This window comes from Cyprinodon tularosa, unplaced genomic scaffold (genome assembly GCF_016077235.1).
Source record: "Cyprinodon tularosa strain WSP-4 unplaced genomic scaffold, ASM1607723v1 ctg669, whole genome shotgun sequence".
Lineage (NCBI taxonomy): Eukaryota > Metazoa > Chordata > Actinopteri > Cyprinodontiformes > Cyprinodontidae > Cyprinodon > Cyprinodon tularosa.
Window position 1 is genome coordinate 306,867 of NW_024039417.1, and position 72,089 is coordinate 378,955.

The 72,089-nt window shown below is 38.3% G+C and overlaps 3 protein-coding genes across 4 annotated transcripts in view; 2 read left to right on the top strand and 1 right to left on the bottom strand.

The window, feature by feature from the left end:
• The first annotated feature begins 3,130 nt into the window (after positions 1 to 3,130).
• On the top strand, positions 3,131 to 33,767 carry rnf144b (ring finger protein 144B). The gene is made up of 8 exons (XM_038267322.1): positions 3,131 to 3,418; positions 16,815 to 17,065; positions 20,200 to 20,304; positions 24,126 to 24,186; positions 26,571 to 26,784; positions 30,807 to 30,936; positions 31,027 to 31,116; positions 32,720 to 33,767. The coding sequence occupies exons 2-8, from the start codon at positions 16,841 to 16,843 to the stop codon at positions 32,885 to 32,887; spliced, it is 993 nt and encodes a 330-aa protein (XP_038123250.1). The 5' UTR covers positions 3,131 to 3,418; positions 16,815 to 16,840; the 3' UTR covers positions 32,888 to 33,767.
• An 8,140-nt stretch (positions 33,768 to 41,907) lies between these two features.
• On the top strand, positions 41,908 to 61,920 carry sqlea (squalene epoxidase a). Its single transcript, XM_038267288.1, has 11 exons — positions 41,908 to 42,362; positions 42,495 to 42,753; positions 46,948 to 47,125; positions 47,251 to 47,347; positions 47,423 to 47,536; positions 53,495 to 53,666; positions 54,044 to 54,139; positions 55,606 to 55,748; positions 56,308 to 56,404; positions 56,546 to 56,633; positions 61,216 to 61,920. The coding sequence occupies exons 1-11, from the start codon at positions 42,087 to 42,089 to the stop codon at positions 61,406 to 61,408; spliced, it is 1,713 nt and encodes a 570-aa protein (XP_038123216.1). The 5' UTR covers positions 41,908 to 42,086; the 3' UTR covers positions 61,409 to 61,920.
• A 4,045-nt stretch (positions 61,921 to 65,965) lies between these two features.
• oxr1b (oxidation resistance 1b) overlaps positions 65,966 to 72,089 on the bottom strand; it is a 10,223-nt gene continuing 4,099 nt past the window's right edge. The window contains exons 4-7 of one of the 2 annotated variants that reach the window (XM_038267291.1): positions 68,985 to 69,137; positions 68,811 to 68,906; positions 66,929 to 67,002; positions 65,966 to 66,180 (exon numbers count right to left, since the gene is read on the bottom strand). In XM_038267291.1, coding sequence (XP_038123219.1) covers positions 66,045 to 66,180; positions 66,929 to 67,002; positions 68,811 to 68,906; positions 68,985 to 69,137 — 459 coding nt within the window. In that variant the 3' untranslated portion in view covers positions 65,966 to 66,044. The remainder of the gene's footprint in view (positions 66,181 to 66,928; positions 67,003 to 68,810; positions 68,907 to 68,984; positions 69,138 to 72,089) is intronic. The other variant, XM_038267292.1, reaches the window with a different exon arrangement.

Consider the following 72,089-nt stretch of genomic DNA (forward strand, 5'->3'; position numbering starts at 1 on the left):
ACGAACGTCCAAACAGCGTTGGCTTTGAGGCGGGTTGAGGTGTGACGCAACGAGAAGCGTGACAGTTCAGTTTAAAGAACATGGCGGCTTCAGCCGATGAAACTAGCGTTAGCGTGGCTATCGAGCAAGTTTTATCAGAATTACAGAGTATTTCTTCACTGAAAGAAGAGCAAAAGATGTTTTTGCTCTTCTCCCGACTGGTTTTGGCAAGAGTTTGATCTATCAATTGGCTCCTCTTCGTCGCTCTGTTAGTACATCATATGCTTCGTTGATCTGATTGGTTTATTTGACCCGTCTATTACCAACATAGGCCAATCAGCTCACCAGTATTTTCGCCCCTAACCAAAATTACTTCAACAGAAGGTTTCCAGATGGATATGCGGAGCAAATCCATCTGGCGAAGTCAGGTTAAGGACACGCAGCGGTGGGATAAAATGTCTTTGATGGAGGGAAGAGGAGCCCTGATGATCTTCTCTGCTGTTCTTACTACTCTCCTCACTTTCTTCCAGTCTGAGGCGCTGCAGCCTCCACACCACACAGTGAGACAGCTGGTCAGAACGCTCTCTATGGTGCTTCTGTAGAGGGTGGTGAGGATGGGTGGGGGCAGGTGGGCTCTCCTCATCCTCCGCTGGAAGTACATGAGCTTCTGTGCCCTTTAGACCAGTGAGGTGGTGTTTACATTCTAGGTGAGGGTGTCTGTGATGTGCACCCCCAAGAATTTGGTGCAGCTGACCACCTCTACAGCGGACCTGTTGATGACCAATGGAGCGTGGTTAGGCCGGTTCTTCCTGAAGTCCATGATGATCTCCTTGGTCTTCTCCACGTTCAGGATCAAGCTGTTGTCTCTGCAATAAAGTTAGATAGTTGAGTACACTTTTGAGTAGTTTTGCATAACCTGATAAGCTGTAACTGGAGTAATATTCTTACAAAGTGTTTCTACTCTTACTTCAGTAAAACTTTTGACTATTTCTGTACTCACTGCGTGTAAAGAACTGATTTATAGTTACAATAAATACAACAGAGATAAGAAGTGCTGTGGGGGGGTTAGGAAGATTCCAAGGGCCCTTGATTGAGGGGGGCCCAAAAAGAAGAAGAAAAGATATATCCTGCTATATGTTACAAATATAAAAATAAAATCTAGCTGTAAAATAAATTATCCTTGTGTTCTCCATTATATTTGAGCACTAAACAGCGAAATAATGCATAAATATATAGTATTAAAATCTGTGTCAATAATAAAAAATGTTAAGTTAGATATTTATATTTAAATTACATCACAATTATTAAACGTCACCTATAAATCTTAATCTCATGAGCAGCCTAAAGCAGCAACACCAAAAATACATGTTTTGTCATTACACATATTAATGCATGAAAAGTTCTCATGGCCAGCATAAAAATAATCTGTTCTTTAATAAAGATATAGTCAAACCTTACAGGGCAATATTTTCACAACCCAAAACCTATTGTCTTCTCATTTGTACATAGATACAGCTATGTTTTTATTTCTTTAAGCTGTAATTATTTTGAGACAATGATTTTTAATGTTAGGTTTTAAAGTTAATGTATGTTTAAATTTTTCGCTTTGCCAAGAATTTAAAAATGTGAATGATACTCTTCAATGCATCTTTATAGGAGTTTTAAAGCTTGAATAAATTTTTTTCTTTGGGTGGTTGGTGGTGTGGGACGGGGTAGGGGGGGCAATATCAATGTCTTTCATTGGGCCGCAAATTCCTGGCTGCGTCCCTGCCAGAGCTACGGCTTATGCTAAACTGAGACCTCTTGTTTCGACACAACCTTGGCTGTTTTCTACCTGCCTTGCCTTGTAGATTAAATAAACAATAAAAAGCAATAAAAAAGAGTAGAAGTACTTTACCCTGTCCTTGCATGGGCAGATCTTTCATAATGTTGCTCAGCACTAGTCCTGTAAGCTAATAAAGTCTCTAAAACAATTAAATTCATAACCTCAGATATATTCGTTAATCAACGAACAAATATATCTGAAGTTCATCAACTTATATAACATGCATAATACTAGTGCAACAGTAAAATAGTCAAATTATATTAATAATTGAATAAACTCTTAGAGACCCTGAGTTTTGGCTCCAAAATGGTATCAGTGCCCTATGTGTTGGTACTCGCTGTTACTGATACCACCATGTTAGTGCTGGATCGGGGCCCCGCCCGATACTGGTATCGGTGCAACACTAATATATACATTAGTGATATATATAGTCACTAATATTGTGATGATATAGTTCTAATATAATTTGTTTTTTCTTATGAGACGAGCCACAGCTACCCTGTGCAATGCCTTGGCCACTCCACTGGCCAGTGTAAATTTTTTGTTGCATCAGTTTAGCATTTAATCCCATTATGCACAGCCAGCCATGTAACATTAAAAACCACACAATAAACCAAGATATGAGTAGATTTACCACAATAGTACACAAAAAAAAAATAATGCAACCGCTTTTGCCATTTACCTAATCATATGTAGTTACTTTAACACAATTGTTTTATGTCCTACCCTGCAAACGTAAAACAATTGTGTTAAAGTAACTAAATATAATTAAGCAAATTACCCTGAAATTATGGCTGTGTTTTTTGTGCTACCCCAAGATTTTCAGTGGCCCCTTCTGGCCACCCCTATGAAACATTTTTGTATTCCATACATCCATCACCTTACATCCAATTGGGGTCACGAGCGGTGCTGGTGCCTATCTCTAGCTGTCAATGGGCGAGAGGCGGGGTACGCCCTGGACAGGTCACCAGTCCATCGCAGGGCAACACAGGAAAAGCAACCATTCATGCACACACTCACACCTAAGGACAATTTAGAGAAGCCAATTAACTTAACAGTCATGTTTTTGGACTGTGGGAGGAAGCCAGAGTACCCAGAGAGAACCCACACATGCTGAGGGAGAACAAGCAAACTCCATACAGAAAGAACACGGGCCAGGAATCAAACCCAGAACCTTCTTGCTGCAATGCAGCAGTGCTACCCACTGTGCCACTGAGCAACCACGTGTATCCCATACAGAAAAGATCAAATCAACCGGGAAGTGTCATTTTTCCGTGCCGCACCTGAACGCATCATGAGCGGAGCCAGTCAGCCAGCAGGAGCAGCAGAGAGTTGAGCTCAGCTCAGAGAGTGAGCGGAGCTTCCTGGACGGACTCAGCTGAGACAGGAGCTCCTCTAGAGGAGAGGGCCTGACAGGAGAGCCCTGTAGAGCCGCCTGCTGCTGCTGCTGCTCTCACCTCTCTATCGGCTCACCTAACTCAGGCTCTGGGAGGAAAGCCGTGAAGCTGTTTAATCAGAGGCAGATTGTTTCAGCCACACATGTTCCTGTGCCTCATAAATAAGATCGCTGCCACTGCGGACCTGGAATCAAGCTGCTCCCTCACCAAAGGCAAGGTAGGTCCTCCTGCCTTTTCCTTTAAACATCTTTAACAACACCTGAAATCATCATGACGTCTGTCTGTTAGGTGTATTTTGTGTTCTCTCTTCTGATCAGGGTGATTTTATTCAAATATTTATGTGTGGATATAAATTTAGGAAGATATCAATGCTAATTTAGTTGCATTTTCGTTTCCCTCTCTGTCAGTATCAAGTAGTCGTGTTTCATCTTTCTCAGATTAAGGAAAACATTCAGATTAATGGGTAGGAGTGTGAACTTAGCAGTGATGCCATATGATTTGTGCTGCACACACGCACACAGCTGCTGCTCCTGCAGCACACTGGCTGTCTGTGTTTAAACAGCAGGGGCTTTTCACCAGCCTCACTTAGTTTTCCATCTGCAGCCTCACCAGTTCACAATGATGCTTTGATCAGCAGGGAGCAAAAGGAACCACCTTCACTGGTCCCATCCAGACCTGGATCTAGACCGTTGGTCCTCCTGAGCAGGGGCGGAGCTAGATGGGGGGTCAGGGGGGGCCATGGCTACCCTTAATCCGGGCATATGTGGCCCATAAAACCAAACAGACTGCTGCGATTGTGAGCAGAGCTTTAAAAAGTTTAATCGATTAAAGTCCAATAAAGCAATACAGCAGAGTCAATGGCCCAGTCTGTTAAAAGACGCACACTTGGCGGGTACAATGGAGGGCACCGTCCACCCCAGCGCTGGATCCTCGTTCCGGCACGCTGCGCGTGTGGGCCTCTCCAGCATAGCTGGCCTTAGCGAGGTCACCTCCAACACGCGCCTCTCGCCAGCGTGCCTCTGCGCCTCGCTCCATGACGGGCCTCTTCACCTCGCTCCGGCGTGCGTCCCTGCACCTCGCTCCAGCGGGCCTCCGGCCGTCAGTCCCCAAACCTCTCCCGCTGCTTCTCTCTCACCCGCTCCGTCCGGCTCCCTCCGTGATCGGCCTTCCCATGTCCGGTGTGTCTCTCCAACCAAACAGCTGCCTTTTTAATCAGCGTCCCAGTCGGCACGCTGCTTGGTTGATGGGGAACACCTGTGCCGTTGCTGTGGGCGTGTCCAGGTGTGAGTGGCAATGTGGCCAAACAAAATCAAAAAAAAAAAAAACATGCAACACACAAAATTGAAAACAAGCAAACAAGTTCAAAAAGAAAGAAAATCAAAAATTAGAATACATGCAATAAACTTACCAAAAAGGCCACATTACCACACATACACTGTGCGATTGCTTTCAATTGTTACATGCAGCTGTGAACTCACACTTTATGATGAAACCCCGCGGTTTGTTCGTCTAAAAAAAAAAACACGTCAGACTCAGCTTGGCAGTGATATGGTGCTAATCGGACTCATCTATCCCTAACGAGTAGAAGAGGAATATGAAGCTCACTAAAGTGAAACGCGTTGCCTTGGCAATTTGTGCAATTTTGTGCTGAAAGCCCTAAAAAGAAAAGGTGACAACGTGTTTGGACAAAGACATGGCTGAGCAAACATGGCGACTACGGCCTGTCGATTTTACGGAGAGAACTCTGTTTCACTTACACCCCCGCCATGCTTCTGTGTTTTCATCTGAGAGGAAGAAGAAGAATCATTGTTTGTGCACTGAGCGATTTGCCCACGACGGTCGGGTTCCTGATCGGGAGGTGGTGGTGAGAGGCCACTACACGATGCACGACGCACGATCATGCTGAAAGTCGACCCAATCAGAAAATTCTCGCACAGTGTAAGCCCGGCTTTAGCCAATCATTGGCCACCCCTACCATTTAATTTCCCGCTAATACAGACGGTGGCAGCAGTAATATTCTAAAGTGGAATATTCAAAACATTTTAATTTTTTACGGTTAATTATACACATCAATATACTAACATCAAAGATGATAAGTGAAGAATTCATCTTTTCAGAACTAGATTGTTTCTTATATGGGGTAAAAAGAAAATTATCATTAACTCATCTAGATGTCTTCAGTGAAATCAAAGATAAATAACACATAATAAAAACTTATAAAATAATCAATTTATGTAGATATTAGTGCTTGTAAATATCACTTTTATGCAGAATATTTATTCATACAAGTAGGTAAGTAATAATAATGGAAAAGATTTACGCCCCAGAATTTATCCACTATATCTTTTATCTAGAAATTACAGATGTTTAAATATATGCGTGTGTTTGTTAGCAAAAGCTGTAGGAAGGTATAGTTTGTCTTTATTTAGGAAATGTGGATGTTTTGGTGGTTGGAACAGTGTAGAATGACCCTGAGGTTCTGGTGCCTATCTGCTATCGGCCACCCCTCAGAGTACATTGATGAGTGCCTGGACACCCTTATAAAAAATGTCTGGCAAAGCCTCTGCTCCTGAGCAGCAACTGCACTGGAAAAAAAACAAAATCTAAATAAGTCCTTTTTTCTTAAAATAAGTGCATTTGTTCTTGAATTGAGGTGAAAAAAGAGACATTTTGCCAATGGAACAAGACAATTTAGATTTAAAATATGAAAACACAGCTGCATTGTCTTATTTCAAGTGTATATTATCTAATTATTTTATTTTAAGAGTAAAAATACTCATTCGATTGGCAAATTATCTCATTTGCCTATTAAAATCAAGGGTAAATACACTTAATTTAAGAATTTTTTACTTATTTCTAGATTGTTTTTCCAGTGTGTCTGCAAAGGTAGCAGTCAGGTGGCCTCGTAGACCTTCTGATGGAAATCCTTCAAACTTCAGACTGCTGGTTGCCTGGTTACGCTGGGAAACCAATCTACCTATAACACATGGTTCCATTCTGCAGGCACGAGTCTGTAAAACCACTCCATTAAATCTGCTCTGAACTATTGACTGGTTGTATATGTTATCTCAAGTTCAACCGTGGAGTTTCTCCTGAACAAAAGCCCCACTGTGTTATTAATGACACAGGGGAGTTTCCATTGAGGGAGGCTAAGTGAAGGAAGGCTGTTATTTTCCAGTGTTAGACCACAGGATTGGATGTAGGACTCAGGCAGGATGGAACAAGCTGACAGACTTGTGGCATGATGATAGCCGACGGCTCAGCTGGTCTGCAAGAAAGTGCCAAAGGATATTAGGCAATGACTGTGCAGAAAAAGCTGCCGATCTTGCTATTTCACAGGCTCAACAAAGATCAGCGTTTAAGACGAATGCAAATCCATAATAAATATGAATAAAAAAATGGCTTCTTTATTAAAGTTTGAAGGTGGTTGCAGTGGTCGGACACCTGCAGAGTTTCCTGCCAACTTTCTCAGCACTGAGTGAGAAAGGCTGTGATTTCAGCAGCCGTTCAGGCTGCAGAGTTTGTTTTTCAGCACCACAGCTTCCTGTGTGACCCCGTTCTGCGTCCAGCCACCGTTCTTTCCAGGATTAAACACAAATCCCAGATTATGGATTCATTGCTCATGTTTTTTTGGAAAGGGTGGAATGATTCTTGATAAGGTTATCTTTCTCTCTCCCAACCATTTAAAAAAAACAAAATTGTTTTCTCACCAAGGAAAAGGTTTTTGTATGAGATCAAAGATTTATTTAAGGGATTAGGTCTGAAGTCTATTAAAATCCTGACATCCTAAAGGTTTGGTGTCTTAAATGCACTCAATCCAACAAGTAAAACGTTCATATTTGTTTATAAATGAATCTTTACATATCTGTAGAAAGAAAAACTAAAAACCAGACGATCTTTCCTGATAACTGTATAAAAAGTCATCTAACTTCACTTAGACTCAGACATCTTTTATTGTCGTTTTGTAGACAGTGTCTACAAAACATAATTTAGTTTTGTACAGCTTTCAGACAGTAAATGAACATTTCCATTCCATAACGTGCAAAATATTTCTTCTTCTAGTCTATCTTTGTCTCGTTCATGAGCCCTGCAATGCACATCCCTTATCCTCTGATCCTACATGTTGGGCTAACAGCTTTAGAGTGGGTTGTGCCGGCCCGGGCTGCACAATCAAAGCAGCTGGGGAAAACGTGACACACACACCTCCAAATTGCACCTGATGTCAGCTGATGTGCAGAGCAGCAACATTTTCAGGCAGTTTAAAAGTAAAAAAGGCTTAACCTCAGTATCATGCTTACTGAGGAGGAAGAGAAAGCACAAAGTATAGCAGCTTATGGTGGTTTGTCATGAGAATATGAACAGTCATTTAGCTGATTTTCCTGAATATTAAAAGCTTCCAAAGTTAGTTCAGGCATGAAGAGCCCCAAACCTTTTTTATAGCAAGTACTTGTTGATTCAGCCGTAATGGCTAATTCTGTCAGAAACGTTTAAAACAGATTTGTTGTGTTTTGTCACTAAAAAAACAACTTCCTTATTATTGGTACAGTATATTTGAAGTAGGAAGTCCAAGTTCCCCAGTTTGATGTAATGAGTGGATTCCACATTTTAGATTTGTGTCCAGCATTGAAGCGTGGTCTGCGCTATGTTTACTCCATGCCATATTGCAAAAGGGGAAAATCAGGAACTAGCTCTGGGTCTAGAAACGGTTGAGGCGATGAGGAAGTGGGGGAAAGTTTGTGAGACAATGGAGGGAGGTGAGGGCCAAAAAGAGCGGGGATCCAGGTGGGAAAAGGGTCCCAGCATTCTTGCGCACCTCGCTGTACTACCTGGTCCAACTTCATGAGCGGTCATACAAAAAAAAAAACAAGCCTGTAAGGTACCAAACAGGAAATATGCACAGTGTAGAGCAGGGGTCACCAACATGGTGCCCGCGGGCACCAAGGGGCCCTCAAGGACCACAAGGGGTGTCCTTAGAGTCTTCTGAAAATAGAACAACTCAACAGTGAGCTGAAATTTCACTGTATTCTGTTGCTCTTCTTTTTTTAACAGGGTTATAGAACATTTCATCATTTAATCATATATGGCATTTAAGCATTTATAGAGATTTCAAAATGAAAATGTCTAAAAGAAAATTAGAAATTTAAAGAAACGATAAAGATATGTATATAATATATGAAGTTTAGGTGAACATTGACCCTTGCCACTCATATGTCAGTATTGGTAGCCCTTCCTGTGACTCAGTGCCCCTGAGTTAGCCCTCAGCTGTAAAAAGGTTGGTGACTGCTGGTGTAGAGCGTGTATTTGACCAATCAGATGCCTCCTGTCTGCGGCACTGTCTGCGGTCACCTACAGTTTGGGAGAGGTGCAGTAGTGTGTCTGCAGAAGGGGCGGGGGCATATCTGCATTAGCTGCGACACACGCAGATGACCTGGTTTAGAAGTATAAATCAGCCTTAAGGCCTACGTACATGGGTCATGTGCACTAACCACAGCGTCACCAAAGCATCAAGATCTAAAGAGAAGCGCCATCTCCTGGTCAGACCCTGTAGTTCAGTGAAAGGCAGGAGTCAGAGTAAAAAATATGCATGAGGGGGTCATTTCCATCTATCATTACCTCAACATCTGGGTCCTTCTGAAAATGGGACCTAAAGGTAGTCTTAATGCCAAAATTGCACAACATTTATCTTTGTCATGCTGTTTAAAACCCATGAAGACCAAGCGATATTAGTTACCACATAACTGTCAAATTTAATGTGCTTTAACATCAAGGTCGTATTTTTTTTATTCCGTAAAAATACAAAAAAAAAAAAAAAAAAAAAAAATATCCACTGGACTTTTTGAAAAAATTTTTGAAATTTTTTTGAAATTTTTTTTGAAATTTTTTTTGAATTTTTTTTTTTTTTTTTTTGGAATTTTTACGGAATGACTATGACCTGGATGACTGAGAATCTTCATCAGCATATTGTATTGTTGTTTTTATGCGCTTAAACAAAAATGGATTCAGCTCACACATACAGGTGCTGGTCATAAAATTAGAATATCATGAAAAAGTAGATTGATTTCAGTAATTCCATTTAAAAAGTGAAACTTGTATATTATATTCATACATTACATACAAACTCATATATTTCAGATGTTTATTTTGTTTAATTTTGATGATTACAAATGACAACAAATGAAAATCTCAAATTCATCATATCAGAAAATTAGAATATTACTGAAGACCAATAAAAACAAAGGATTTATAGAAATGTTGGCCAACTGAAAAGTATGAACATGAAAAGTATGAGCATGTAAAGCACTCAGTATTTAGTTGGGCCTCCTTTGGCCTGTATTACTGCAGCAATGCGGCGTGGCATGGAGTCGATCAGTCTGTGGCACTGCTCAGGTGTTATGATAGCCCAGGTTGCTCTAATAGTGGCTTTTAGCTCTTCTGAATTGTTGGGTCTGGTGTATTGCATCTTCTTCTTCACAATACCCCATAGATTTTCTATGGGGTTAAGGTCAGGAGAGTTTGCTGGCCAATTAAGAACAGGGATACCATGGTCCTTCAACCAGGTACTGGTAGCTTTGGCACTGTGTGCAGGTGCCAAGTCCTGTTGGAAAATGAAATCTGCATCTCCAAAAAGTTGGTCAGTTGCAGGAAGCATGAAGTGCTCTAAAACTTCCTGGTATGTGGCTGCGTTGACCCTGGACCTCAGAAAACACAATGGACCAACACCAGCAGATGACATGGCACCCCAAACCATCACTGACTGTGGAAACTTTACACTGGACTTCAAGCAACGTGGATGAAGTGCCTCTCTTCTTTTCCTCCAGACTCTGGGACCTTGATTTCCAAAGGAAATGCAAAATTTACTTTCATCAGAGAACATGACTTTGGACCACTCACCAGCAGTCCAGTCCTGTTTCTCTTTAGATGCTTCTGACGCTGTCTGTGGTTCAAGAGTGGCTTGACACAAGGAATGCGACAGCAGAAACCCATGTCTTTCATACGTCTGTGTGTGGTGGTTCTTGAAGCACTCACTCCAGCTGCAGTCCACTCTTTGTGAATCTCCCCCACATTTTTGAAGGGGTTTTGTTTCACAATCCTCTCCAGGGTGCGGTTATCTCTCTTGCTTGTACACTTTTTTCGACCACATCTTTTCCTTCCCTTCGCCTCTCTATTAATGTGCTTGGACACTGAGCTCTGTGAACAGCCAGCCTCTTTAGCGATGACCTTTTGTGTCTTGCCCTCCTTGTGCAAGGTGTCGATGGTCGTCTTTTGGACAACTGTCAAGTCAGCAGTCTTCCCCATGATTGTGTAGCCTATAGAACTAGACTGAAAGACCATTTAAAGGCTTTTGCAGGTGGTTTGAGTTAATTAGCTGATTAGAGTGTGGCACCAGGGGCCATCAATTTTGAACCTTTTCACAATATTCTAATTTTCTGATATGATGAATTTGAGATTTTCATTTGTTGTCATTTGTAATCATCAAAATTAAACAAAATAAACATCTGAAATATATGAGTTTGTATGTAATGTATGAATATAATATACAAGTTTCACTTTTTAAATGGAATTACTGAAATCAATCCACTTTTTCATGATATTCTAATTTTATGACCAGCACCTGTATTTAGCTACCTTCCAATTGCCTTCAGACTGTCCTCTCTAGTATTCCTGAGAGCAGCGCAGTTTGCAGCCAGACAGGCAGGAGGCGCTGCTTTTGGTTTTTTCAAAGTAAAGATCTAATATTTCTGATATTGACTACTCTGATATTCTAATATATATCACTGGAAAAAAATCGAAATCTAGATAAGTCCTTTATTCTTAAAATAACTACATTTGTTCTTGAATTGAGGAGGTAAAAGAGACACTATGCCAATAGAACAACACAATTTACATTTAAAATAAGAAAACACAGTTGCATTGTTTTATTTCAAGTGCATACTACCTGCTCAAATTAAGGGTAAATATACTTAATTTAAGAAATTTTAACTTATTTCTAGATCATTTTTCCTGTGTGTGTGTATATATATAATTGGAATAATGTAACTAATTTGGTAATCGAATTGAATTGCTTCAGTAATGCTACACAGACTCCATAACAGGCCATTTACGTCCAGCCATAGAATAATCCTCCTTTGAGAAATTCCTCTAAAGAGGTTTATTTCACCTGCAGTCTGAGAACACAGGGTTTTACCAGTTTGATCTTCTTGTAGAGTCCATTTTCATATTCAGTCCTATTTTCCTATTTATCTAATACCTGTGAGGCATAACAATGGGTTCAATGCTAATCCCATTTATCCATGTTCAGACTCAGAATGCAAATGATAAATGTATAAGTTTTACATAAACAGACCACAGTTTGCCCAAAGGCTAGTTTTCCGACTCTGTATCAGATTCAAATTTGCATCCAGCTGTTAGGAGCAAAGATCACTGTGATTGGAAAACTCATCCTTTCAGCTGGTTGGGCGTATTTAGCTTAGTACTTAACACCTTAATCAGGTTCCACCAGTATTACAACCACAAAGATTAATGTGGCAACTTGGAAAGGCAGCAGAGCATAGAGTTTTATTTGTGTTTTAATTAGTTTCAAGGGGAAAAAACAGTTAAAAGGGGAAAATCATGTTTAAAGTAGGGTTAATGTATCGGAGAGAACAAAGTTTCATACGGATACAAAAACGTGTTATTTGAGGATAAAGAAAAGTTTTGAGAAAAGATATTTTATCTTTAATAAAAGATAATTTTACATTTGGAAAATGATTTCCAAGGGCGAAAAAAGTTCTCTCAAGATACATTTTTACTCTGAAATATTGTTTTCTTTGCAACCAGAGTGAAAACATTTTCTCTATAAAATACATTCCTTGTTCCTGTTGGTTAGTCTCTACAGAATTGACAGCTGAGATAAAAATATATTGCTTTGAATTTAATAAAAAAAAATAGGACTAAATTGTAGAGCTAATTAAACATATGAACAGATTCACACACAAAACCGACTAAGCTTCAGATATTTAAATAGAATAAAGTTGCTTTATGTCATCATACATTAGGCAAAGAGAAAATAGGCCACTAAGAGATACCTAGAAAAAAACTGACAAGTGTTTTGGATTTTGTGTGGATTCTTTCTTATTGGATGCACCCAGCTGTCATCAAACAGAAGCTGTTTGGGTGCAGAATGGCCCCTTTATCACAGCGCAGCCCTGCAACCAGAATGAGGTGAAACGTTCTGCACAGCATCCACCACTTCCTGCATGTGCATGGAGCCTTAAAACCAAATCTTTCTATAAAGTCAGGCTGTTCAAAAATACAAAAATAAAAATACCTTCATGTGACAAGGCCAAAGCCTTTTTTCTTTTTTCATATTTTGTTTAATTTAGCCAAAAATTTCAATAACTTCACTCGTCTTTTACTGAAAGACGCTGAATATACGCTGAGAAGTTATTAACTTTTCTTTGCTTAATCAATGAAAGGCTTTTTTAAAACAGCTTTAATCCTTTTTAGGGCAAGTTACCGTTTTCGATCCCCCTTACAAATGTCCCCCCGCCCCCATACCTCAGTGAGTTCTAGAATCACAAGATCTATATCCAGACATTGGCTACATGGCTTAACATCTGATTTTAGCATTTGACCGATTAGATGAGCCCCATTACCTACTGTAAATTAAGTTAAAAAAAGGTTAACAAGTCAAGAAAAAAGGTAAAAAGCTCATTGAAAAGTTAAAGTTAATAAGCCTAGTTAACATTATATGTAGGTTTATAAACTAAAAAGTGTCAGTGCCAGTATCAGCATTAATTAAGGTTAAGTTGTACCAAATAAATGTTGTTTCTTTCACTCTGAGTGTTTTTCATGAATTTCTTTAGAAGCACTTTTGTTATTTTTATTATTATATTTAGGCAGGTTGGCGTTTCTTGTTATTACATTGACATTCATTTTTGCCATTAAAATATCCATATTCTTTAAATGTTACTTGAATGTTGCTATGTTTTAGCTAGGACTATCACTATCATTTATCACCGGGCTATATGGAGTGTAATGGAGATTGACTTTTTAACTGCTCTTATTATTAGTTACTTATTTTTTATTTAATAAATTGCAACTTGAGTTTATGACTCCGCCTCGAGCAGCACTTGAGTCACAAAAAATAAAAAGACTGGAGTTGGACCAGGTCTTTGAAGACTTTAAACTAGACTCGCTGAGACTCTATTCTTGGTAACAGTTTTTATCGCCTATAATGAGAAGAAAAAAGAAACCGGCGAGAGCTACAGACTTCAGTTGCTGCACAATGGATGTTGTTCATTGATAGCCAAGGAAAGCAGTGGATTGTGGGATATTAATGGTTTAGAACCACTCATTCATGTTAGCTGCAGCTTTATGATAATTAACACGGATGTCTCATTAAATGAATATTGTTAAATAGTTTAAAAAAAAAAGACTTTTTCATCATTTTGGGAAAAAAGCTAAGCTAGCTGCAAAATTATATGGGGTTGTGTTCAAATGCCTGCCCTAACCCCCTATATAGAACTCTATATTCAGTTCAATTCAGTTTATTTATATAGCGCCAATTTACAACACGTCATCTCAAGACACTTTACAGTTCACCAGATCATCCAGTCAAATTGATTAAAATTTTCTATCTAAGGAAAACCAGTTAATTGCATCGACTCATTGACTCGAAGGCAATCCCTCACACTAAGCATTCCTGTAGCGACAGTGGAGAGGAAAAACTCCCCTTTAACAGGAAGAAACCTCCATCAGAACCAGGCTCAGTGTGAGCGGCCATCTGCTGAGGCCGACTGGGGTTAAAGGAGACAGAAGCAGAGATACAAAAGAAAACTGTAAAAGGCGGCCCGTCCAGGAAACACACAGCCAGGCAGACGAGCTCTGAGCCAGCTCCCATGTCAGAGGATGAAGAGAGCACATCCAGCCAGTCACAGTCAGAGAAACAGGACTACACTGAAAACAGGCAGATCTCCAACATCTATGAACAAAGGTGATGACAGCAGCACAGCTGATATTTCTCTCCAGGATGGAGTCACAGCCAAACAGAACAGACCAGATGAAGCTACTCTGAGAAAAAGCAGAGAGAGCAGAACGTTAGAGATTAAACTAACAGATTCTGTAGAGTGGGAGAATAGAGATGGAATTAAACAGAATGATGAAATAGGGGTCCCTACGTCCTCCAGCAGTCTAAGCCTATAGCAGCATAACTATAGAGATAGCTCAGGATAACCTGAGCCACTCTAACTATAAGCTGATTAGTCAGTCACTTGATTTGGATGGGAAACTGATTTCAAAAAGGAAAGTTTTAAGCCTATCCTTAAAAGTAGACATGGTGCCTGCCTCACGGACTAAAACTGGTAGTTGGTTCCACAAGAGAGGAACCTGATAACTAAAGGATCTGCCTCCCATTCTATTTTTAGAAACTCTAGGAACCACTAGTAAACCTGCAGATTGAGAGCGAAGTGCTCTGTTAGGAACATAAGGAACAATCAGATCTCTGATATAAGATGGAGCTTGGCCATTTAAGGTTCTATATGTGAGAAGGGGGATTTTAAATTCTATTCTTGATTTAACAGGAAGCCAATGAAGAGAAGCCAGGATAGGAGAGATATGATCTCTCTTTTTAATTTTCATCAGAACTCTGGCTGCAGCATTTTGGATCAGAGGCTTTTAACTACAGTTTGTGGACTTCCTGATAGTAAAGAATTACAATAGTCCAGCCTTGAAGTAACAAATGCATGGACTAGTTTCTCAGCATCACCCCTGAAATGGATATTTCTATTTTTTGCAATATTCCTCAGATGAAAGAAGGAAATTCTAGAAACCTCTTTGATATGGGATTTAAATGACAGATCAAAAATAACACCAAGATTTTTTACTTTATTATTTGAAATCAGTTTAATCTCATCCAAATGAAGTGACTGGCTACTCAGCTTCTTTTTCAGAGACTCTGGTCCAAAGACTATAACTTCTGTTTTGTCTGCATTCAGAAGCAGAAAGTTAAGAGTCATCCAGGTTTTTATGTCTTCAAGACATGCCTGTAATCTATGTAATGGGTTAGCTTCATCTGGATTTATAGACAGATATAGCTGAGTATCGTCAGCATAACAGTGGAAATTGATCCCATGCTGTCTACCGATTGGAAGCATATATAAAGTAAAGAGAATTGGTCCTTTTTTTATGTTTCCCCCTTCAATTTTTTCCACTAATTGAAATGTCTTTAAATCCACATTAACATGAATTCAACACACTGCAGTAAACAGATAAATGGAGGCAGAAGATGTCTTTAAGTCATCCATGCACACATTCAGCGACACACAGGAGCTCTTTTAAGCTGGGCACCGTTTCATTCACAACACCTGTCCCATCAACCGGGAATCAGAAATACTTTAATAATCCCAGGGAGAAATTACTTTTGTTACATTACTCCATCTGTAATAGAGTGACTTTAGGACCAGTTTGATATAACACTATTTCATACAATATATATAATTAGGGGGTCCCCGCTCCATCTCACCATCAGTTTGGGGGTCCTTAGCCTGGAAAACTATGGAAGACCCCCGCACTAGTGGATGAAAAAGTAGTGGATTCAAAATTTCCCACAATGCACCTTGAAAAGTAGTGATCTTCTATGGTCACTAGATGAGCAGATAATCCCAGAATGATTTGCAAGAGTTGTCTTTATTTAAAGGAAAGAGATTTCCATAGTTTCTATTATTTATCTTGGAGCATAAATGCCATTTAATTCAAAATACAGTTGCCTGGAATATTGATACTCAAGCTTGTAGCCGAGGCGATGCTAAATTGGCATGGTATCAATACTAAAGACAAGATTTGTTTGCATATTTTTGCAGGGTTTTTTATTTATTTATTTATTTCTATTTCTTAAATTAATAATATTGTCCAATTGTGTTATATTTGGGTCATTTATTTTGTATTTGCATTTAAGTGTAATGAAAATATTTATAATAACCTAAATTGTTTGTCTTTTTTTTGTCCCCATTGATCGATAATACAGAGTATTGAATATTTTTCTGGGTTTTGATATTGAGTTTTTAAAAATTGTATCATGATATCAATATTTTTATAAGGGTGTAAAACTTAAATTAAAAAAAAAGCAAATAAGTTGCTGATAACATTAAGGTTTAAAATCCTAATCTAAAGTGAAGCAGGGGTAGAGGTGACCCAGATTTCAGGTATTTAATAATGTTTATGTCGGTGATTGTAGAAAAAAAATGGGGATGTGAGATTGTTGAAAACCAAACTGAAAACCTGCCAACATTTTATTTACCATAGGTTGGTTTTTCATGTCTGATTTTTACTCCTAAACTGTTTCTAAGATGTAATGATAAACGTATTTTTATTTTAAGCCATGTCAAATAATTAAGACTGCAGGTATTCTTTGCTCTCAGAATAGTTGAACTGATCCATAATAACCTCAGGATTTGCAACAGAGACATCAGGCCTGATTTCTGACTAAATGCTAATGTTATAATGTAGAGAGATGGAAAATCCTTGACGTTTGTAAAGCTGTCATACAAAGCGAACAGACTTTCCAGAATCAGCCCAAAGTTCCAGAAGGGGAAGCAAACAGAGGTGAACCAATAAAGTTTCATTTCTGCTTTCAGGATCATGGGGACTGTAGATTGCCGGCATGACCAGCGGAAACCCTAGAAACAACCCCAATCCCCTTTCCCTGCCTCGCCCCGCCATGGCCAGCAGGAGTCCCGCCATTAACCTGGAGGACGAGGATTCGTCACAGACGATGGCCGAGGCTGCTGCTGCTGATGATGATGGCTTCTGCAAGCTGTGCCTGAGCCTGCAGCCGCCTGCTGCCATCAGGGAGCTGCAGAGCTGCAAGTGCATGTTCTGCACAGCGGTGAGGAGCGATGACACGTCCCGCATTCACAGCAGATCTGAAGGAGGTTTTCTATGGAAGCATGCACTCTATTTATCCTAGACCTTTAATGATGATCCTACTGTTCTCAGGCTGGACAGTGTACTTTACTGCTGATTTTTCTTGATTTAAGTTTTCCTTGTTTTGTGCAGGCAAATAAGACAATTTACCAATGGAATAAGATGATTTAAATTTAAGATAAGAAAAAAACCTCCATTAAATTCTCTTATGTGCATAATATCCAATTATCTTATTTCAAGGACAAAACTACTCACTCCATTAGCGTATTGTTGTATTTGTACGCTCAAATTAAGGAAAAAGAACTCCCTTATTTTACGTATCTTATTGTTGAATTATTTTTAGATCCATTTTTTTCTAATATTAATATGAATTATTCTAATGCATAAAATTAGGTAAATTTGTCTTGAAATTAATGTATTTTTGAGCAGGTAGGTTAGACGATTTGGAATGGAATGAATGGAACAAGATCAATTATGTGAAGAATAAGTAAAAATAGTTTAATTTACTTAGTTCAAGTGCATAATACCTAATTATCTCATTTCGAAGGTAAAATTTATTTGACAAATTATCTTGTTTACCTGCTCAAACTTTTTATTTTAAGAAACTTTACTTATTTTAGATGAGTTTTTGCAGTGCACTGGAAAGACGATCTAGAAATAAGTAAAAAAAAATGTATTAAGTGTATTTACCCTTAATTTGATTAGGTAAATGAGATAGTTTGCCAATTGAATTTGTGTTTTTACTCTTAAAATAAGATAATTACATAACATGCACTTGAAATAAGACAGTGTGATTGTGTTTTCTTATTTTAATTTTAATTTGTCTTCTTCCATTGGCAGGATGTCTCTTTTACCTCCTCAATACAAGAACAAATGCACTTATTTTAAGAAAAGATGATATCTAGATTTTAATTTTTTCCATTGTGTGGGGTTGAATCCATTTCAGATTCTTAGTGTTGCAGTGCAAAAAAAAAAGATAAATCATTTCTTTAAACGTGTATTTGCCTCTAATTTGAGGAGGAAAATAAGATGATCTACCAAAGGAATAAGTAGTTCTGCCTTTAAAGTAAGATAATTACTCTGGAAAAAATTAGAAATCTAGATACGTCCTTTTTTCTTTTCTTTTCTTTTTTTTTTTAACAGTGTCCTGTCTGGCGATGTGGCAATAAGAATAATTGTCTTGATGCCAAAAAGAGCCCAACAGATTTTACTTTCACAAGTGTAGCAGTATGGCAATTGCCATATTGCTCCACTTGTTTCATGCATATAAATTGCTTTATTATATTTATGCAGGGAGTTTTACAGTTTATATGGACACTGCAATGTAAATAGAGCAAAAAAACAGAAGAAGAAAAAGGAAAAAAGAAAAAAAAGAGAAAAGATGAAAGAAAGAGAAGGTAGAAAGGAGACAATAACAAAAAATTTTCAGTCAGCTTCATCACCTGTAACGAGATGAAAAAAGAACAGCACAACCGAAAGACATGCTAGACATAGATACGTCCTTTTTTCTTAAAATAAGTTCATTCTGTTCTTGGATTTAGGAGGTAAAAGAGACATTTTGCCAAAAGAACAAGACAATTTACGGTTAAAAAAGGAAAACACAATTGCATTGTCTTATTTCGAGTGCATATGATCTAATTATCTTATTTTATGAGTAAAAATACTACATTGGCAAACTATCTCATTTACCTACTCAGAGTAAGGGTAAATACACTTAATTTAAGAAATATTATTTTTTTTTCCAGTGTACATAATAAGCACTTGAAACAAGATCAAGAAGTTTTTTTTTCTTATTTTAAAATGGAATAAACTTTTTTTCAATGGTACATTTTCTTACTTTCCTGCTCAAAACATTGGAAAATACACTTATTTCATGAAAAATGTACTTAATTGGTACTGTACAGTGTGTCCATTTTAAAAACCAATATCGATGTTTGTGTGTCCAGGATATTTATAGAGGATTTAGTTTGAACCTGGCTGTTTATTTTTAACTCTGTGTTGATCCAGTCTTGTTTTAAAAAGAAGTCACTAAAGCTGTTTGTTTCATTGTCAGTCCAACAAAGAGCTGATTAAACCCTCCATAGAAAAAAGCCTTCAGGAATTTGACAAGAATCCTTAACGTTCTTAAAAAGCACCGTAAATAGATCAGGGTATATTTAGAGCGCTCGTTCTTTGCTCCATCATCTGCAGTGATGATTTTACAAAAGGGATCCAACGCATTTATCCTTATGCGCATTTTCTGCTCTTTGTTGACAAATATCAGATTTTTCCCATGATGACATGAAAACCTGCCGTTTCCTCAGCTTCATTCCATTTAATTCGTCTTTGGACTTTTCCAGCTCCTGACTTGTTTTTAAAAGCTGCGAGTCATGGTCAGAGTTTCAGTTTCATCCTTGCTGTAAGAACAGCGGTGCTATCTTTGGAAGACAGAGCAGTAATATTTATAAGGGGAGGCCAGACGTTTACGTCTCCATCTGTTCCTGCCAGGAATATCAAAACAGAGCGACTTCCCGTCTCAGGTGTTATTCCCCGTCCAAGTAGCCGGCTTTGGAAGCACAAGGTCACCAAAGGCATTAAAAACACGCCAACATATGGAGCAAGGGGAACGAAAAATGAAAACAGTGCATGCGGATTGTTTCTGTTTTGTCAATCAGAAACACCCGGAGCCCTCTGGTGTCAGATGGCAGAGTTTTCACCTGCGTCGCTCCTCCCGTTTAGTGTCATTACCACTGCATTTCAGGTTTCCGCTCCGGGCTTTTATGTGTCTTTTTCACAGAAATGTAAAATGCTGTTCCTCAAAACTCAGCATTTGTGCAATCCTTACATAGTTAGTTCCTTCTTCCTTTCTAGATTTCACAGCTGAGGCAACATGTGACTGTTGACATGTGGAGGCTGATATAAGGAATGCTTGTGTCCGTCTGTTTTCAAAACACTTCTATTCCCATGCCTGCTTCCTTTATACCTCCATATGATGTCCCCTTTTTTTTTTTGTATGCAATAAAGAGAAGTTTGTTATTGTATTTTTTAAGACTTGGCATTTCTTTTAGCGTTCTGCCAATAATCAAACATCTCTGCTGTTTTTTCTCCCCCCCGCAGTGTTTGCAGCAGTATGTCCAGCTAGCCATAATGGAGGGTGGGGGGGCTCCAATCACATGCCCAGATATGGCTTGCCCTAAAAGCGGAGTGCTGCTAGACTCAGAGGTATGTGCTTTTTAACCTGAAAATGTAATAATTTAACTGAGACTGCAAAGTTGGGAGCACTGCAGCTTTATATCTGACAAAAAATATTTTTAATCTTGTTTTGAAATTGATATACAAATTATTAGCAGAGTCTGTTAGATTATTATTCTTCTTCGGGAGAAAATTCTACTCAGAAATATGTGCAATAATCTGCCTGTGCAGTAAGACGATGGCAGTTTTTTAAGACTCCTTGTTTTGAGAATATATTTCATGCCCTCAAGAAGTCATACGGTGCATTAACACCCAATACACCTGCTGTTGCTCGCCTGGACATTGGCCACCCCAGCCAAAGCATTTCACAGACCAGGCAAAGGCTCCTACGTTATCAAGTCTACAGGATTCACTGAGGGTTTCACTTCAACGTGGTGGACAAGGATTCTATGGAGCAACTTGCATTAGAGATGTCCCGATCCAGGTTTTTGCACTTCCGATCCGATACCGATATTGTTTTTGGACTTCCGATCCGATACCGATACTGGCCGATACCAGTCTATCCGAGCATGTATTTAAGTTTAAGTTAAAGTATTTAGCCTTAGTTGTAAGATTCATGTTGAAAAGGGTTTTAGTACTCTTGATAACATCTAGCCAGCTGAATTAGGTGAGATTGAATAAAACACAATGATTGGTAACAACAAACTTACCTGTTTATTAAGAGATAAACACAAACTGGACAAAATTATGAATAGCAATCTGAAATTGCACAGTGAACAGTAAAACCGTAAACAGTTAAAGGTGCAAGTATTACTGTAAGTTTTAATAAAAATGCAAAAACGGGGAACACTGGCGCAAAATAGTGGAATGGATCGTTTCAATCGGCGAAACTGGAAAATACGGGCCGGATTTAAAAAAAAAAACTGGATCGGCAGTCTGGATCGGCATTTTACATGCTTTGCCGGTACGCATGTTTTTGCCAATATCGGCGTCCCGATCCAATACGTGGATCGGATCGGGACAAGCCTAACTTGCATTGCTTTTTTTTATTTTCGAAAGCAGAACGAAGCAGTCGATATCTCTGGATTCGCCAGATTTTCCAGACTGGAGAATACTGCCACCTTCTCTGGATGACGGCCACTTTCAGCGGCACTTCCACCTAACCGTTCGAGACCTTGCTCACTGGAAAAAATCTAAATCTAGAAAAGTGATTTTTTTTTCTTAAAATAAGTGCATTTGTTCTTGAATTAAGGAGGTAAATGAGACATTTTGCCAATGGAACAAGAAACTTTACACTTCAAATAAGAAAACACAATTGCATTGTCTTATTTCATGTGTATATAATCTAATTGTCTTATTTTAAGAGTAAAAATACTCCTTCCATTGGCAAACTATCTGATTTACCTACTCAACTTAAGGGTAAATACACTTAATTTAAGGAACTTTTTACTTATTTCTAGATCGTTTTTCCAGTGCTGTCCCACATTGGGGGGATGAATCACCGGGGAAATAGAGTTAAGGTGAGACGGTTTTCTGGAGCTCAGACAGGAGCAGCAGGAAATCAGTGCAAGATGGCAGAGAGAGAAGGAAGGAGGATAGCGGCGGAGAAGGCAGCTGCGGGCCAGTGTCTGCACTGGAGCTAGGACGACCAAAAAGTCCTTAAAATGCTTTTTTTAAAAGCCACCCACATACTTCTTTAGAGCATTCCCCACTTTATCCTTTGTCAACAATATTTTGTTTAATCAATTTCGATTAAATGAAACTTGTCTCTTCTGCCTCCTTCACTTTCACAGCCACATTTAGTCCCTGAAACAAATATGACCAAAACAAAACAAATTTGCCAAAAACACCCCATTCACCTGGCTAAATTTGCCACTTTCACCTCGCTCCGCTTTGCAGCGCTCATGAGCTGCTCTGTACATGTGGATAACATATAAATCCTTTGCTCCACCTGTGAAATTCACTTTCCATGTCAGCGTTCCTTAACCAAATGTTATCGTCTCACTGCACTAGATGATTACTGCACTTATTTTTGAGTAGATTCTTCCTAGAAACTCGCTATCCGGCTCCTAACTACACAGTCTGATATTTATAGCCTTTTAATAATGATTCATGCTTATTTCTTCCCAAATTGTTGAGGCAGTAGGGGAAAGCTTGAAAGTGATCTATGGAAAAAGATGGTGGAACAGGGATACTCATAAAACAATGGAAACTCTGCAGCTCATAAAAATATCCTTGTTGCTTGCAGTTATTGTCTTTTATTTGATGTTTTCATTACTGTTAGTGAGGGAAATAAACCCTGTTAAGCATTTGCAGTGCTTATTGCTTTTCTTGTAGTTGTAAAACAGCTAAATGAATTGAATATATAACAGCTTTCAAAAACATAAAAGAGATATCTTGTTTTTACATTCAGTCATGCTGCAGCCACAAACTTTAATGAGTTTTACAATATTTACCACGGAAGTTTCATGACAATCCTTACAATAATAACCTTTTAATAGGTTTATTTTTGCAGAAAGCATTTAAATGCAAACTGCTTCTCATTCCCACTATGTATGAAGTCTTAGAATACAGCTGGGTGCCCCCATAGGGGCCTGAGTACTGCAGCCCTGCCTCTGTTACACTGGAAAAAATTGAAATCTAGATAAGTCATTTTTTTCTTGCAATAAGTGCATTTTTTCTTGACTTGAGGAGATAATTTAGACACTTTGCCAATGTAACAAGACAAATAACATTTAAAATAAGAAAAAAACTATTGCATTGTCTTATTTCAGGTGCATATTATCTAATTATCTTATTTTAAGACTAAAAATACTAATTCCATTGGCAAATTATTTTATTTACCTACTCAAATTAATGGTAAATACACTTAATTTAAGAAATGTTTTCACATTTTTAGATGATTTTTCAGTGTGCAGCCCTGCCTCTGTTACATTGGAAAAAACGAAATCTAGATAAGTCATTTTTTCTTAAAATAATTGCACTTTTTCTTGAATTGAGAGGGTAAAGAGAAACGTTGCCAACGGAACAAGACAATTTACATTTAAAATAAGAAAACACAATTGCATTGTCTTATTTTAAGTTCCTTTTATCCAAATATCTCTTTTTAAGAGTAAAATACTCATTCCATTGGCAGATAATCTCATTTACCTACTCAAAATAAGGGTAAATACACTTTATTTAAGAAATTATTACTTATTTCTAGATCTTTTTTTCCAGTGTAGGGAGCCCCACACTGGCAAAATGTCTCACTTTACTCCTAAATTCAAGAAAAAATGCTCTTATTTTAAGAAAATATGACTTATTTAGATTTAAACTTTTTGCAGTGCATAGCAGCTTTGGCTACAATGCAGCCTGCCACCATCAGTGTTAGTGACTGCAAAAATGATCTAGAAATAAGTAAAAATGTCTTAAATTAAGTTTATTTACCCTTAATTTTAGTATGTAAATGAGATGATTTGCCAATAGAATTAGTATGTTTGCTCTTAAAATAAGATAATTAGATAATATGCGCTTGTAATAAGACAATGCAGTTATTTTTTCTTATTTTAAATGTCAATTGTCTTGTTCCATTGGCAAAGTGTCTCACTTACTTCCTCGGTTCAAGACAAAATGCACTTATTTTAAGAAAAAATTACTTATTTAGATTTCTATTTTTTGCAGCGTGGTGTAAAGCACTTTTGTCGAGTCTCCTAACTTCAAAAGTGCTATTATCAGTACAGGACATTTACCATTTATCTTGTGCATGTATATGATTATTTAATTAAAGTATTTTTGTTTTTTGAAAAAAGTTTCTTCATGTTGAAAATATGTATCTTTTTTTCTTGTCTCTGCCTGTACTTTGATTACAGATTGCCAGCTTGGCGTCTCCACATCAGGCGGAGCTCTATCAGCGTCTAAAGTTTGAGAGAGGTGGGTATTTATTACATGTCTTACACAGCAAAAACAATCTAGAAATAAGTAAATACATTTAAATTAAGTGTATTTACCCTTAATTTGAGCAGGTAAATAAGATGATTTGCCAATAGAATGAGATTTTTTTACTCTTAAAATAAAATAATTAGATAATATGCACTTGAAATAAGACAATGAAATACCGGTAGTTTCTTCTTATTTTAAATGTAAATGGTCTTGTGCAAAGTGTATCATTTAAGTCTTCAATTCAAGACAAAATGCACTTATTTTAAGAAAAAAATTGTTATTTTGATCTACTTTTTTTGCAGTGTACACACCCACTGCAAAAATCATCTAGAAATAAATCCAAATGTCTTAAATTAAGTATATTTACCCTTAATTTGAGTAGATAAATAAGATGCTTTGCCAATGGAATGAGGATTTTAACTCTTAAAATACGGTAATTAGATAATATGCACTTGAAATAAGACAACTAAATTGTTTTTTTTTTCTTATTTTGAATGTAAATGGTCTTGTTCCATTGGCAATCCTCAATTCAAGAGAAAATGCATTGATTTTAGGAAAAAAATTACTTGTTTAGATTTAAATTTTTTCCAGCCGGCCTTAGGGCTGCGTTATCAAGCTGCTCAGTGTTTTTGTTTTGTTTTGCATTAACATGAAAGTTTTTAGCATTTTATAAAAATAAAAAAACCTGCAAATCCCCTTGATTCTTTTGAGAACTTATATTTTTCTGTTTAGAGCCAATATGGGTTTGTTCTGCAGGTATATTTTGTGTCTCTTCCAGCTGTACTGGAACAGTAGCAGATATTATTTACCTCTGAATCATGAGATTCAGATTATTGGAAGTAAAACAAAGGTCAAAGTACTGATTCTTTTACTGCAATGACTCCATTTATCATGTTGCGTAGTGAAAGTAAAAACTGCCATTCATTAACTTGTATGGAATGGTTCTATTTTTTGTCCTTTTGTTTGTTTTAGTTAAGTGGCTTATAGATCTTTGTTGGTCTTCAGAAATATTACATTTAAGACAATGATACGAGTTTACTAGAAGGTTGAGATTAATTAACCACAGTTTGCTTGTTATTCATCACCTCATGTCTGCAGGTATGAAGGTCTTTGGGAATGTTTAATTTAATTAGTTTTTGATAGTTCAGCTTTTTATCAAACACTCTGAAGAAGAAGACAACAAGGTAGTAAAGAGCTATAAACAGACACATAGTTATTGTAAATCACACATGCAGCTGTTCTGCTGTTTCCGGAAGCAATTATTAAAGTCAAACCCCTAATAAATTTGAATGAAACAAGTAGTGATTGTGATTGAGTAAATAGATGCTTGGTAAAATAGCTTCAGTAGTGAGTAACTGTTGGCGCCCAACGTCTGATTTAATGTTTAAATAACGTAATCAGACAGTTCTCTGCAAATTCTGGTATTTTAAAGTATAAAATGAACATAAAAAGATAGCATGTTGACAAAATAACACATTTGGGCAAAAATTTTAATACTTTTTTTCCCCCAACATAAACTTAAATAACAGTCTTTACTGCAGGTAATACATATATGTTGGGAAACAATAAAAACTTCTAGCTGCAATATCTACACTGTCCTCTGGATGAGTAACTAGATGTTTTAATTCAGATTAGTAATGCTCTTACAAGAGTCTTATACAAATAAGTACAATAAAGTACAGCTACCCCTAAAAGTATTTTTTACTAAGTTACTAAAGTAAATCTGAGTATTTGTAACCACCATTAGCTGAGACTTCTAATACAATAATACTCAGGTTGGTATGTCAAAAAGGAGGAAAAATTTAATTTTGTTTTAATTAATTTTTGGTTTTCAAATTGTTTTATTGTTTAAGTTCTGTTTGCCCTCTGAATTAAATTGGTCTTTAATGAATGGTCACTGATTGGCTGCTGGGTGAATTCAGATCAGTCCAGAAAGCTAGCCTGCCCCGGAGCAGGTTTGCCGTTCAGAATGCGTTACCATGGTAACTAGCCTCACTAAGAATAAACCCAGCTTCCTGGTACCAGAACGTCAGGCTTTAAAGCTGAAGTTGTCTCTCTGCTTCGTGGTACAGGCCTCTGATCTAATTTTAATCACATGTAAGAGAAGTCAAAAGTAACATCACAATAATCTCTTAAAGGCCACAACCTGTTGGAAGACCAAAGCACATTTTATAATGACCTTTCAGTTAGATTACACATGTTTATTCAGAATCAAAACTATTTAAACTGTAGTCTAACTGGAAGAGATATATTCATGCTATAGAATATTAATAGGAGAAGCACAAACAAATGTGTGTTTTTATATATATATATATATATATATATATATATATATATATATATATATATATATATGTCTGTTAATGTCTCTGCAGGCGTAAAGCTTGACCCCAACAAAGCGTGGTGCCCGGTACTTGAATGTCAGGCGGTGTGCAGCGTTCAGGCGAGCACCGAGGGCCGACCGGCTGCGGTGGCCTGCCCTGCTTGCCGCACCCTCTTCTGCTCCAGCTGCAGAGACACCTGGCTGGACGGCCACACCTGTCTTGAGCAGCAGCCCATGATAGCCCCCTTCCTGTCTGAGGAAAACAGGTGGGTTCATTTAGTAACGCAGCATCGATTCATTTCTTTAACGAAGGAGTACTTTGCAAAAGTTCTTTTTCGTATGATTTGAGCTTTTCTACATTTTGTCAGGTTACAGTCACATACTGTAATGTATTTGTAAGAATTTTATGACGGATCAAAGGGAAGTGGAGCTTAACTGTGAAAAAAATGAATGCTCATTAACATGAAATCACAAATAACAAGCTGAAATGTTGGGAGAGTGTTTGCTAGATAACTTCAATTCAGTCTGATTGGATGGATAAGATTGGTGAGCATTGGTTTATGAGTCTCACCAAAGAGTTTCAGGTTAACTCTGAAAAGCTTCCCCCACAACATGATTCTGCCACCACCATGTTTGGGATGGATGGACCACGGTTTAGGATTTTTATCTTAGTCGAACACAATGAGAGCTAGCTGCTCTCTTTGGTCTTTATCATGTCTTCACCAAACTGAGATTAAATCACACAATCCTAATATGATTTAGGATGAAGGATGCGAAATACAAATGCAAAGAAATATTGTTCAGCTTTTTAATTGTGAAAGAAAATTATGAATACCATCTTTTTTTTAATTCTACATTTGCATTCCTTAGTGTCCGTCTGCCATATTTCTCAAAGACGCTTTAGTCATGCTGCTGGAAACAAACCTTGTAGAAAATAATAGTTTTTTCTAATTCATTTAGAATATTCCTAAAAAAAAAATGTTCAGTGCAGGAAATCTGATGTTGGACTCTGAAAGGATTAATACTGCGATTTTTAAGGCATTGAAACCAGTGACAGGGCTGAATATCTATGATTTTGGGATTTACAGCCTGGTGTTCCTCGGTGTACGATGGTAGAGCTGCATAATCTGCCAGCTGTGGCTCAGCCAGCCTGACTGATGTCACAGGACGCCACTGAGTTAAAGTCATTGTCTTAGCGCCAGAGGGAGGAGGCTTATGGAGCAGGGATGTGTTAGTCAGATGCTGCAGTGCTGCAGACTAACATCTGACCACAGCATCGCTCGCCGCTATATTCCTTGATTTGACACGTGCTTTTGATATAATCAACCGTAATGGTCTGCTGGCTAAATTAACTCAGTTTAATTTCTCTTAAATTGCCCTCTGCTGGATGAAATAATAGAAAATAAAAAAAAAAGTTAGATAATTCACAGTCCACATTGCTCACTCTGCTGGAGTCCTACAGGGATCAATACTCAGACCACTTCTTTTTGGACTTTATGCCAATTATTTACCCAGTATCAAGAATCTGTATATTGTTATTCTATGCTGACGACACTGTGCTATATATTCATGCAAAAACTTAAAGTGAAGCTGCTGCTGGTCTCTCCAGCGTTGCTATCAGTTTGTCAATGGCTCCAGCAGGCCTGGACTGGGAGATTTTTTTCAGGCCGTGAATCAGTCATGTGACCAGGCCACCCTGGTTACATGACAGGTTTCTTAAGTAGTAAAATGAAATGTGGCTGGGATCTGTTTGGCTTTGTGAGAACCCAACTGAAAATTTAAAGCTTTTATGAACCAGAAAGTAAGTTTTTGTTATATGTTTGAGGTCACCTTCAGTGTTGACAAATCAAACCAAGTAGAGGAACAGACTGGGATCAGCTGTTTTTCACACTGAGCTATCAGAGCTCATCAAAGCAGCTGAGGTTTCTTGATGAAAACTAGTGTTGCACCGATACCAGTATTGGACGGGCCCCCGATCCAGCACTAAAATGGTGGTAATAGTTAAATAAGCGCTTGGCTCTCAAAATGGTATTGGTACCTTATTTGTCGGTACTTACCGATACCATTCTGAGAGTCAATCGTCTATTCAACTATTGCCACCGATTCCAGGTAGGCAATAAAACGTTCTACTGGATTCACTTTGTATTAGATTTTTTGCTGCTTCAAAAAGGTAGGCAGCAGCTTAACAAAGCCATGATGGCAATTATTTTACTTCCAAGTAGTATGCAGTTCTACAAACACAGCAATTTCAAAAAGATGTTATCGGTATCAGCTGATACGGCACAGCCAGGTATCGGGGCCAAAAAATGGCATCGGCGTAACACTAATGAAAACAAAGCAAAACTAATTAAGTCAGTCTGGCTATAATTTTTGTTCCCAATTCCCAGTTAAATGTGATTATAGGGAAGCTCAATTTTTATAGATACAGGTTTATAATATGATTTTATTTTGTATTAATTTTGATTCCTAACTAACTTCCAGGCAAAATATTTGTTTTTTATTTGAAAAGGAAAGCATAGATTTATTAATATGAATTGCTCAAATTAAAAGATCAAGTAAAATAGTCTCTATTTCAGTTATTGTACATTCCACATTCCCAGGCTGGCGCATTCTGGAATACTCCCGATTCTCCGTATGCCCAGTTTATTTCAATTCAGTTTATTTCTATGGTGCCAATTCACAACACACATCATCTCAAGACACTTTATAATTAAACCAGATCATACAGTCAAATTGATTTAAAGTTTTCTATCTAAGAAAAACCAGTTGACTGCATCAGCTTATTAACTCGAATGCAATCCCTCACACTAAGCATGCTTGTAGCGACAGTGGAGAGGAAAAACTCCCTTTTAACAGGAAGAAACCTCCAGCAGAACCAGGCTCAGTGTGAGCGCCCCTGCAGAGTGGAAGAATAGAGATAGAAGGAAGCAGAATGAGGAAATGTGGGTCCCTATGTCCTCCAGCAGTCTAAGCCTATAGCAGCATATCTATAGAGATAGCTCAGGATAACCTGAGCCACTCTAACTATAAGCTTTATCAAAAAGAAAAGTTTAAAGCCTACCCTTAAAAGTAGACAGGGTGTCTGCCTCACATACACAGGTATGGCTCCAGGACTCCTGTCTACGTCTTAACATCAGTAAAACAGTCCGGATTTTTTCTCCCGACAACCAGTCGAGAGTGATGATCAATAGATACAGACAGGATGTGATTGAATATTTGAAATATCTAGAGTGGTCTTTGATTCTAACTTAGAGCAGAATGTAAAGACAATCTCCAATATAATTAAGTTTAATCTTTCTAACTTTAAACATATAAGATCCTCTCAGACTATAGAATCAGCCAAAGCTTGTATGCATGCTGAGATATTTAGCCAAATAAAATACTGCCACACCACAGGGTCTCACACCTCACAGGCCATTCTAGAAAAGCTTTTATTTATCATTGTTGTAACATTTGAAGTCAATACAACATTTTTAATCGTTATCAGATATTTATGGATGTGCTTTAAACTGACTCGCTCCTCCCCTAACAGATTTTATATGCAGAAAAAAACAGTAATAGAATAAACAGCAGAGCTCAGCGGTGTAGAGCCTAATTTGGTCGAATGGTTTCGTCCATCAGAGGAACACGGGCAGAGAACACACTGCCAGGCCATATTAGGGGCTGGGGGGGGGACCTACAGAAGTTTTAATGTTGGTTGAAAGCTAACCAAACATGTGTTCACAGGTAAATTGATCTGTTTTCTTGGCCCTGCCTACCTAATGTTATTGTGATTTTTATTGGCGTCTTATCTGTTTTTTCCCCACTCTGTTCTCCATTAGGATCTTGTTTAATGTTTATGTTTTTTTTTTACCTGCCTTAGGACAGCAAACGCAAATTAGCTGCTGTGCTAATTCAGGATATTTACATTGATGCTTTAAGGCGACATGTTGATGAATGTGCATTGTCCAAATAAAAAAAAAGAAAGGGAAGGGAAAGAAAATAAAATCCTCCTCAGATTCCCTCTCTTTATGTTCTTCCTTTAGCATATTTGTATCTTATTGTTTTAAATCCTGCATTTTTATCACTCTGCTGTTCCTGTTTCTTCCTGTTTGAGCCGCTGAGAACAATAATCAGGGCGCACTTGGACAGTCCCTCTCTGACGCTTCTGTCCTGAATAATTAACCCAGTTCAGGCCCAGCTCCTCGCTCGGCTGCTAAATACAGATTCCTCACATTGGTGAGGAAAATCCAGCGGCCCTCATGCTCTCAATAACTGTTTTCCTGTTGCACCCTCATGCTCTCAACAGCGACTCGGACGTGTCCATCAAGCAGTGCCCGATGTGTGGCGTGTACATCGAGAGGAACCAGGGCTGTGCACAGATGCTGTGTAAGAGCTGCAAACACACGTTCTGCTGGTACTGTCTGCAGAACCTGGATGTGAGTCTCAAGCCTCCCTGAGCAATAAACACCTGCATTGTTCAAATGTTGATCTGTCCCAACAAGCTCTTTAAATTGTTCTAAACGCAGGGCGACATCTTCCTGCGGCATTACGATAAGGGCCCCTGCAGAAACAAGCTGGGACACTCCAGGGCCTCAGTCATGTGGAACAGGACACAGGTGAGGTCGCCAAGCAGGAAGTTTGTTCATTTCAGCTGTGAAGTCTTTGTTTGAGCAGCTCCGCCTCCAGAACAGCCGGTCTGAGAAGCAGGTTCTGGCATGCAAGGGTTTTCATTTCTCACTCCCTACCAGCTCCAAAACAAATGTACCTCAGATGTCACACCTGGGGAAGGCACCAGTTGCAATATGTAGATATTTGGTTTCATGAGATATGAGCCATCAGAAATTAAGTAAGAAAAAAATATTTTTAGAGAACATTTTAGCAGCAGGGTGCTTTGCAGCCTAACAACTTGTCATTTTGTACACAGAGTGTATATAAAAACAAATTTCGTTCAATACAGCTTTCAAGACATTTCCATTTTTAAAGTACAGCACTGATAAAAAGTAAGCAGCCGACTGGAAAAAACAATCTAAAAATAAGTAAAAAGTTCTTAAATTAAGGATATTTACTGTTAATTACAGTAGGTAAATGAGATTTTGAGTTTGGCAATGGAAAGAGTATTTTTACTCTTAAAATAAGATAATTAGATAATATGCAATTGAATTAAGATGATGCAATTGTGTTTTCTTATTTTAAGTGTAAATTGTCTTGTTCCATTGGCAAAATGTCTCTTTTACCTCCTCAATCCAAGAACAAATGCACTTATTTTAAGAAAAAAATGACTAATCTAGATTTCCATTTTCCCAGTGATAAAATATGAACATAAGACTGTATATGATTTACAGTTTCCAACATTCAGGGTTTTTTTTAAAAACCCCATTTGGGAAGAAACTGGTCAAATCAAGGGAAAAAAGTTTTTTTTCCCTTGATTTGAGCAGGTAAGAACATTTGTCAATGGAATACGAACATTTAAAATTAAAATAACTCAAATAAAACTCAAATCTCATTTCAAGCCTGATATTAAATTATCTTATTTTAATGGCAAAAATACTTATTCTATTGGCAGATCATCTTATTTACATGACGGAATTATTATTACGGTATATATTTTATTTTTTTTGCAGCAACTGTCATTAAATTATGGCAGTCATGTTGGATCCAGTCATTCTGCAAAAAATTGAAGTCTAAATAAGTCATTTTTTTCTTAAATAAGTGCGTCTTTTCTTTAATTAAGGAGGTAAGTGAGACTCTTTGCGAATGGAAGAAGACAATTTACAATTAAAATAAGAAAAACTGTTGCATTACCTTATTTCAAGTGCAATTATAATTAGTTCTAGATCATTTTTGCAATGAAAGAAAGCAAACTACCAGCCAATCAAAGACAGGACACCTTCATCCGTTCCAATCTGCATGTTTCCTAAGTAAAAACCAGGCTTTCTTGGGCTACTGTATAAAACCTCAAACTCAGCGCTATTTCTGACATTTTGAATTGAAAAAGCTTCCTGGATGGGAAGCGAAACCTCTTTAAACTTGGAAACAAAATCCAGTGGATTGATTTTAAATTCTTTGGAATAATCTAATAATCTTATTTGAAAATAGAAAATCTCATTCCATTGGTAAATCATCTTATTTACCTACTGAAATTTAAGGGTAAATACACTTTATTTAAGACATTTTTACTTATTTCTCGATTGCAGTGTAAAATTTTTTTTTTTGCTGCAGGTGGTGGGCCTCCTGATGGGCGCCAGCCTCATCGTGCTGGTGACATCCCCTCTCCTCCTGCTGGCCTCGCCCTGCATCCTGTGCTGCGTCTGCAAGCCCTGCAGCAGAAAGAAGAAGAAGAAGAAGAAGAAGAAGAAGAAGAGGGACCCCAGCCCCTCGTCATCATAGCGGCTTCAGCCCCCATGTGCCTCTACCAGGATAACTCCACTAGCATCCTGAACACCACAGAAGGTGCAAAGTGTTGGATGAACTTTGGAAAGTAAAGTTTTTGTTTTTCTTCTGTAGAGACCGTGGCCCCTTTAGCGGGCTGCCTTGATAGATGAGTAAAAACTTTAATGTTAAACTTCAGCCGACAGCTGTCCAGTCGTCACTCTGTCTCAGTGTAAATATGTGGAATGTGAGTCCCCCCCTCCTTTTGCAGCGGTTACTTTCCGATGCATAGCAGCCTATAACTGGACAGCGGGTACTGAATGTTTTGCTGCACAGGGCTCTTTCTTTAACTCTCCTCTGCACACACACACACACACACACACACCTTCACACACACAGATCAAAGTGCAAAGCCACCCTCATGTGCCAAACATCACGATGCCAAACCAGAGGCGTTAAGGGCTCAAGTGCCTCTCTGTACAGTTCCAGGTGCTTGGTGTGATTTCTTTTGCCTTCCATTCTACCTATACTGTATCTTATGCAAAAAAGGAAGAAAAAGAAACTCTGAAAGTAGAAAACAGTTGAAAATCACACAGGGCTGGAGGACTTTGGTGAATATATGATGGTCTTTATTAATTGGTGAAGGTAGCAGATAGCAAAACACTAGCTGTTTAAAATCTGTGTGGAGATGAGACCTAGTCAGACGCTGGATCTGTGTTTCAACCTGGCTTCTGTTCCAGACCAAAGGCTGTAATATAGAATCTATACTTTGCAAAAATGTGTTAATTTAATATTAATGTTTTTTTTTTCTGTCTATTACTGTCTGTCATTTCTATGTTACTGTTTATGTTTCAGCATTTTCTAAACGCATCATTACAAATAAAAACGTTTTATCAAACGATTCTTCATGAGATCTCTTTTTTTTAAACACATACATGATAAGGGGAAAAGAAAAATGCAGCTATGCTTTCTGTTGGAAAAGCAATGAGCTCCAAACATTGGCTCCTGTCTCAAAACTCCTCAAACAGGTTTGCTCCGCGTTTATAAGGCAAGATAGCTGTCAATAAAAACGTATATGTAGTGTATCTGGGATGTGGTGGTGGTGCGGGGGATAGGCGTGCCTATGTTCAGACGCTTCGGTCCTCAACTCAGCCGTCACAGGTTCGAGTCCCGGCCTTATGACCTTTTGCTCATCACCCTCTATGTTTAAAATAATAAAATAAAGGCCACTATGGCCAGAAAATCATCTTTAAGCTAATTGTTTAAGATTTGTTCATTATCAACTGGTCGGGCGGAGCTAGATGAGGGGCCAGGGGTGGCCATGGTAACCCTTAGCCAATCAAAGGCCACCCCTGTGGCCACTCTACCATTTAATTTCCCTCTACACTGGAAAAACGATCTAGAAATAAGTAAACATTTTTTAAATTAAGTGTATTTACCCTTGATTTGAGTAGGTAATTGAGATAGTTTGCCAATGGAATCAGTATTTTTACTATTAAAATAAGATAATTAGATAGTATTCACTTGAAATAAGAGAATGCAATTGTGTTTTCTTATTTTAAATCTAAATTGTCTTGTTCTGTTGGCAAGATGTCTCTTTTATCTCCTTAATTCAAAACAAATGCACTTATTTTAAGAAAAAATGACTTATAAAGATTTAGATTTTTTGCAGTGTAATACAGATGGCGGCAGCAGTTATATTCTCAAGTGGAATATTCAAAACATTTACTTTTTCTGGGATTAATTATACACATCAATATGCTAACATCAAAGATGATAAGTAAAGAATTCATGCTCTTTTCAGAACTAGATTTTGTGTTTTATGGGGTCAAGAGAAAATGATCTCTCTGCAAGCCATACAGGAGTTAATTTACGTAGATATTAGTGCTTGTAAATATCAATTTTATGCAGAATGTTCGTTCATACAAGTAGGTAAGTAATGGAAAAGATTTACGCCCCAGAACTCAAAACGGAAATATTTTTATCCACTATACCTTTTATCTAGAAATTACGAATGTTTAAATATATGCATCTATTTGTTAGCAAAGGTAGTAGGAAAGTATAGTTTGTCTTTATTTAGAAAATATGGATGTTTTGCTGGTTAATTTTCCTGTTGGAACAGTGTAGACTGACCCATAGGTTTTGGTGCCTATCCACTTTCGGCCACCCCTCAGAGTACATTGGTTGTTGCCTGGGCCCCCTCTCGTCTGGCTACGCCTCTGGAATACATAGCTGACATTAGATAATCTGTGAGAATAGTTTAGAACTTATGAATGTGAAGACAAAATTACAAGTTTCTCAGTATGAATCATGTTTGTAAAATTGTGAACCACAAATTTATGGGTGCAAATCACAGCTTTATAAGGATTTATTGTATATTTTGTATAAAAAATACATTTAAAAGTACATATTACAAATTTACCTGTATCAATTATAACTATACTAGAAGAAATTACAAATGAATGGATACAAATCACAGCTTTACAAGTATGAACCACAAATCCATCAGTCCAAATCCCAAATTTATAGATATATGACATATTTACCAGTATAAATCCCAAGTTCATAAATCTACAACCCTTCATAAAGCTGATGCACTCTTTACCAGTTGGAAAGAATTGAAGATTATAGGATGGCGAGATCTGAGCCGTCATTTGTAAAGAAGAGTGGAAAAAATTGTAACACTCCAATAAATGTATAAGAGAAGCCAGGAATAAATGTACACAGTCCAAATGATTACATAGACGGGTTTTCACTCGAGAACTTCACAGAATGGGAATCATGCCAGATAATATACGTTGGAAATGGCCGCTCAGATCCAGGTTCATTTCTATGTCTGTTTGGGAATGATGGAAATTTGACTCCTTTTGGTACGCTGCAAAAAAAATAATAAATAAATCTAATTTCTTCCTTAAAATAAGTGCATTTTTTCTTGATACTATTGTTTTTACTCATAATCCTACACTGCAAAAAATGAAATCTAAATGGGTAATTTTTGCTTAAAATAAGTGCATTTTTTCTAGAATTGAGGAGATAAGTGAGACACTTTACAATGGAACAAGACAATTTACATTTAAAATAATAAAAAAACCATTGCATTGTCTTATTTCAAGCGCATAATATCTAACTATGTTATTTTAAAACTCCATTGGCAAACCATCTTATTTGCCTGCTCAAATACACTTAATTTCAGACATTTACTCATTTTTAGATTTTTGCAGTGCACTGGAAAAACGATCTAGAAATAAGTAAAATTGTCTTAAATTCAGTGTATTTACCCTTAATTTGAGTAGGTAAATGAGATAGTTTGCCAATGGAATGAGAATTTTTACTCTTAAAATAAGATAATTAGATAAAATGCACTTGAAATAAGATAATGCAATTGTATTTTCTTATTTTAAATGTAAATTGTCTTGATCTATTGGCAAAATGTCTCTTTTACGTCCTCAATCCAAGAACAAATGCACTTATTTTCAGTGACGTGCGGTGAGGTTCATAGCTGGTGAGGCACTGACGTCATCAGAATCAGATTTGCAAATAGATGCATAGATTGACAGCAGTTTACAGGTTATGTTTCACTTCTGCATCCTTACACATACGTACAAACTGTAGCTCACAAAACACACATTTCCTTAAAAAACAAAACAAAATAAATGTTATTACTGTCTTACCTTTACTTATAAATGAATAGAAGTCCTCCTTATCTTCCTTCAGTTTTAAAAGTCTCTCTGTCTCAATGGAGATCACTGCCAGGGAAGAAAGCCTTCCTTGATCCGTCCTGTTCCTGCCTTATGTTTTCAGTCTCTTGAGCACCCCCTGCCATGAGGCAAGAGAACTGCCTGCCTCACCTCGAACTTGTTCTCTGCCGTTTATAATCGCTCATTACACGAAACACGTTACACAAACACAGTTGGTGACAAAAAGCTCTGTACATTATATACATAAGCCAAATTATTAGAAATAAGTTCACATATTACATTTGTTTAAACCATTTTATTGACGCCGTACAGCAACATGCTCTCTCCGCTTTGCAGCCAGCGCAGAGCCAGGGGTTGCGCAATCCAAGGTGAGGCAGAGCTCGCTGCTGCCTCACCGGCATCGCTTCCAAGCATTTGAATGGGAAAATAAGAAAATTCAGCGATTTTGAACAAATAAAAATCGAAATTGGTGAAGCTACATGAAAAATGAATATTTTTTAGTACAAACCACCGGATGAATATAACAATTTAAATTACTTTATGATTATATATTTTCTTTCTTTCCATGATGGCTGGTGAGGCACTGCCTCACCTGCCTCCCCTGACCGCACGTCACTGCTTATTTTAAGAATTAATGACTTATCTAGATTTCTATTTTTTTCCAGTGTGCAAAAAGCACTGGACAGTATTGAAAAGTGGACTGGCTTGATTATACCCATGTCACCCCTATTGTTCTTATTATGCTGCAAAAATCATCTAAGAATGAGTGCAATTTCTCACAATGTGTCTTTTATCCTAATCTGAGGAGGTAAAAAAGATTATCCCCCAATGGAATGACTATTTTTACTTTTGAATTAAGATACTTTTATGATAGGCACTTGAAATAGGAAGCAGCACACTCGAAAAAGATCTAGAAATAAGTAAAAATTACTTAAATTAAGTGTATTTACCCTTAATTTGAGTGGGTAAATGAGATAGTTTGCCAAACTAAGATAATTAGATAATATGCACTTGAAATAAGACAATGAAATTGTCTTTTCTCATTTTAAGTGCAAATTGTTTTGTTTCATTTGCAAAATGTCACTTTTACCTCCTCAATCCAAGAACAAATGCACTTATTTTAAGAAAAAACATACTTATCTAAATTTCTATTTTTTCCAGTGCAAATAAGTTTTTTCTTATTTTAAATGTAAATTGTCTTTTTCAAATGGCAAAGTGTCTCACTTACCTGCACAATTGAAGAAACACTATAAGAAAAATTGACTTAGGTGTAATTTTTTGCAGTGCAGGGGATCTATCGCCTGTTTCAAAATGTGACTTTGTGGTTATAAAGTCACAAAGTCACAGCTGGTTGAATGATTTTCAGTGTGTGGAAATCCCAAATTTAACATGTTATAAATTGGGTCATATGATAATTTCTTGGCTTTATTCGATGATGAAATGAGATTGACTGAGGTCGATAAAGGGTTAATTTTCTCAGAACATCATCTGTCTTTTGTTTAATGTTTTTTTGTGGTGTTGTATGAATGGCACCTTATAATATAATTGTATTTTTTTTTTTTATATCTGCCGTTATTAGTTTTTGATAATGGATCAAAATGAAAATGAGAGGTAACAACATGATCGGAAACTGTCTGTCTTTATTTTTTGTTAAATGTTTAAAATGAAAATAAGTAAAAACCTCGCCTACAAAAAACAAAACAAAAGTCCTTCTACTTTCTGATGCTGTACTACTTCATGTTGGTTTTAAATCCCTGTAGATTACATAAATTTGCCACAGGAACATGAGATCGTCATAACATTGAAAGATCTCACAAAAATGTCCCCTGATACTGTAGAATAAAGGTCAAAGGTCAGGCTGCAGTGGAAACCCAACCCGCAGAAAACAGTCTGGACAAATGGCTAAAAATGAGTGAAAAGAAATCAAATATTCAATAAAAACGCAGAAAATTCAAATATCTATTTGACAGCAAAAAAACAAACAGAAAAAGTGGACCTGGCCTTAAGGCTGCTTTTCATTGATACTCAGCAGACTGAACGTTAGGCTCCTTTATGGTTTTGAATATATTGACTTTCTTCATTTTGAGTCTCGGTTGTGGGACAGAAAATAAACCACAGCAGTTTCCTTCCCTATAAACAAACATGTGATTCAGCTGACAGCAGAAAAATGGTCAAAACAAGCTGCTTTCCAAGGGAAACAGTGACACCTGCTGTGAGATGATCGAACTGCAGTGCCATTCAGTTGGAGCTATGAATCCAGCAAGGGGGTGTAAATGAGACATTTTTTTTCTTATCTTCATCAGTTTGCTTTTACACATTCTTCCTTTAACCTCCATCATCCCATTTTCCTTTGGTTTCTAAAGAAAACTTCCTGCCAGCAGCTGTAAGACTTTATAACCACCATTGTTCCCAACAATCTCAATAAGTTGTTCCATTCATGCTGATTTTGCAGTTTCTGTCTTAGTCACTTAAAATAACACACTGCTGTCATTTAGCACATATCTGGTGTCTCTGCTATTTTCCCATACCGACTACTTTGAAAATGTCCACAGCTGAATGTTGGTTAGTTATTCTTCGGGTGACTGCAAAGAAATTATATTTGTAAAAATACTGTACAGTATTTAGTTTATTTTTAACATCTGTCACTTATTGTTATCTTTATACACTTTTAAGGGCCACATATGTGTGACCACATTTCCTGTGATGCTTTCGCTGCTGCTGTAACTCCCCATGTTTCCCCATTGTGGAAAGTTCTAAATCTCCTTTAAATTATTTCCATAACCATATTTCCTCAGAGCTCCTGGCTGTGAATAATAAAATGTAAAACAGGCAGATGAGGGACACACCCAGGCAGGCTCAGATATCAGCTCCCTTGCTGGTTTATAGCCTCACAGCCAAACCCTTCAAATGAACCTTATCTCCAGTAGATTAATGTCGCATTCCAAAGGCTTTTTAGTAAATAATGCTATAAGCTCCGCCTCCTCAGATTCTGAGCCTTTTGGACATCTGACTGCCATCCTTCTCTTTAATTTAAATCTTTGGTCGGACTCTTTTTTGAAGAAGTGCTGCTTTGTTGTTTACCTGCTTTTCTGCTGTTTATATATTTCTTAAGCAGTTGAATTTTCTGGGTGTTTATATTTAGTTTTTCCCTAGAAATCACCTTGTTCTTTTCTTTTAGGCTTGTCTTTTTTATGCTGGCCTGAGCTCCATCAATATCTCATTAATAAACATCTGGAATGCCAACTGGAATCATCATTCAATATGTATTTTAATGTTAGAACTTGTTAAAGACCTTAAACTGCAGTGGCTCAGCAGTTTTTCTTTTCTTTTTTTTATACATAAAAGAAGGTTGGGTTTGTAATTATTTCCATACTGTAGTTTCTTTCTTTTTATTTATATGCTAAGTGCTAATTTGGGATGAACTGATGCAGGAAGATAAAGATATTTTGCAGTAAGAAGATCCTTGCAGCCTGGTCTCTCTGTGAATTCATGAGTTTTCACCAGGTACCCCTCCTCTAACAAGTGTGCATGCACCACCCTGCGCAGGTAATCAGGTTGAACCTATAGAAAGATGTTACCCACATTTTTATTTAAGTTCAGCCCGCTTTCTATGATCTTTACCTTATGGGTTTTATTATGTCTTATTATGAATAAACATTTCATAGATTCTGTTGTTTAAATTTAGCCCCATTGTACGTGCAGCGTGACCTGATAAAGATGATCTCACAAAATGAACGGCTCAGATAACTGTTGATGATGCAGTTTTTGTTTATTCTGTTGTTTTTTTCAGACAGAAGTGCAATGGATCAACACAGACCTCAGAGTTTGTATTTTTAAAGCTTTTCTTTGTGACTTTTCTCTTTCTTGTAAGATTTTAAACAAATGCTGCTTTAGAACATTTGTTTCTTTCAGTCAACAGCATCCTTTAGGTTTCATCTTTCAGCAGCAGAGCCGTTTCAACACCATTTGCAGCTTGAACCATCTGGACTTCTTGGTTTAATTGTATAATAACAATAAATCTTTGTCTTTTTTATTCTTTTTGTTTTACCCCTGCATTTTTAATACAGAGGAAAACAGTAAAAGTCCTTTTCCAATTAACTAAAGGGTTATTTTTAGTCTACATCATAGTTTACTTTTCATAAACTAAAACTAGAATTGAAAGTTTATGAGTAAATCAAAATCATCCCTTGAAGACTAAGTGTACTTGACAGCGTACTTTCTATAAATTCAGTGAAGGCTTGAAAGTTTAATTTCAAGTAAACTGAAAGTACTCCTGGAGGAAAGCTTTAAGTATACTTCTAAATAAACTTTTTATGAACCAGAGGTAAATGTTTATGGCGAGATAATTAAAAGTACACCTGGAGGACTACATTAAACATACCTTCCATAAACGGTATAGACTTAAATGGTCATTGCAAATAAACAAAGCGTACACTTGAAGTACTTTATGTATATTTTAGTGTACTTTCTGTGACTGAAACTGGAAAGTTTATGGCAAGAAAATTAAAATTATACGTGGAAGACGTGCTTAAGTGTACTTTCTATGAAGAGGGTAGACTTGAAATGTATTTCAAATCAATCAAAAGTTCACTTGAAGAACTACTTGAAATTGTACTTTCTATGAACTAGGGTTAAAAGTTTTATGGTGAGAACATTAAAAGTATAACTGAAAGGCTACTTTAAAGCCTACTTTCCATAAACATTGTAGACTTGAAAATTTAATACAAGTAAATTACACATATTACTGAAAAACAGCAGGCTTAAAATAGGCCAGTTTATTCCCCAAAAGTTTATTTTTAGTGAATAACTGTACTTTATTTTACTTGTATTAGTCTAAACTGATTTAAAGTATACTGTTTGAGTAAAGGAGCCTTCCGGGTAAGAAATGAAAAGCAGGAAACTAATCCTGTCACTATAGTAGTGCATTATTTCACCAGTATATTCTGGTTGGTATTTCATGAACTTTTACAGAGAGAGTTCCCACTCTGTGTTTTTTCTGGCTCTTATATTGAAGCCAGCCGGTGCGCCTGAGTGACAGAGTGAGACCTCCTGTTTGATAGCAGAGATTTAAAAATCTATTCACTCATTTCTGCTTCGAGGAAAAAAAAAAGAGGAAGAAATAAAAAGCGCACCTTCCTTTGACATCACATCATACTACCAACCTGTCCGGCGTTCGTCCAATCAGCGACCAAGAGAAGGTTTGGTGTTGGCCCCGCCGTCCAATCAGGATTGAGCGCGAGCTCTGCTCACCTTGACGTCATCGCTGATTGGAGGGTGGATGGGAGCAGCAGACAGAGTTCTGCTCCAGCCAATCAGAGAGCTTCCTGTCTGTTGTTATCATTAAATATTCACCAGCATCTCTTCAGCTGTCCGCCACCAGCCGCTGCCTGTGGGATCCTTATTTATTTTCATTTTAACAGAAAGATCCTTTTTTTTTCTTCCTCTTTTAGGCAGAATAATATTTTTATTTTTTGTTATTTTAAAATTTCTAAGCGTTTTTAAACAGATATTTCTACAGAATGTGGACCTTCCTGGGAGTTGCAACTTTTACATATCTTTATAAAAAGTCCAACATGTTGCTGAGTTTGGCCCAGAAGGAGCTGCTCCTCATAGCAGCTTTGTTTCTCACAGCTGGACTGCTGATCTCATACCTCAGATTTGTTCATGGTCAGAAACTGTCAGTTTCTCGGATAATTTATTTGCCTTTAAACATTCTGTCATGTTTACCTCTTATCAGCCACTTAGTCCCTCAGACTGCAGAACCAAGCAGCAAGAAAGCATCAAACACTAAAAAGGTGAGTCATTCTTTAGATCTCCTCTCTTCGATTTATTTTCTGAGCTTCGTTTTTTAAAAATACAGATTTTTATGCTTCAAGTTTAGAATTTATATTGAGAAGAGATGCATTTTTATTTATTTATTTTTTCAGAATAAGAGATCAAGAAGAAGAGCTGGCCCAGAGTCCTCTACCTCAGAGTCTGCCTCAATCTGTGGCTCCTCTGGGGGCCCAGAGCCAGATGTGCTGATAGTTGGGGCCGGGGTCCTGGGTTCAGCCATGGCGGCTGTCCTGGCCAGGGATGGGAGAAGGGTGACGGTGGTGGAGAGGGACCTGAAGGAGCCTGACAGGATAGTGGGGGAGCTGCTGCAGCCGGGGGGGTTCAGGGCCCTCAGAGAGCTGGGACTGGAAGGTTGGTTAGAGACCCCTGCTTTAGAGAAAACCTCTCCACATGGTCCAGATCTCACATCTGGATTTTATTCTCAATGCTTGACAGAAAGGCAAAGCAGGTTTACACAACTCAAAGTGTTTTATATGAAAAAAAAATACAAAATTTTAATGCATTAATAAATAAAACAGCTTAAGAACAGAAATAATAAACAAAAACTACATGTTTCATTTGTAGAAAACAGAAAAAGCAGACAAATAAAATGTTTTTAATTTAAAGGAATGAAGAGATTAATCCTAGATGGATTTAAAGTTCATAAAAAGCCCATAATGAATTTCTGTTGGCTCAGAATGTAGACAAATAGAATACAGACAAAATACTTTAATTAGAAAGTCCTTATGAAATAAAAGATAAAAAAGATGAAATCTATAAGGTACATCAGGATCAAAAATGGTGGATTTAAAGCTGCCGAAAAACACCAGCTGATCGCCGCTTGGCTGCATCCGGATCCATCTGGGAACAGGAAGTAGGGATGGAGCTGTCGACCTTCAGGTTCTGGTTGGTCTAGAAGTGATCAAAGGAAACCTTAGATCATACAGAGGTTTATGAACCAGAGGCAGGATTTAAAAATCGGTTTTGTGACAAACAGGACAGTGTGGACTTAAACAGTCAACTTTCTTCATGTGTTCTGAACGATCTGCACTGGTTTAATGTTTTAATTTTAGGCCAACCAGTAAAAACAGCGTTACAGTAAAAAAAAGTTTACTACAAATTAAATCATGGACAAGTTTCTCTAACATCAGCCATTTACTTCATATGTTTTGACTTCAGGGTTGATTTGAGGTCAGAGTTTAGAAACAACCAGAGATTTCTGCTTTGGATATTTTATTATATATACCTTTACATTACATTACATTTAAAGCTGAATGCTGACTCTTAATATTTCCTTTTTGCTCTATTTTCATCTTCATTTAATTGAAAATGCATTTGATCAAAGTGTGAATTGGATCTCCGTCTCCTGGTGGGATTCTTATTTAGATTCATGTTTCATCTGCATATTATTGGTAACACTTTGTGTTATTTCTTTAATAAGGGAAATGCGTGTTAGCATATGGATGTCAAATAATGGAGACTCCAGCTTTAAACCCTGAGGAACTCCGCATTTAGCTCTAATAAGAAGTCAATAAGATACAGCATATAGTCTTTACCTCTTAAGATGGGATAGGAATATGACAGCCAGACAATTTTGGAAAACTCATCTAAACAGCCAGGGGAGGAATTTGTCTGCCATGTTCTGATGATTGGACAAGGCTGTCTGTGGACACAGTGAAGCACACATCCTGCTTCTAGCATAGGAGCACTGACTGTTTAACTTTCTCAATGATGTCAGTAAAAGAAAAAAAGGGAAATACGTTGCAGGAAAGTTCAGAGTCCACTGAAAGTTAACAGCTGTGAACAAAGCGAGTTATTAGCTGTGGATTTTCTTTATAACAGAAAAAACCTCCTCAGCTCTGGATTATAAATACCCAGCAGCTCTTTCTAGATGTAATGAACCTGTCACTTCCTTCTCCTTCGTCTCCGTTCTGCTTGTTAACCCCTTTCAGCCTGACCAGCGTAATGAAAAGTACTCAATTAAGCATAGTTCTAGTTTGACTTCTTTCTACTTAAGTAAAAGTAGAAGTAATCATCCAAGTAAGACTAAGTACTTGGTAAAAAATCTACTTAAATAGTGAGAAACTGTTGGGTTGTAAGATTTGGTGTTTGCCGTCAGACAAGGAGTTATTTACAAATTCTAGTATTTGAAAGTATAAAATAAAATAAAAATGAAATAAAATTAAAATAAACACTTTTCCACCAAATTATTCTTTTTTAAATGAAATTATGAAACCAATATTTACATAATGAATGTATACTGCACAGAGGTTTGGGGCAATAAGTATAAAAATGTAATATAATAAATATGAATTTATGGGGCTGGATAGAATGACCAAAACAATTGATTATTTCTAAATCAAAGCTGCTCAGATATACAGATCTGGTAAAATCACAGAGAGAACTGATCACATGTCCTGCTAATATACAGAAACTATTCATCGACAGGAAGTCGGGTCATGATTTAACGGGACCGGATCATTTTAAAAGGTTAAACTTCCACTAAACTAAGGTACAATAATTCAGAGACATCAAGATTAGGGTTGTTGTTAATTACTTCATGTTCATTAATTAAAACTTTTTTTCTTCTATGCTTAAATTTTCTACTTTTCTGTTTTAATTGCTTTTTTTTTCAGACTAACTAAAAGGTAATCTATATGTAAGGAAAGGTTAAATAACTTTAAATATCCACTGTTAACTGTATTTAACTTATGGTGGGTAGTGAAGCTAGAGGAATTAGTAGACCTGTTGATCGTCTCTGATGGTTGTTCCTGGAGATTTGATCGATTTGCTGCAGGAGCTCCCAAAACAACAGAGTTTGGATTTTTTCCTCTCCGTCTTACCAGCCTGATGAACACAAGCTCCATCCGAATGCAGAAAATTGTAACTCCTACAATTTTCCTACAGTGGAGGCATCATCATGAGTGATGCTAGTTAAATTGGATCTAAAATGCTCCAAAAAATAACTACAAAAAGGTAAGTTGGCTCTAATATAAGGTGCGTTACGTTAGAGTGACGCACAGAGTTACGCGTGATGAATTAACGTACTTTTTTAAAGTCAATAAGCTATCTGTGCCTTTTCTTCCTGTCATGCAAAGGATTGTGGGAAACCATATAGGTTCTAAGCCAGAGGTGGGAGATTCCAGTACCTGAGGAGCAGCACCCTGCAAATTTTAGATGTGCCTTCGGACCAAAGGCGGTTCTAGACAGGGGCCAATGGGGGCCAGTGCTCCTGTAGATCATGTCCTGGCCCCTGCACTGAAGACATAATACTCAAAGAAATTCTAATGATGAACAGACATGCTTACTGAAAGGTCTTTGGATCTATTTCAGTTTTTTTTTTTTCACAAATTCTATTTTACTAATTATTTTAAAACAAAAAGGTGATAGCTTAGGATCCAGGTGTTTCATCCGATAAATTTTTTTTTTTTTTTCTTTATTTCTAATTCTTTTTTATAGATTTTATAGAAAATGGCAATTTCAACCTAAATTAAGTCAAAAATACACAAAATATTCTAAATTATGTAATGATGCATATTGACTGAATAACATTGGATTTCAATTAAACTAAATTGACTAGAAATTTCACTTTAATGAAGCTCTTTTAATATATTTTAATCCCTTGCCCTGTTTTTTATTTCATGTTTTTCTGGGCCCCCATGAAAACACACTGGCCCCCACCTGGCCCCCTGGTACATTTGGTCTAAAACCACCACTGCCTTTCGTTCAACACACCTGACTCAAGTAATTAATTGAGAGGACTGGAGGAACTGACTCCACACTGAGGAGGTAACTCAGTCAGATGATGCAGGTGTGTTGAACCAAGGCTGGATGTAAAAGTTGCAGGATACCGGCCCTCAACAACTGGAATTGCCCACCCCTGTTCTAAGCTATATGAATTAACAATAGTGAGCTTCCTGCTTCCTTTTCCTGCTTCCTTCCTTCCTGTCAGCGCTGTTCTTATGGTGAACACTTTGGATTAATCATTTGAAGCCTGGACCACGAAATAACTGATACAAAAATTCTGTTGTTTTTTTTTACTAGAGGCGTCATCGAATTTTCTGACAAATTAAAACATAAATGTTGCATAAATTAAATCAGATAATTTATTTGCATCAATTTTGATACATTAGGCAGTCTATATAATGTTTAAACATTTTCTGTGCACTGCATGCAAAAAGAAAAACCATTGATGATGCAGAGGTCTCAAAAACTCATGTATTAAATATGATACACTTGGTTTTAAAGGTTTTAAGAGCCCTTAGCAACGTGCTGGACTGGGATGGCCCCACTGGTTCTCCATCTTATAATAAAATATTGCTAAGTCATGGAATACACCGATTCAAGTAATTTAAATGAATTTAGAAAATAAAAAAATTTATAAAAAGGTAGGAAAAAAAAAAACTCTTTCAGAAATTTCTTTAGAAAGGCAGAATTTATCAGGTTATTTTCTTTCAAAGCCAAAATATCTACTTCTCCAACCACAAGAAACAAGGGCAGCTAAAAGGTTTGCTCATATTTAAACATATTAGGAAAAAAATCTGTCTGCTTTGTGTTTGGCTGCAGGTTCGGTGGAAGGGCTGGACGCCCACCAGGTCAACGGCTATGTGATCCATGACATGGACAGCCACTCAGAGGTGGAGATTCCTTATCCTCAGGAGAAGGGAAGCGTTCAGTGCGGACGAGCTTTCCATCATGGCCGCTTCATCATGGGGCTACGGAGGGCTGCCATGGCTGAGCCGAAGTAAGCCGAGTCATGTGGTGAACAGTGTGCCATGCTTCACTAATGGCAGAGCTATGTGATAGCTGATGAATAATTAAAAATCAAGCCTGTGGAAGTGTTTCTAACTGTGTGATATTGCCCCCTAGTGTCAAATTACTAGAAGGCACCGTGACCAGTTTGCTGGAGGAGAACGGCTGTGTAACTGGAGTCCAGTACAAGGATAAAGAAACTGGAGACATCAAGGTGTCTTTGCTGTAACTTCCTTACATTTCCCACTCGCCCACCAGAGGGCGCTAACTTTGCCATGGTGTCCTGCAGGATCTGCACGCTGGGCTGACAGTGGTGGCCGACGGCTGCTTCTCCAAATTCAGAAAGAGTCTGGTCTCTGGGAAAGCTCGCATCTCCTCTCACTTTGTCGGCTGCCTCATGAAGGTAGGAAAGATCAACACAGAGATGAGCTTTTCTGGGCTGGAAAGCACTAACCTAGTGAATTATTTCATTAAGCCTGTCCGAATGTCCGCCATAATCACTATATAGGGCACTATACAAAGGTTACGCCATTTTAGATGAGTGTCCGAACGTCAAGTGAATGAACAAGTAGTAGACTTTAAATTTCCCACAATGCACCTTGAAAAGTAGTGATCATTCAAGGTCACTTCATGAGCAGATACACCCCGGAATGCTTTGCGAGAAGAGCTCCCCCCGCAAAGCATTATGGGATTTGTTGTCACAGCGGCCTGCTGTCACTACCTAACAGCAGCGACAAATAACAGAAAGATGGTGCAGGCACTGTGCGGGGAGGCGGAGTCACGTGACCAACGGGAGTGTAAAGAAGTGATCATCTGTCCGAATGGTCAGTAAACTATAAAGTCCACTATGTAGTCCCCACTCTATATAGTGATTGAGGGATTTAGGAGTTAGGGCAGATGTTCGGACGCAGCCTAAAAGTAGCTGCAGATCTTTCATTCTTACATCTCATAAGAGCTCGTTTTAATAAGAAGTGGTTATCCTGTGGCCACTTCCTGTATAATTAAGGTCAATGGCTGCCTTACTGGAACTACAGCTACAGCAACTAAACGCTTTAAAACGGTGGGTTTTGAGAGGTTAAAGCAGTGAATTATAAGTCAGTTTTTGAGAATATTCCAACACATAAAGTCCTATTATAATTAGTGTTGCACCGATACCGATACCAGTATCAGACGGGGCCACGATACTGCCCTAAAATGATGGTATCGGTATCAGCGAGTACCAACAAATAGGGCACCGATGCCATTTTGAGAGCCGTAAGTTTATTCAACTATTGTCACCCACTCCTGGTAGGCAATAAAAAGTTCTACTGGATTCACTTTGTATTAGATTTTTTCCTGCTTCACAAAGGTAGGCAGCAGCTTGACAAAGCCATGATGGCAATTATTTTACATTATTATGGTATCGGCCGATACTGCACAGCCAGGTATCGGGTATCGGTATCGGGGCCAAAAAATGGCATCGGCGCAACACTAATTATAATACATTAAAGGTATAGTGCAGGATGTTCTTTTTCCCTAAAAAAGTTTAGGGCGATGCACGCTGCACTCACAGCGGAGGTGATTCTCGGCGGGAAGGAGTTTCTCTGCATTTATCTGTCCACCAAAACTTTAAATTTTAGGTCATCTGAGCAGAAAAATATGAAAACATTAAGAATATCTTTAAAAGTTCCCTTTTCATTCATATTTCAATCCGTTTTCTCATAAATGTTTGAGACGGGAGGTCATTCTCTGCAGCCCGGCATTTCTCAGCAAATCTTTTGGAAAGTGAGGTTGAATGATTGATGCAAAAAGCAACTTTTAAACAGAGCATGCATGAGGAGAAATGGGTTTGTGCACGTTCTCGCACGCAGTCATAGAATGCAAAACCGAGTTTATGTTGTCAGATTAATAACGATAGCTCAGTGGATTAAATGGACGAATTCAAGCACCAAAGCACCAAATTGATGTGAATTCAGGGATGCCTTGCCTTATTGGGGGGGTTGAAGAGGCCCATGTCCGCTGACTGGACCGGTCTGGTGACGGTACGCTTCGGTAAGCATGGGGCTGCCATTGTCCAGGCTACCGGGTCGGGTTCGTAGTGTAAAAAATAAAATACTCAAATACATAATTCTTTTAAGATCTTTATTTCGGTTTGAAACATATTATCCAATCCAACCGAATCCACTTTAATTATATAGCACGATTTCAATAAACACAAGGTTTCCAAAGTGCTGCACAAAAAGATTAAATAACTAAAATAAATAAAAGTAAATAAAATAAAAGCGCTGCCCGCACAGGATAAAAAATATGCATGTGTATACATAAAATCAACGCTCTACATGGTGTCAAAAGCCAAAGAAAACAGGTGGGTTTTAAGAAGAGTTTTAAAATGAAACAGAGAGGTGGACTGTCTAATGTGCAGTGGCAATCCATTCCAAAGTTTTGGAGCTGCAACAGAAAACGCTCGATCCCCTCTGAGCCGGATAGGAGTTTATTTTTTACCAACCATCTAATGAACTATACACACTTATTAACAGTAATTAAAAGTACCACTGTCTGCTTTGCTATTAGTATCGTGTTTGAACGGCTCACTATCATGTTGAAATCTCCCATGTGTTGGGGTATAAATACCATCCGGTCAGTCACTTCAGTATCAGGCCGGTTTAAGAGGATTTTTACGCACCATTACATCTACAAAGAGACGTCCTAGTCTACAATTGCATATGGAGCCACCCAGGTGTCAGTGACGGGGCCCCTAAGAGGTTGTGGGCCCCTAACTGCTGTCTCTGCTTACCGATATTTACACCAATGACCCGGACGTTTTTTAGGTATGAAAAGTTAGACATGTCTGGGAAAAAGAGGACATCTGGTCACCATACCATAACAACAATTTGATGTTTCAGTGAGTGAGTGCTTGTTGTTATGATGCGTCTTTGCTCAGCAGCTTCGCTCGTTGTAAACCAACCAATCAGAGCACAGCTCATCTAAATATTCATGATCCTACCATAAAAGGAAGAAAACTTGTCGTTTCATCCTAGGGTTTTTAACCAGGCTTGCATTAGGGCTCATAGAACGAGAAGCATCCCGCTGCAGCCTGCGGGAAGGCGGGGCTTGACATCAAGCCCCGCCCACATCAAGGACAGCCATATTGGAAATTCTTCTTCTTCTTCTTCTTTTCATTAATGGCGGATTGCAAGTAACTTTTAGGTGCATACCGCCACCTACTGTACACGAGTGTGTAGCAACATTTTCTCTACATTTATTAAATTCTATTTATTAATCTTGTGTTTTTAAGAAAAGTGAATAAAGTTTCCTTACTCTATAAATATCCATTATGTTTCCTTCATTTCCTAATATTCCTTTAAGACTCCATTTTTTTCCTGTCCTTCCAACAATTCTTTTCAGATTTTCTCTTTCAGATTCATATGTTCTACAGTTCATTAATACATGTTCTACATTTTCTTTCTCTCCACATCCTTCACATTTATCATTACTTTTCTTCCCTATTAAATGTAAAGTGTCATTTAAATAGGTGTGTCCTACTCTTAATCTAGTCATAATTATTTCTTCCCTTCTGTTTCTCTCATCAATATTTCTAATTAGTACTGACTTTTGCACTTTATATAATTTTCTCCCTTTCTTATCTTCTTTCCACCTTTTTTGCCATTCTTTTATTTCTTTCATTTTAATACATGATTTCTCTTCCCCTTTCCCGAAAGGAATTATCATCTTCATTGTCATTTCTAAAGCCCTTTTTGCTAATTTATCAGCTTTTTCATTTCCTTTAACCCCTACGTGAGCTGGAACCCAGCAGAACCAGACATTAATGCCACCTCTATATAATCTAAATAAACTATGCATAATTTCTAATACTAACTCTTTCCTATTATTTCCTTCTCCCTGGATACTTTCTAACACTGCTTTAGAGTCTGTACATATCACCACCCTGTCTGGTTGAACCTCCTCTACCCACTGTAAGCTTAATATAACTGCCATCCCATATTGGAAATGCTGACCGCTCTTGCCTTTAGGCGCTGGCGAGAGAAATGGCCAAACAAATGTGTTATGTCACATGGTATGTCTGTCACGTGGTATGTCCTTTTTTTTTTTTAATCTTTATTAAATTTTTGGATGTTAAAATAACATTAGAAGCAAACAGTCTAAAATAAACAACAATAAGGAATTATTATGAAGATGTAATTATCTATCCTCAAACCCTATGAAAAACAAATGTCATAAAATGTAAATTAAATTAGTAGTTTAGAGACAAATGTACATTACATTGAGTACACATTTATCTATCCAATAATTATCATACACGCACACTTATCCCTATAGTGGTGTCGTTAGGGCTGGTGCAGTGGATTCTGGACAGATTCCCAGTCCATCGCAGATTAAGAAAAAATCTATCCATCAAATTTCTGACCCGCTTAATCCCTCATGGGGTCGCGGGGGTTGCTCGTACGTATCTCCAGCGTTGATTAAGAAAAGCAATATAACCAAATACTTGCTGGTGTGGAAGTTCAAATAATAATATAATATCAGTAGACCCCAACAGGATTTATCCTGTAAAAGACTACCTAAAAAAGTTTAAACCTGATATTCCTGTGAACTAGGGTTGTCATGATTCTAAACTTTTCAACTCGATACCGATACTAAGGAATATATTTGATACTCGATACCATTTTCGATACCACAAGGATAAAAACAAAGACTCCAAAAGTCTACAGAAATATTTTCATTAATAAATAAAATACAATAAATAAACACAATAAAGGTTGTATGCTGTGCATAATATTAAGCAAGCTTGATAAAAAACTTATAAAATTCAAATTAAGTGTTCCTTCGTTGTCTATGCTTTGCACACATAACAATGACACTAGCCAAACCGGTTAAGAAACAAAAATAATTCTCAGCAGCTGCACCTCTTACAAAAAAAAAGTCTGAAACTGAAAAGAGCACAGAATTATTTAATCACACAGTGTTCTGAAAGTGCATTGTCCACTATTCTGCACTTTAGATGAATGACTGCTTAGGTGCCACTGGTGACGGCACTGTATCGATACTTTTAAAAACGAGTATTGTATCCGGATACAACTTTTCAGTATCGATACTTTTTTGAGTTTCGATACTTTTGACAACCCTACTGTGAACTGCACTTTTTGTGATCTTCTCCCAGAAACTGTAACACATTTGTTTTGGTTGTGTCCATACTCTAAGACGTTTTGGTTACACTTTTGCAACTATGTGAATTCAAATGTTATGAAAAAATTTCAGCTTCATTGGAAAAACATTTTATTTGGCTTTCAACTGCAAAGTAAAATGTTTCCCAAACCTTTTCTTATCAATCTTTTAATTTTGTTGGCCAAATTTCACTTGCATAAATTTAAATTTCTAAAAAAAAAAAACGGACTTTAAAGCTTATTTAATAGAAGTCAAACAATATTTTCATACAATTCATCTTTCTTCTCATCAGAAAGCTCAAAAAACCATAACAATCTGTTCCCAACGAGAAATTCTAGACAACTTAATGTTGTATAATACATACATACACATATGTTGTATAATACATACACATATATATATGACACTCCCCAGCACATATGTTTGTATAATTGCTTGTTTTTTTTCTCCTAACTGTACTTGTTTATTGTGACATACCCCCTGGCATATTTATTTGTTTGTTTGTTTATATATTGTTGTGTGACTTTAAGTGAAATAAAAAAAAAAAAAAAAAAAATCAGTAGACCCCGCATTGGCTGTCGCGGCGCAGGAATTACGGCCGCCATATTGGGGCGGTCGTCCTGCTACTCAAACATGCTGATTCAAGCTGAACACACTAATGATGCCTCAGCACTGTGCGGCGTATTTTTGTTTAAATTTACAGACTATTTACGTCAGGGCTCGAGGGATAACTTTTCACAATTAAGATGAAAACATATCTTTACATATATCTTTATATATTCCCTGCCATGTTACGTCAGCGTTTCCAATATGGCTGTCCTTGATGTGGGCGGGGCTTGATGTCAAGCCCCGCCTTCCTGCAGGCTGCAGCGGGATGTACTTGCATAGAACAGCAAATATGCCATTTTCAGCCCAACCAATGTTACACACCCTATTCAGAGACCTTAAGGACCAGCACCAGATACCCTATAGAATCATTCTATGACCCTTTATTAGGCGTTACCTCTTAGGAGTGGGTACGAGGTCGTGCATGTGCATTTTTTTTTTTTTTTAAGTGGAGAGGGAGGGTCTTTTTTTAAAAAATTGGTGAAAATCCTCCACTATACCTTTAAGGAAAAAATAAGTGAAAGGTGTGTGGAGACTTTTGCAAGGCGCTGTAGGAACAGTAACAAAATGTTTCCTCTGCTGCTCCTGACAGGACTGTCCGCAGTTCAAGGCCAACCACGCCGAGCTGGTGCTGGCCAACCCAAGCCCGGTGCTCATCTACCAGATCTCCTCCTTTCACACCAGGGTGCTTGTAGACATCAGAGGGGAGATGCCACGGGACCTTCCAGGATACATGGCTGAGAAAATATACCCACAGCTGCCAGGTTAATATCACTCAAGTCACTTCTTTTTGTAATAACCTTTATATCTGAAATCAAGTTTGAACATCATGATCATGAGGTGCTGTTGCTGAGGAACCCATGCAGATTAGTGCGTGAGCACCAAGAGGGAGGCTGCAGCTGCAGGGATTGACCTTCAGAGTCTGCTCTGTTATTCAGCTGAAATATCAAAGCTACAATATCAAAGCAGCAGCTCCAATAACCGTGACAGAGGTCCGGCCGGACTGCTGCAGTCACTCAGTGTTGCATTGATAAATGGACGCTCTTCACTCCTAAAAGAAATGCTTGTTCCCAGCATGCACCTGTGGGCTTGCATCCAAGTCACCAACCTCCCGTGTTCCTGCTTTCTCCTCTTCCTGCAGGGCATTTAAAGGAGCCTTTCATGGAGGCACTACAGAATGATCGCCTCAGGTCCATGCCTGCCAGCTTCCTCCCTCCTTCCCCTGTCAACAAGCCAGGTACTGAAATCTTATTGATCAGCTTTTGGTTGGACACGACCCAGGAAATGAATCGTATCGATGCTTCTCTCCTCCGCAAATTTATTTATCAGTTCAAGATAAAACTGGAAACAGTTCAGGCTGTTAAAGGTAGCTTCTATGAGGTTAGATAAGTGTCAACATTTTTGAATTCGTAGATGTAGATAAGAATTTGTATTTTCTTCTTGTCATGTCATACAAAAATCCCATCTGGTGGTTCATCTGTTAGAATACAAGTTAAGAATTTACAGTAAAATAAAAGCACAGTTACAAACTTCTGATAGGAATCTACTGCTGTTCCACTCCTATCCAGCTGGTGGCAGTAACGCACCTGAAGTTTCTACTCCTTCAAGCAGGAGAAGAAGGAAACAGACCCACCAATTAACAGTTTTACCTTTGCTGAGGTTGTTTTAATGAATGCCAAGTATATTTAGATTGATGGTTCCATTTTAACTTATTTTTTAAATTTCTTCCAGTTCAATTCAGTTTATTTATATAGCACAAATTCAAAACACATGTCATCTTAAAGAACTTTGCAGTTCAACCAGATCATACAGTCAAATTGATTTAAAGTTTTCTGTCTCAGGAAAAAACTGTTGATTGCATCGACTCATTGACTCAAAGGCAATCCCTCGCACTAAGCATGCTTGTAGCGAAAGTGGAGAGGAAAAACTCCCTTTTAACAGGAAGAAACCTCCAGCAGAACCAGGCTCAGTGTGAGCGGCCATCTGCTGAGGCCGGCTGGGGTTCAAGGAGACAGAAGCAGCGATACAAAAAGCAGCTGTAAAAGGCGACCCGTCCAGCCAGCTCCCATGCCAGAGGATGAAAATAGCACATCCAGCCAGTCACAGTGAGAGAAACAGGACTACACTGAAAAACAACATCTATAAACTAAGGTGTTGATGGCAGCAGCACAGCTGGTATTTCTCTCCAGGATGGAGTCACAGCCAAACAGGAACAGACCAGATGAAGCTACCATGAGGAAAAGCAGAGAGAGCAGAACGTCAATAAAAAATATCACTTTAAATTAAATGAATAATAAATTAAAGGTGGTATAAAAACAACTTCCAGCTGCATTAGCTATCACTAAAAGGTCAGTAGCTTCATCAGAGGTAATCGATTAGAATTTGCCTCCCTGATGTAACGTGAGTTAAGGAAAAATACAAACACAAACCAGTGTGTTGGGAAAGGCATCCTGTGATTTATGCTTTGGTTCAAACTGCAAAAGTAATGAGCAAAAATTACCTGCAGAGCAAGAACAAAGAGCAAATAGCTTTAATAAATAAATATAATTGAATTAAAAAAATAAAAACACACCTATCTAGTAAATGGTAAAATATCAAACTTATCTTCTTCCTCCAAAGATAAGTGTGTCTTAGAAATTGATCATGAATCTGTGTTTTGTTACTTTCACCGCTTCCTTAACAACAGACGCCTTATATTTGCAGGTGTGCTCCTCCTGGGCGACGCCTACAACATGAGGCATCCTCTGACGGGCGGAGGGATGAGCGTCGCCCTTAACGACGTCTGCATTTGGAGGATTCTGCTCAGGAACATCCCAGATTTATACGATGACTCAGCACTGTTGCAGGTGAGCAGAGGAACACGTCTGGCACACTAGAACACGATCTAGAATTAAGTAAACATTTCTTAAATTAAGTGTATTTACCCTTAATCTGAGTAGGTAAATGAAATAATTAGATAATATGCACTTGAAATAAGACAATGCATTTGTGTTTTCTTATTTTAAGTGTAAATTGTCCTGTTTCATTGGCAAAATGTCTCGTTTACCTCCTCAATCCAAGAACAAATGCATTATTTTAACACAAAATTACTTATCTAGATTTCGATTTTTTTTCCAGTGGTTTGTTTATCAGGAATAAATACAGAAAAAAAGGTAAGACTTGGAATAAAGATCTAGAATCAGACCATTATGGTGCTACCTCTGATATAAATCATAAGCCTCGCTCAGCGCCGGCAGCCCATTGATTTTCCTGGATCAAAGTTATGCAGGAGGGATACAAGCAGAATCTATATTTGGAGTGAGCAGCGTCATGTTTTATTGAAATCTGCTGTAGGTGGGAGACTGCAGACCAGTGTGCAATTTAACACCCCATGATTTTTTTTCTTTTTTTCTCTCCCCCCAACAGGCAAAGAAAAAATTCCACTGGGAGCGCAAGTCATCACATTCTTTTGTGGTGAACGTGTTGGCCCAGGCTCTGTATGAGCTGTTTGCAGCCACTGACAGTGAGTCACCGCCTCCCTCTGCGCCTCGTGCCGCATGAGGGAAAACCTAACGAGAAGATTAACGTTAATCGCCGGGAACAGATTTCTATATCTGCTGTTTTTGTCGCTTTCTCATCTCGCTCTTGTTTTGGGTTTTGTTAGATTCTCTTCACGAGCTGAGGAAGGCTTGTTTCCAGTACTTTAAACTGGGTGGACAGTGCATCACTGGGCCCATCGGACTCCTCTCAGTGTAAGCAGCAAACATGCACATCTGGATGATTCAAACACACCAATGATTCGCTCAACTTTGCTTATTGGGGAAGTGTTGGCCTAGTGGTTAGAGCAGTGCTTCTGCTCTGAGAAGGTTGCAGGTATCCCATTTGATCCCCACAGCCTGCATCTGGCTCTCTGAGCAAAGACCCTTAACCCCCCCACACTGCAAAAACGATATAGAAATAAGTCAACATTTCTTAAATTAAGTGTATTTATCCTTCATTTGAGTAGATAAATAAGATGATTTGCCAATGGAGTGAGTATTTCTACTCTTAAAATAAGATAATTAGATAATTTGCACTTGAAATAAGACAAAGCAATATTTTTTTTCTCATTTTAAATGTAAATTGTCTCGTTCCATTGGCAAAGTTTTATACTTACCTCCTCAATTCAAGCAAAAATTCACTTATTTTAAGAAAAAAAATGACTTCATGAGATTTTTTTCCAGTGCACTGCTCCCTGGGCGCCACACAATGGCAGCACACTGCTCCCCAAGGAGCATGGGTTGATACATTTCTCCAGTGTGAGATCAATAAAGTTCAGTTATTACTATTAATATTAAAAATATTTCTTTACATACATCAGCAATAAATTAAAATTAGGATTTGTGGAGTAAAAAATGTTGAGATATGTCTGTTTTTAGCCTCACAGGCTCCAAACGAAGGTCATGAGACGTAAGAATGAGTTCATACAGTCTGCTTCATGGCATGAAGGGGAGGCCTGTTGTTTCATCTGACCAGTGAAAGATATATTAACCTAACAGGGAATGGCAACAACTCAAGTTGTTTTGTTTGTGTGTGAGAAAGTTCTTTATGTAGGGGTGGGATAGTTCCAGTGTGTGTATGGGGACTTATTGTATAAATGACTGTAATGAGCTTTGCCCAGTCAGAGCTCTATCGCTCCGTCGGAGGATGTTAAATAAATTCTCTTACAAGAGTCTCAGCTTCCTCCAAACTCCAAAGATTAAATTAAGCATTTATAACAAAAAGAAAGATTATGGTCTGTTAGGATAATTATCATTGAAAATGTGTGAGTTTATTACACCTTGATATTCGCTGCCTGTTGCATGTCAGAACTGATGTTTTAATGTAATTAGGACAGTTCCTCTGTCTGGATAATCAGTTATAATCTTCATTCTGTACGTGGCAAAGATTTGGGAATGGAATGAGAGGCGTCCTTTAGCTGAGAACAAAGTGTAATATTTTGATAAGGCTGGATCCATGGATGTCTAATCATCTGCTAACATGTATGATGTAAAATAAGATGAAGTGGCAGACAGGAGATGTATAAAACGCCTTTTTAAATGTTTATTAGGGCCACTTCATGAGAGGTGAGCCCAGAGGAGAGCAGCTGCCTTCTGTAAATTCTAAACTATTTCTCTGCTCTAAATAAGATTACATTTTCTATCAAAAATACTCACAAAACTCACAAATACTCAAGGTTTTTTTTCACAGGAAATCAGGCAAAGTATGACAATTGTTAGCAAACAAAGATTTATTTTAAAAATAATAATAATAAAAATTGCACTATTACCAAGAATCCAAAGTTTAATTCAATAATATTTCAGTATAAATGATAAAAAACCCAAAAAACCTTCACAACCAATTTATAAGTAAACTCAAAGTCTCAATTTATATCCGCAAAAAACAAACAAAAACATCCCTAATAACTGAAAGTCCAAAACTGTCCGTCTCTTTTTATTTCTAATAATAATGTCCAAACAGGGGTTCCATATGCTCCGAACCCAAAGTAAAATCCTGGAAGCGTTTAAGTCCAAAGTCTGTTCCAAAATGAAAAATCCAAACGGCAAACCCCCCAAAAAAGATTAGAAAAAAAGAGTGGTACAACCCAAAAATCCCCAAAAGAAAAATAAGGTCCAGATCTCACCGGAGCGTCTTTCTTTTCCCTGGGCGGCGTCTCCTTGCACCGGGCGGTGATCAGTTTTCTACTTGGCTGATCTACAGCGCTGGGACAATCTTTGACTGTGTTTTATCTTTCTTTCTTTATTTTTTGACTTGTATTTAACAGACAACCAGACAAAAACTCCCGCTGCACAGACCTGTCAGTGCGCGTCTTCCTTACCTGTCAAACCGCGCGCGCGCCGATGCACACGCCCCTTTTTATTAAGTAATTTCTCCACGCCAAAATAACCCAGCATATTAATTCCAATCATAATTTTCTAACCAGTGGAGATTTGAAATAACATTACCAATAAACTAACTGTTCTACAAGACAGTTTGTTGTTGGTACACTTTAATGTACTTGAAAAATAACATAGTGGTTATGTTACAGTTTGTCCTGAGTGATCTCTTTTCAGGGAAAAGAACTGGAGAGATAGAGCATCAGGGTGCATACATAGAGCCTCTATCAATTCAGAAAAACCTTTACGTTAAAGTCACAGAAAAACAAGCTGGCTGTTTCACACAGTATCCACGAATATTAATGGAAAGTTGAGTGGAAGAAAAACATTTAAATATAGGGGTTAAAGCAACAGGAATAAGAAGAGCTTTGAGGTCTGTTAGAGGAAAGCTCTGTGTTTACATCTTGAAGCTTTCCTCTCCTGTTGTTTTCCTGAAAAGAGATCACAACCTTTTTAAATAACACTTCATTATGTATTAGGGGTGGAACGGTTCACAAAATCCACGGTTCGGTTTGATTCACGGTTTCTGGTCACGGTTTTCGGTTCGATACATGTTGATTGTTACACCGAAATTCCATAAAAAATTATGAAATTAATGAAAAAATCCCCCCCAAAATAATGGATTGTAATTATTTTAAATGATCCGCGGAAACCCTAGATCATTTCCGTATGTTTTGCTGCTTTGAATTCAATCATCTGGCGCATGCTCTCTAACCTGACAACAGCCAGATGCATGTCTCGCTCATGCATCTGGCTGTTGTCAGGTTACATGCTCTCTACAATCTCCAAGGAACTCAGAGGGGAGCAGACGAAGCCACAGTGGGGGCTGTAGGCTTTGCTTTGAGCAGCCGGTCTGGAGCGCAGCGGGGGTTGCTGACGTAGTATGAGGGATTTCGGGGTTAGCATGACATGTTGCTGTTAGCATAAACAAAACGTGTTGCACAATGCTTGCACACTGTTGCACTTTTATCCACAACTTTCTTTCCGCCGTCATCGTAGGTCACTCTAAATGCAAAGTGGTCCCATACAGCAGACCTATAAAGTGCTGCTGGCGCGTCTTCCAACTCCTGTTCTTTCCCACTCGCCATACCCACACAATTCTCCACAACAACTGATTTTTTTCTGCTACACCCAGCTAAGCTGCTTCGCTTCTTCTTCTTCTTGTTTACTACTGGTGGTTGGCTTTGGTCGCAGTACCGCCACCTTCTGCTCTGGAGTGTAATCGCTTCCTCTATGAGAAAAAGAAGCAGCGCATGAACCGAACGAAACACACGCGAACCGAACCGAACCGAGACAGACGAACCGAACGATTCTGACGGTTTTCATAAATCGTCCCATCCCTATTATGTATATGTATGAAATACCCATGTGTTGTAGTACTTGAGATCGGTCTTGGTCTCGAGACGAGACCGACACCATTTTTTGATGGTCTCGGTCTCATCTCGGACTTGACCGCATTTGGTCTCGGGCGCTGAGGACTCGGCATTTTATTTCAAGACCGGTCAAGACCACAACTGTGGAAATAACGCTAATCATTAGAATATTATCAGCTTCTTTAAGATCCTTCTTTTTATTGGACGCTTGGATTCAAATCCAAGCAATAACCTGTCTCATTGGTAAATGCATGTTCTTTTTGTTTTTGTTTTTTTTACCTCTGTCATACCCACCCCCTTTCACCTGCGCGCGGGCTGCAGCACTTCGATTGAAAGTCACAAGTGGTTGTCTGAGAACGGGACAAGATGTTGGCCAAATCGTCGGTTATAAAATTCGGCTATTTAAATCACAAAGAATATATTTGTAAAGCAACATTGAGGAAAAAAGCATACAGCGCAATGTAAGTTCTGAAGTGCTTCACTATCAGAGACGGTACAGACTACGTCCAACTTATTACTTAAAAGATGTTAAGGTTTAGTCCAGTTCTCGGTGTTAAATATCTAGGTGTTTTTATGTGAATGTGGGTCTTTTAGATCAATTTTAGTGATTTTGATCATGTTTCACATTTTATTGTCACATACTGGCGCTGGTCTTGACTCGGTCTCGCACCCTAAAAGTCTTGGTCCTGTCTCGGTCTCGATACACTCTGGTCTTGGTCTCGGGTTTGGTGGTCTTGACCACAACACTGCCCATGAGACATGACAGCAGATTTTGATAGAAATTATAATCTTACTCAGATCAGAGAAGTTGCTTTGAGTTACAGAAGGCAGCTGCTCACCAACCGGGCTCACATCTCATGAAGTGAGCCCCGATAAACAGTTAGAGATCCTTTTTATACATCTTCAATCTGCCACATCATCACATCATACATGTTTGCAGATGAGGAGACATCCATGACTCCAGCCTATAAAGTATAAAGCTAAAAATAAAACAAACTGTTCATTTGGGTGATTATTTAAGGTTAAAGAGCTTCATGTTTCCACAGCTTATCACCCAAACCCTTGACCCTTATTGGACACTTCTTCGCCGTGGCGCTGTACGCCATCTACTTCAACTTCAAGTCCGAGTCGTGGAGCACCAAACCTCGGGCGCTGTGGAAGAGCGCCGCCATCCTGTACCGGGCCTGCACCGTCATGTTCCCTCTCATCTACTCTGAGCTAAAGTACCTGGTCTACTAGGGGGCAGCATGGGGGGGGGGGACATAAGGAGCCCTCCAGACTTCCCGGTTTGTGCCTTAGTGTTGGTGATGATCACAGCTGTAACGGATGCACGCTGGAAACTATGCAGCCGTTTTGACTTCAGGAGCAGATTTATTTAACCACCTCCCACTTCTGCATCTGTACATGTTGGATGTTTGTAGCTGGAGAACCGAAGCAGAATCCTGTCCTGCTCTTTCTCTGAATATCTCTAACTGGGACAAATTAAAGAGCAATGCCTTAACGAAGGCCTTATTGTGAACACGGAGCCTCGTTTGCTCCAGATCTTACATCCTGCCGCTTTGCTGTATATTTTTAAGCTTCTTTTATGCTGTAATTTGTTTTGTAATGTTGATACATTTATATATTGTGAAAATGAAACACAGGGATGGGGAGGCTAAGAAGGGCTTTTCTGATGACCTTTGTATTTTTCTTTTTCAAAGAAAATTGTACTTTAACATAGTTTATGAGTAAATAAACTATGTAAAACATTGTTTTCTTTCTGGATTTTGGTGCATATTTTGATTAAAGAGAAATAATATCAAATATATATTTTTAAATAAATATATATATATGCACACATACATATGTACATTCAGGACATTGACAGCCTTGCTAATAAATTCTTCTACTGTAGTGATCATTGTAACATGTTTTTATAACTAAGACGGACACTAATAACAAATAAAAATGGTATTTAAGTTTAAATAAAGGTTTTCCAGTGATTTAATTTCTTACAGGAGTTGGATGACAGTGTATTTTGAGGCTAATATAAACAACCAGAAGATGGCGCTCTGTCTTTTTTAACAGATCAGGTCACAAAAGCCTGGATTTAGTGATATTTGCAGGATGTTTCAGAATAAATGTGATACAATCTTCCTTTTTAACCGGATCAACAAGGCTGAAAAGGGGGCCCCTCTGAACTGAGAAGACAACACATAAAACAGACCCATTGTATAGATACAAAAATGTTAATAGAATAGACATACATTATTTGTTCCATTTTTATTCCCTCTCTTCTTATCCCTTTTCCTCCCTGTTTCCTTTTTTTTTTTATATTGGCAATTTGTTCAGCTGACTTATGTTGTCTCAAAAGGAATCAAAGATTTTCCATTCAGTAGACCCATTCTAACTTCGCTGATTGCTCCTTCCTGTGTTTCCAAAAAGGCAATGGCAAAAGTAAATAATCTAGTCACTGTAGACAAGCCATGACCTGCTTATCTGTTCTCCATTTTTCATTTGGATGAAATAATAGCTGCATGAATCATGACAGCAGACAAGATAGAGGAGAGCAGGAGGCGGGGTTACCAATCTACTTGCTCTGGAATGCAGAGTTCGCTGCTTTTAGATGTTGTCTCCAAAGTCTCCAGAAGCAGAAAAAGTCGCTGGATTTAGTTGCTTTTTTTTTTGTAATGATAGCGCTAGAGGGGTCTGAAAAGTCCCTAAATGTAGCAACAAAAGCTAAAAGTTGGCAGCACTGCTCTACGCATAGTTTGTTTTCAAATTGTTTGCTGCTGTTTGTTTGGACCTTTCTGAACATGTGCAGCAAATGGACTGATCCAATATGGTAGACACTGAAGGGGGTGGGGGGCGGAGAAATACTCATAAGCACTCTGATGGTGTTTTAACGAATGGATTTATATCAAAAACATAATGTGTATAAATAAATAATAACTGTATTAACCATACATGTAAAGTGTTTTTCTGGGGCCCCCAGGAACTTGGGGCCCAAGGCAACTGCCTAGTATTGCCTAATGGTAAATCCCCCCCTGAATTAGCCACTAATAGATTTATAATCCTAAATTACAACCAAGATGCGATGGCTAAGAGCAGTTATTTCACCCACATGAAATCACTTCAAGCCTTTTAATTGAATCAGCAAAATAAAAGAATCTCCGTGTCAGCAGACGATCAGGTCCAGCTGGTGAAGAATCAGTGAGACTTTATGCTCCGTGTAGGCGCCTTTAGTTCCCATTGAAACCACTTTCTGCTTAAAAAAAAACAGAGTTCACTTCTAGACCAACACAGGCCGACAGATGGTGGTCAAAGGGAAGGAGCTGTGTGGATGTGTCTGTGTCCAGCCTGTAATCCGAGTCGTTTAGGTCTCGTCTCCACCAGTTTCACAGCTACAGACGCACCGCTGCAGATTTCATAACGCATCACGCTAGCTTCAGCATCTAATGCTGAGCCAGTTTCTTAAATAGAATCCTGGATTCTGACCAGCTTTTGATCTCTGCTGAAGAAAACAGATAAAACCCACAGCATAATACTGCCACCGACATGTTTAACCGAGGAAAACAGTTGTTAAGGTGATGCACAGCTTTGCCTTTTTCTCACAATATGCTAAACTTTGATCTGGACTGAACAAACATGCGGCTTCCTGTGGCTTTGTCACTGAAAGGATAGATTTAGACAACAATAATAGTAACCTTAGCTGAGCTGCAAATCTCTGCAGCTCCTCCAGTTACCAGTTCGTTATCTGCAGGCCTCAATAGGTTAGATCCCCCACCCACACAGATGCTTTATTAGATGTTGGGAATATGGGAAAATATTATGTAACTCAACTCTGCTTTAAATGGGCTGCAACCGTTAGAAATCTAAAAAAAACATGCTTAGATGCAAAACATATAACCTTTTTTATAATAACTTATATTTTATGAATATTGACCAAAGGAAACAAACAAAAAAAAAAAAAAAAAAAAATCGAAGGCAAACATTTTTTTCTGAAAAAATAAAGACAATCTCATGAAAAGTCCGTCGGCTTCTGATTTCAGCCTGTTTTATGACCCAGAATGAAAAACAAAAAAACCCCCCAACAGATCACTGACGTCCTAAAGCAGAAAGAAGAACCAGACCCACAGAGATCTCTCTGGTTACAACAATTACTTCAGCTTTATTAGTATTTGTACATCACTGATACAATGCTCAGGTGAAATTAAAGAAGTAACCATATTTACTTGCTGCGACTTCCCCACATGGACATAAATACTGGTGTGGAAGCCCGAAAAATACAAAGGGAGGGGAAAAAAAACAAAAAACCTCCATGGGTGGGGGGGAGGGGAGGAGGAGGGGTGGTGCCATGTCTCCCACTCACCGTGTGTGGAGATAAACCGAGACCTGCGGCTGTCTTGGACGTCATCACCCCCCCCACCCCCCGTACATCCTCAGAGTAATCCTCTGTTTCGCACTGAACATCTGGGCGGATTACTGTTGATAGCAGCAAGCTTTCTAGTAACAGTTAACAGGAATTATTCACAGAAGAAAATAAAATATATACTGTACAGCTACTTCTAAGATTATCTAAGAACCAGGCCCTAAACCAGGTTAAAGTGCTAGAAGCAACCAATTAATTCACACTTTTCTCATATATATATATATATATAGATATATATAGATATCTACATATAGATATCTATATATAAAGTATTATGTATTTATATATATATATATATATATATATATATATATATATATATATATATTGCAACAAATCTACTATTTTAACATTAATTTACAGGGTAATATACAATATATAGTAACAGCTGAAATATCAGCACAAATATATCACTGTCACACTCAACAGCAAAATATATATGATTATATACACTTATATAATCATATATACAATATATAATTGTCATATATGCATGTAAAACAGGTAACCATATCTCAGGCCTTCAAATGAAACCCGGAGAAGCAATTATGTTTGTCGAGACGTAAAAGCTTTACACGTTTCTCTCTCCAAAGAGCCACAAGCGACGGCCAAAGAGCCGCGACCTGGCGGGTTATTTGAGGTCACAGGACAGTTTATTTGCATATTCCACAAATCTATTGCAACACGTTACTGTCTACGAACAGTACAGCCAGCGTCCAGCCGGGGAGGGGCTGGCGCTTCGCTGGACTCACACACGGACACGCCCACTGAAACGCAACGCTTTACGACGATGGATGATCTGGTTATAGCTGTGTGCTTTTCCGATGGTGTGCTATGATGAACGAAGGGAGGACTACGATACACAATACTCAGTAAGTTAAGCCTGGTGGGGGGGGGAACCTGAAAAACTGGACTGGAAAAAGACGGAACACCTTCCCCAGAACACACACACCTCAGATATTCTACTCAGATACTCTCTGGGATTGAATGATGTCAGATCCTGTAAGGAATGGGTTCAGCTCCTGCTTCCTGTCTCTCCCTCTAACCTGGGTCTCTCTACGGAAAGAACCGGATCCAAGAAGGAGGTGGTTGGGCTTCCTGGAGGTTCTGATCCACTGTTGCAGCAATCCCAAACCTCAGCCGCCATCATCTTCATGGAGGACGTCCAGTTTGCCCCCACCCTGCCTCTAAGATACAACCTTTTCTTTTTCTCTCCCTAATCTGCTGCAATCAGTAATCAGATACACACAGAGAAAAGAAAAACAAAACAAAGCTCCTTAATAACTGCAGTAGAAACGCACAACAAGCATCCGGTAGCTGGCTTCCAGACAGGGGAGGCCTGGTGATGTGCAGTCAGGTTTGGGATGTTGCCATTGTTCTGAAGGAGGTCCACTCCTCGGTTCATCCTTTGGAGGACGTCTCTTTCTTTCTTTTTTTTTATTTTCCCTGTGGGGCATCAGTCTGTTATTCAAAAGCCCACACCTCTATGTCCTGCACAAAGAAATCCTCTTTCTTTGAGAGCATGGGGTTCCCGAATGTTTTACAGGAGTGGCTCCGGCCGTGGTACAGGTCTCCGTCCAGCCACAGGCCGAACTCGCCGCTGGAAGAGAGACACACAGAGACGTTGGACAGAGCTTGAAGCTAGCGCCCTCTGGTTAGCTAAGCTTTGATCAATCTAATGTTCAGGGGGTTTTATGGACTTAAAGGTCACTGACTTTATAACAGACTCATATGTTCACACTCAATTAAACCTAAACCGGATCTCAGAGAGTCCTGTTTCCCTGACATTCAGGAGAAATGATCAGGATTCAATCTCAGAACGGATCACAGCGTGAAGAACCCTGCAACCCTGCAGCCTCCAATTAAAACCCTCTGACCTCTGAGTTTGACCATTTTAGAACCATAGTTGGGTTCTTGGAAGAGCTTTTCAAAATAAAAGCAGGGAGTGAGGTCTCCTGTTGTGGTACAGTAGTAGCCATTCAAAATTTCCCCTTGTCCTTGATGGGCCCTTTGCTGGTCCCCTGAGATTCCTTTTTTAAACATCAATATCTGTGCTGAAATATTTTATTATGATTTGTGGACATAAAGATCTAAAGAGAAGCATCATCTCCTGGTCAGACCCTGTAATTCAATGTAAGGGTGGAGTCAGAATAAAAATTATGCACCCAGGAGAAGGCCAGTGGCTGGAAGTTGGAGGGGATATTGCTGGGAGTTGCAGGGAAGTGGGCCGCCATTCGGCTGGAGTTTGACTGGGAAGGGCCATTTTGAATGGCTGCTACTGTACTTTAAGAAATCGGACAGATTTCTCCAATAAGGGATTGATCTGATCAGCTGGTTTCCAGTCTTACCTTCCTCCACCGAAAGCCAAGGAGTCCATGTCTCCTTTGATGAAAAACATGTTGTCGCCCGTCCATTTGTACACCTGTGGAGAACAGGCATTCAGTGGCGTTTAAGCAGCAGAACAGCACAGCAGCGATCTCTCAATGGAAATGACTTATTTACAGGCCGATTCCCCAACAGTCAAAGAATTTATATCCCAGGCAGAAATAAAAAAAACTAAAACGATTTGATGTTTTTTTCTTTTTATAAAAAAATAAAATCCTGATAAATCACTATCTATAGTGTATAAAATGTGATTTTACATTGAGTCTTTTTCTTTATATGTTCTTTAAGCAAGTTTTACACTATCTGTGCCTTATAAGACTGAATTTAAATTTGATTGAACAAGAACTTTGACGTTACTTAAAGTGTGATGTGCTTGAAATATATACATGTATTTTATTTCTTTTTTATAAAAAGAATCCCTGCCCCTGTGTTAAATCTAACTTTTTCTTTCCGACTTGCAGCCACACCAGCTGTCACCATGTGGCAGCAGAGCTGATGGCAGGAAAGCAGCGATAGCTGAAAGGAAGGAAGGGAAACAAGCGGAAAATCAAAGAGGTTCATTTCCAATCACCTCATTTTTCCTTTGAATGGACTTAAATAATCTGAAAAATACCGTTTTATATGGCGTTTTTTCAGTATATTTTATGCTAGCTCTAAAATAGAGATTAAGCATGCTAACATTTTATGAGATTTTAAAAGAAATACGAAACATTGACCGTTTCTCAATTCACTAGAACGCGAGTACGGACTCATGTCCTCGTCAAGTATGTTCATGAGAAGAACACAGGATAGTCTGGACTCTGGGAGAACGGGAGCACGCAGCATAAATATGGATCTATTGGAACAGAAGCGTACTGATGACATCACCACACGCTCGGCTCGTCTGGAGCTGCATTTAACTACCTATTATTAATAGTCTCTTCATGATAATAAATTCAGACTTTTTTTCATTTAGTGGGGGAATAATAATGAACACAGTCAGATAAACAGAAATCAAATAAACATTTTGCCAAAAACAACTCGCCACACACAGCTATGCAGAGAGAGGGCTGCTGCAGACGGGCTAACGTTAGACCTGGCTGCTGTTACCTCGAGAGGTTTGCTGGTTGCAGCGATCCTCTCATCTTCGGAATTCTTTTTTAAACTACGCATTAAATCAGTAAATAGACCATATAGTGATGTTTAAAAGTATAATATTGTTCAATATAAGTATAATGTACTTATATTGAACAACAGCAACAGAAAAGAGAACTTTTAACTTAATACTCTGAGCTCTGTGAGCGCTCCATTGGAAGCTGCTGCTGCAGTGCATGCTGGGACAGCTGTCAATCTCGGATTGAACGAATGGACAAGTCTGCTCTGATGCATGCTGGGTAAAGAGGGAGAGGTGAGAACAACATCCGGGGACTTTGTCCGTTCTCGGTCTGCTGTTGTTATGAACTGGAACAGTACTAGTGCTGAGGCTGATGACGTTTCACGAGGACATGAGAACACACAGGTTCACATATTGAGAAACGGCCATTTTCACAACAATACTATATATCACTATATATCCTATTTACACTATATATCATATTTATATATATATTTATGAACTGTAAAGTGCCTTGAGATGACTTGTGTTGTGAATTGGCACTATATAAATAAACTGAATCGAATTGAAATGATGTAACTTTATGACAACCACCATCAATGTTCCTGCACATTTTGATGAAGCAGAACAAATCAAAATATTTCTAAAATATATTCTTGACTGTGATTGGAGAATGACCCTAACGCGTCCATGTTTCCCCTCTGATTAGAAATAAGGTTTGAAATCCTGAAATGACAGAACAGGTGTCGTACCTGAAAATCTGGGTTGAAGGTAAACAGGAAGGTCTCCCCTGTGCCATAAAAGCCTTCGCTGACTTTAAAGGGTTCAGATGCGAGGGCACCAAATACCTGAGGAAACAAGCGGAGGAAGCTAAGCAGAGGCAGGAACGGATGAGGCTCCGCCTCTCTGATTGGGCTCTGGCTCACCTGGCCGTCGCTGTCCTTGATGACCAGAAGGACCGGGGTGTCCTGGCCCTGCATGGCCCTGTACAGCGTCTTAATGCTCATGCCATGCTTTGATGTGCCAAACGCCAGCGTCCAGGGGTAACCAATGGTCCGCGGTGGAAGATTCCTGGCAAGCTGGACAGAGAGAGAGAAAGGAATCAAAGGGAGAGAAGAAAAAAAATACATCCGAAGCAAAAGGCCACAGTAGTGGACGCTCAATTACATGTGCAGTGACATTTCACACCATTTGGTGTTTAAAGGAGACTAACAGGGGCTCCAAACATCTAGATCAGACACTAGAGAAAGAGCGGTCCCAGGCCAGAGCCCGCAGGCAGGGCTGCAGACGCCGTGGGGACGGCGAGATAAAGCCGCCCAAGGCAGGAACGTTGAAAAGCAGCGACTAAATGTGAAAATCATCAACACAACCTCTAACATCAAACCGATTTACGTCAGAGACTCTGAGGTTTATCGGTAAATCGTTTGTTTTATGAGCACAGACTGTAAAACGGATCATAAAACTCATCTTATTACTAATTATTTACCATCCAAAAAACCCAACGGCTTATGCAGTTGCCTTTCGTGACGCATCAGGTAATTACTCAGCTCCTTCTGTGTGAGGAAACGCTGCGTAGGATTCAGCTCCCTAACAACAGCTGCATGGGTAGACAGACGCACGGCTGTCACAGCAGAGGCTGCTTCTACTCCCAGAAGTCGTACCTCTCACACAAACCACCTGCTTTCATTTGCTACACTCTATAATGGAAGCTTGTTTGTTTTTGTTCAGGAACAACCAAAATATATGAAGAGAATTTTGTTCAATAATGTTCCTGAGCAAGAAACACATTCTGTAAATGGAAATTTGGAAAAAAAATGTGTTCTGGAAATGAAACTTTGCTAAATATTTGAATCCAAAAAGGTTTTTAACATTTATTTTTAACGATTTTCTGGATATCTGAATTAATTTAATCAACTTTTATTTTCCTTAAGTGTTTTATTAGAATTAATGTTTTAACTTTATTTCCATCTTTTCTTTTTTAAACAAGTTTTATATTTTCAATTTGTTGAATCAAATTTCCTGTTTCTGATTTTTATGAATTGGATTCTTTTCATATTTCACTTCACAGATACATTCCCTTTCCCTCTGTACCGGGATTTCGTCTGCCTGGCTGTGTTTCTCTGCTTCTGTCTCCTTGAACCCCAGTCGGCCTCAGCAGATGGCCGCTCACACTGAGCCTGGCTCTGCTGGAGGTTTCTGCCTGTTAAAAGGGAGTTTTTCCTCTCCACTGTCGCTACAAGCATGCGTAGTGTGAGCGATTGCATTCGAGTCAATAAGTCGATGCAATCAACTGGTTTTCCTTAGATAGAAAACATTGAATCAAAATGACTGTACAATCTGGTGAACTGTTAAGTGCCTTGAGATTAGGGGTGGGTATTGCCAAAGAAGTCACGATTCGATCCGAATCACAATTGACATGCCACGATGCAATTCTATCACGATGCATCGCGATACTTGTAATATTACGATGCATTGCGATATTTTCACTGAACACTGTAAGAAAAAAATACAGCTACCAGTGGCTGACTGGCTGTGTATGATCTGTATAGTGTCTTCAATTGATACATAGCTGAACGCAACTGAATTCATACATAGCTTTATTTATTGAAACAACTTTTAAAGGTATTGCCATGAAAACAAATACTGGACACAAATATTACTATTATTGGAGTGGACACACTGACAAAAAGTGCTTAGGATTTATAAAACTTAAAATAACAGTGCTGTTTACATGGACTCAGTGGTCCATTAAACCAATGAAATGGAAACATTCAAATGTTTCACATTTCCCCTTTTGCAAATGACGTGCATCATATCAATTTTGTTTTTACTTTTTTTAATTTTAAAGCCAAAATGCATCCAAACATCTGACTTGGAATGTGATGGAGCTGGACAAATTTTCTCAGTCTCCTCCATGTTTTGTTTTTGAATGAATCGTCGCAGTATCCGCAGCGACATCTACTGGACTGAAAGTTGTATTCCACTTGTTTCTGGCTGATGTGTGCCAACAATACATGTATTTTATTTATTCCTTTTTGGTAATTAAGAATCGATACTTGGCATCAAGAATCGATGCAGCAGACCACAAAAATTAGAATCGCGATGCATCGTCATGACGATTATTTCGCAGACCCCTACTTGAGATGACGTGTGTTGTATATCATGTAAAACTGTAACTAGAGCGTGTAACAAAAGTAATTTCCCTCTGGGATTATTAAAGTATTTCTGATTCTGAAATTGCCGCTATATAAATAAACTGAAAAAAGCTAATGTAAAAGAGATTAAAATAAATACAAATCAAAGTTAGTATAAAACCCTTTTTAAGTCAAGAAGTTTCTAAAAGTTTCATTAAAGGAGAAGTTCGGTTTTTTACACTTTAAGCCCATTTTCTGTAGTGTCCAGGATGAAATCGAATGATCGACACCAAAAGTTTGACAATTGCTCCTGTCTCTGCTTTTTGGCTCATGCAGAATCCCCCCCTGGCTGCTTTAGAATGGCTAGCATAGAGCATGTCCGATAATGTCCTTAAAACAACCTTAAACGTTCTTTTTTTTAAATATGCTACTCACCGGGTCGTCAGCGCTGTTCAATGACGTTCCAAAAAAAAGTTTCGTGAAGAAAAAACGTTCCTGTCTTGTTTTATTTAGCATTTTGTAAATCCCATTGAGTTCTGTAGGAATAGTCAATATTCCGCTGCCACCGGAAACGGAAATGGGGCCTGTTTACACAGTTGTAGTCTTTTCGCTTCACTCTGTGTACTCCGACGTCGAGAATCAAGAATCCACCTTTCGTATTCCATTTTCAGAGTTTTTTAAAGTGTTTAACAGAGACGTTAGCACCTCGACGTCGGAGTACACAGAGTGAAGCGAAAAGACTACAACTGTGTAAACAGGCCCCATTTCCGTTTCCGGTGGCAGCGGAATATTGACTATTCCTACAGAACTCAATGGGATTTACAAAATGCTAAATAAAACACTACAGGAACGTTTTTTCTTTACGAAACTTTTTTTGGAACGTCATTGAACAGCGCT

What these genes read in the sequence shown, in the direction of transcription:
- sqlea (XM_038267288.1), top strand. Translation starts at nt 42,087, where the DNA reads ATGTGGACCTTCCTGGGAGTTGCAACTTTTACATATCTTTATAAAAAG. An exon ending in ATGACTCAGCACTGTTGCAG is followed by an intron (nt 55,749 to 56,307) that starts GTGAGCAGAGGA and finishes TCCCCCCAACAG; the next exon opens with GCAAAGAAAAAATTCCACTG. An exon ending in CCCATCGGACTCCTCTCAGT is followed by an intron (nt 56,634 to 61,215) that starts GTAAGCAGCAAA and finishes ATGTTTCCACAG; the next exon opens with CTTATCACCCAAACCCTTGA.
- rnf144b (XM_038267322.1), top strand. Translation starts at nt 16,841, where the DNA reads ATGACCAGCGGAAACCCTAGAAACAACCCCAATCCCCTTTCCCTGCCT. An exon ending in AGTGCATGTTCTGCACAGCG is followed by an intron (nt 17,066 to 20,199) that starts GTGAGGAGCGAT and finishes TCCCCCCCGCAG; the next exon opens with TGTTTGCAGCAGTATGTCCA. An exon ending in GAGTGCTGCTAGACTCAGAG is followed by an intron (nt 20,305 to 24,125) that starts GTATGTGCTTTT and finishes CTTTGATTACAG; the next exon opens with ATTGCCAGCTTGGCGTCTCC.